The following is a 70,820-nucleotide window of genomic DNA, read 5'->3' on the forward strand; positions in this document are numbered from 1 at the left end:
TGTAGTCAATCCAGGCGGTGCACAGGTTGGTCAGCCAGGTCTTACAATCTCGAGTGACTGCTCTATCTACTAGAAGCTGGTGTTTTGCTCCCCTGGTCTCTCTGCCTATCCCTTTCTGGGCCTCGCTCATGTATTGTGCTACATGCCTACTTATCTTAGCTGCTATGATGCCTGACAGGAGTTTCCATGTTGTACTGAGGCAGATTATGGGCCGGTAGTTGGATGGGACTGGTCCCTTCTGGGGGTCCTTGGGGATCAGGACCGTCCGGCCCTCAGTCAGCCATTCTGGGTGTGTCTTAGCCTCTAGCAGCTGGTTTATTTGTGCTGCCAGGTGTTCATGGAGTGCAGTTAGCTTCTTTAGCCAGTAGGTGTGAATCATATCAGGGCCTGGTGCTGTCCAGCTCTTCATGTGTGAGACTCTTTCTTGGATGTCTGCCACTGTGATGGTTACTGGGCCTGTTCTGGGAGGTTGCTGTGGTCTGCTCTTAGATCCACTAGCCACTGAGCATTGGTGTTGTGTGACACATCCTTCTCCCATATGCTCTTCCAGTATTGCTCTGTCTCCAGCCTTGGTGGGGGTGCTATTTTCATATTGTTCCCCTGCCACTGAGAGTATACCTTGGATGGTTCGGTGAAGAACATCCGGTTTATTTTCCTGGCTTCTATCTCTCTAGTATACCTCTTCAGGGGATTTGCCAAGGCTGTAAGTCTTTGCTTGGCAGTCTCTAAGGCCTCAGGTATGGACAGCCCGTTGTACTTGTTAGGCACTGCTTTCTTCTTCATCCCACCCTTCTACAACTCTGAGAGCTGGCTAACTTCCCTCCGTGCCTCCTTGATCTTAGCCTCCAATCGTCGTTTCCATGGAGGGTACTGCTCCTTAGTGCTGTTCATCTTATAGCCAAGCATCTCAAGGATCACTGCTGCCGTGTTATACATCAACTGATTGGTTTCAGTAACGGTACTGGTAGGGATTGTCCATAGTGCTGCATTCGCATCTTCCAGTAGATCTTCAGAGAGTACTTCACATAGTCTTGGTAGTCGGCGTCAAAGGGTCCAGTTTGCCTTCTTAGCCACGATCTTATCTTTCAGGTCAGCTGCTCTGGTATTCAGTGTACTTGTTATTATTGGGGCTTGGTACCCAATCTCGGAGTGTGGGGATGATGAAATCTCCCCCTGGACCTGTCGTCCTGGCTCCCCCTTGCCGTAGCATTGGTGTTGTACCTCATCAATCTCTAGCTGCGATAGCAGCTGTTTCCTTCATATGTTGGAACACTGAGTTACAAGTTGTTTTGCTGTCAGTGTGGATGTTGGGTTTCGAAGAATCCATAGGTCCCATATCCTCTTCATGTAGCCCCTCTCGCTGGGATTACATGTGTAGCACCCGACCCATGTAGCTAATAGGTAAACATCATTTAAAGACAGGGGTATTGTAGTACTATGGGCGGGGCCCTGGGTTCTTTAATTTATTGGCTTCCGTACTAACCTGTATTGATAAGAAATTTGGTGATTGGTGCCTCCACTTAGCAGAATACAACCCTTTGGCCTTTAATCCTACTAAGAATTGTTATCATCCAGTGTTGAAACACGTTTCTCTGGTTCAAATTTAATAAACAGGGGAAAATCCTTACATGAAAGAAATAACACACACAGGATTCTTAACCTCAAAAATATAGAATTTAGTAATCAAAATTAATATTTGCAACTTCAAATAAACACAATAAGAGTACAAAATAATTACTTCAATTAGGGTCTCTTCAAAACACCTGTAAATAAATCAAATTACTTGTGAAAACAATAGTCCTGCAGCTCACACACACACTCACACACTCAAGCTGCAACTCAATATCAGTCCTTTAAAATAAAATAAAACAAACGGTGCAGGCCTGTGTCGACGCTGGGGTGCGGTGTGGTCAGAAACTTTATGACCCTTTCGCTTGCAAAGCAAGCAGAACAAAACAATAAAATAATAAGCACGTGCAATTTGAGTACTCACAACCTCGAGCAGTCAGTCAGTCAGCAACCTGGTTAATGTTAGTCGCTGGTAACCTTTAGGGAATCATTCGTGAGGGCAACGAGGGCGTCCGGCAACGGCTTCGGTCTCCGACACAAAATCCAAGCAAGATGGCGACTCCTGGATACTTCTATGCTCCGTCACGTAGCAAGGGGGAAAAAAAAGTCCAAGGATAGTCTCCTGGTCCTACACGTTAGCGAGCATATAAAATATCTTAGTCTTGCTTTATAATCGCTCTCATTTAAACTACTAACAGCATCGGCACACATTAACAACTTAGCAACTTAGACAGCTACTATATTATACATGTGCGACACGGCTAGCAAGCTAATATGCTATCCGCGATTAGCATCTCCATTTTAACATACTGCATCTTACAGAAACAGTTCAATACAACTTTCAAAGGAATATTTACCTTCGGATGTTTCAAAGTCCTTAACACAGAATGGCAAACTCTGCATTCACCACGATGAAAGGCACTTATACTCCGATACGATCAGCGGTCAACACACCCGTTTGATGTACGTCTGTGGCATCTCTGTACCTCTCGCGCACCTGCCCTCTACTAGGTCAACCTCACATCCCGCCCCCACAATCCCTTGATTGGTTACATAGGTCACAAACAACCAATACAAATAAACACAAGTCAAGACTGACATTCTGATGCTCAGTGAGGATAGGTTGTACACAACACAAAATCCGTGAAAGTGCAGTGAAACTAATTAAAGTGACATACTACTTTATTAACAAACAAAATGATTTGGTCCACTATTGTTTTAACACAACTCACTTATGAACTTTATAAAAACTGTACATGAACTATTAGTTATTTGAACATTTTAAAACTATTTACTCATGCCCATAATCATTATGGACTGGGCTACACCCTCCCTCTTCTAAAAAGGTAGATGTCCTCATCTAACCCTGGCTCTTCTGCCTGAGGTAGTTAAGGGTTTCCTTTCTTGTTTTGCTGATCTCTTGAAAGGTGTAGACTCTCTGAATGGATTAATACCTTCGCCCTGTGAACCAAGGTTCAACTGAATAACCATCCCATGATGCACAATGGTTACAGGTTCCTCAGTAGGATGTCCAGGTTCATCATAAGTCAAGCGTATGACTGGCTTAACTTCGCGCTGAGATTTCCTAACTACTGGTGTCTCTTTGCATTTCACAGCTCTTTTCGAAACAGAAGGAGATTCCTGCGTCATCTCAGTTTCTGTAGGCTGGGACTGCAACTCTTCATCTTCCGATTCTTGAGAGCTAGTGTCATCCGACAACTCCTCTCTTTGTCTAACTGGGTCAGTTTCACTTTGCTCACTGTCTGACACCTGTGAACTCTCATCAACAGAACTTGGGTATGGTTTCTCCAGATGGTGGGTGTGCAAAAGCTGTTGTTTCACCTCATCCATATCCAAGGATGAGTACTCACGCACACCTTCAAATTCCAAGTCTGATGAAGCAGAGTCGCTGGTTACTTGCTCAGACAACGAAGACTGTTTGGGGGTTTTCCTTACACTCTGCAGCCTTGTGACTGCTGGTTTTGTGACTTTTTTCTCGTTTTCCACTGAATGTGGCATTCTGACCAGGTAACCAATTGGCAAGAGATGATCTCTATGGAGGGTTTTAATGACTCCAGAGCCTTGTTCTGGCTTCACTTGATAAACAGGTAGATTGGGCAACTTCTTCACTACCACATAGGGAGTAGATCTCCAACGATCTTGAAGTTTGTGTTTCCCCTTCAGGCCAAGGTTTCTTAACAACACTCTGTCACCCTCTGCCAATGGTTGATCTCGAACATGTTGATCATAACGAGACTTGTTTCTCATGTGATTTTTGGTTGCGGCTTCCATTGCTAGTTTGTAAGCCTGTTGCAGATCTTGTCTCATCTGTTTGACATACTTAAGATGTGACACTTCACTTGTCCCATCCACAACTGTGCCAAAACAAATGTCAACTGGAAGTCTTGCTTCACGTCCAAACATTAAAAAGTAGGGAGAATGTCCTGTGGCATCATTTTTTGTGCAATTATATGCATGCACTAGATGACTGATGTATTGACTCCAGTTCCTTTTGTTTGCTGTGTCCAGCGTACCAAGCATGGACAAGAGTGTTCTGTTGAATCGTTCAGGTTGAGCATCACCTTGTGGGTGATATGGGGATGTGCGAGACTTTCGTATGCCAAGCATAGAGAGAAGCTCCTTTATCAAGCGACTCTCAAAGTCTCTGCCTTGATCCGAATGGATTCTTGCGGGAAGACCATAATGCACAAAGTATTTTTCCCACAATACTCTTGCAACAGTAGTAGCTTTTTGATTTTTTGTAGGGAACGCCTGTGCATATCTCGTGAAATGGTCTGTCACTACTAACACATTTGCAACCCCTCTACTGTCGGGTTCTATTTGCAAAAAGTCAATGCACACTAAATCTAAGGGACCATTGCTAGTGATCTGATTCAATGGAGTTGAATGCTGGGGAAGAGTCTTCCTGGAGACACATCTTCCACATGTTTTTATATATTGTTCAACTTCAGCGATCATGCGGGGCCAATAGAATCTGTCTCTGAGCAGCTCAGAGGTTTTGTCTATTCCCAAATGTCCACAATCATCATGTAGTGACCTGAGTACTACACTTCGGTATCGCTGTGGCAAAACAAGTTGATTTATCTCTCTATCTGATGGTGTTTGTCTGGTTCTATATAGAACTCCATCTTTTAGCTCCAACTTAGAGATTTCTCTGCTAAGCAAAGCAACATCGGGGGGATCATTTTGAGATTGAACATGCATCTTGCCAGCTTCAAGAGCTGTTTTCACTGGACCGATGACAGGATCCAAATCTTGTGCAGACTTAAGCTCTCTTGGGCTTAGCTGATCAATGGCATCTGAGCTCAAGTGCGTTGGATAAGCATACACATCAGGGATGACCGTCGGTGGGACACCAAGTTGGTCAGCCAATCTAGTAGGGACACTGGGTGTTTCAACAACACAAGCTCGCCTACAGATTGCTTTAATGCCTGATGGTGGGATGTCTGTCCAGTTTCTGACATCTTCAGTTGCGTACTGTCGGGAGAGCAAGTCAGCGTCAGTGTTCTGACGGCCAGGACGGTACTGGATGCTGAAGTCATAGGTAGCAAGGGCAGCTAACCAGCGATGTCCTGTGGCGTTTAGCCGGGCTGAGGACAGCACATAGGTTAAGGGGTTATTATCAGTTCTTACAGTAAACTTAGCTCCATACAAATAGTCATGAAATTTATCTACCACTGCCCACTTCAGCGCTAAAAACTCTAGCTGATGGACAGGGTATCGCAGTTCAGAATGGCTAAGTTTTCGGCTCGCAAATGCTACAGGCCGTAGACCTTCTGGGTGTTCCTGATATAGCACTGCACCTAAACCACTCATACTGGCGTCAACATGCAGTATGTATGGTTTACTTGGGTCTGCAAATGCTAACACTGGAGCATTTATGAGACAGTCAATGATTTTTCTGAATGCATCTCGACAGGACTGGTCCCACCGTTCGCCAAAAGGTTCAGATGCTTTGAAATACACCTTAGAGGTGCCTGGGGCTTGTGCTTGTCTCCCTTTCTGAGCTGGGGGGTAGCCCTTTGTAAGTTCAGTCAGTGGGCGAACAATGCTGGAGTAGTTCGCAATGAATCTCCGATAGTAACCACAGAAACCAAGGAAGGACTTCAAAGACTTGAGATCAGTGGGTTCCTTCCAGTCTTTTACCACGTTCGCTTTCTCGGGATCAGTGGCAATACCAGATTCTGAGACAATGTGGCCCACATATTTAACACTTGGTTGACAAAACTGGCATTTGTCAATTGACACTTTTAGGCCAACCTCTTGCAAGCGATCCAAAACTTTCAGCAATCGTTGTTCATGCTCCTCAAGAGTCTTTCCAAAGACAATAATGTCATCAAGATAGACAATGACTTGGAGAAGGTGCATATCACCCACGGCTTTCTCCATAAGCCGCTGAAAAGTGGCTGGGGCTCCAGTGATGCCCTGGGGCATCCTCTCAAATTGATAAAATCCGAGGGGACAGATGAATGCGGTCTTCTCCTTATCCTCTTCAGCCATGGCTATCTGATAATATCCACTCCGAAGATCCAGTACTGAGAACCATCGGCTGCCTGTGAGGCAATCCAAGGCATCATCAATGCGCGGCATTGTGTACTGATCCGGTATAGTGCGACTGTTCAGGGTCCGATAATCGATGCAGATCCTGATGGTTCCATTCTTTTTGCGCACTACCACAATGGGTGAGGCATAAGGACTTCGGGACTCTTTCAGAATGCCAGCAGCCAGTAGCTGCTGTATGTGTCGCCTTACATCGTCAATATCAGCTGGGGCTAAGCGACGTGATCGTTCTCTAAAAGGAGTGGGATCACTGACACGTATTTGGTGCTCAACTCCTCGTGCCAAACCAACATCCCATTCATTGAGAGAGAAAGCATTTCGTCTCTCAGCAAGTTTTCGGCTAAGCCGTTTCTTCCACTCCTCAGGAACTGGTGAGTCTCCAAAATCAAAGAGCTCGGGGTCAAGGAGGTCAGTGGTTGAGTTGGAAGGCTGAGGTAAGGCTACAGTATCTACTGCATACATTTCTGCAATGACAGTGCCAACCTGAATAGACGTGGGTTTTTGTGATTCATTGTGCAAAAGGACAGTGAAACTATTGGAGTCAATGTCTCTGTTAGGGAGCACTCCGGGCTGTACAAATACACCAGCCGGAAGATGCTGCGTCACAGGAGCTTCAACAAGAATAATGTCTTGAGAAGAGAAAGTCGGTTTCTCCACTTTACAGGTGGCATAACACTTCTCACCAGGAGCTATGGACAGTAGGCCTGGGCCTTGCCATTTCACTTGCCCAACTGCCTCATCAATAGCTTTTGACTGGGGGTTCAGGGTTTGTGTCTGTAGCTTTTCATAGACTGCTTGTATTCTCAAAGAGTGTACTTTGTTCTGACTGCCACTTTCTTTTGAAAGCTCCCACAGTCTGTGGAAGAGAAAGGCATTAGTGCCTACAATGACAGGCACTTGGCTGCAATGTTGTGGCTCGGGACACACAAGAGCAAGAACAGTGATTGGCCCTTTTACTCCTGCCAAGTCCTCTGGGAACTCCATGTCCACTACCACATAACCTCTGTAAGGGTACTCTGAATCAGCGAGACCCCATATAGCTAGATGAGAAATAGGACGAATAGGGACATGTGACAGATGTTTCTTGTACCACTCTTCAAAGATAATGGTTACAGTGGAACCAGAATCCATGAGGGCATCACAAGGAAGTTCATTAACTTTTATTTTTACCACAGATGATGGACCTACCAGACCTTCAGGTAAGTTAGTGTCTGTCTCTAGAATATGGACTTTATTGACTCTAGCAATAGATTCATCGGAACCTTTGCTGGATTCTTTTGGTCCACAAGTTGCTCCGCGCACTTGGCGAATGAGCTTTTTTATGACCTTCTGTGTATTTTCTGGAGCTGTGCATTTTGATGCAATGTGCCCATTTTCACCACATCTATAGCAGAAATATTCAGAAGACTCTGCTACAAACTGGCTTCTAGAAGTAGCACACTGTGGATTTGCAGCTGTTTTGTGGCTAGAATAGTTCGCTGTTGCGGTTGAGCCTGATTTGGTTTTCACAGTCATCACACTTATCTGTTCCTTTAGAGCTTTCAGTTCTTTCTTTAAAGACTGTATTTCGGGGTTTGACTCAGCTCTTACTTTCTTCTTATCCTTGGACTTTTTTGTAGTTTTATCATTTTCTGATTTAGACAATTTGTTCACTTGCTCACTCAGGGCGGATTTTAATTCTTCAATCTCAGCTCGAAGTTCAAGTTGCTGACTATTTGCCAACTCGTTTTCCTTTTCCACCTGCACTGCATGTACACGCTGGTGGTGCACAGGTTTGCTGAGACTGTGCCTGGCGGCTTCACGTTCTTCCTCCGCACGAATTTCTTTGAGCAAGGTTAGGAAAGCAGGAGGATCATGCCTCCTCTCTCGCAAGTTCAACTTAAGCAACATGAGATCAGACTCAGTTGCTCCTTTTATAAGCTGCTCAAGCCTAGCTTTGTTGGCTGCGCTAACTGGGAGACCACCTCTCTTAATTACTTTACAGAGGAATCTTTCAAGTCTGCGCAAAAACTCTGACAAGGGCTCACCAGACTCCTGGCGAAGAGACCTGAAAGACAAATAAAGGTCTTCTCCTGACTCTGAGGTTCCAAAAGTACTTTCTATTGCTTCTATGTACTCCAAATGACTAGCATCAGGATTCGACAAGCGTACAGCCTGAAGGATCTCCAAAGCCGGACCTTTAAGACTCTCAACTATCCTGCGTCTTTTCTCTTTTTCTGAACACTCATACTCTTCTACCATAAGCTTGGCCTGTTCAAGCCAGTTATCCAAACACTCCTCACCTAGTGGGACAGGGCTGATTCCAGAAAAAGTCCTTAAACGTCTATAGTTGTTGCTTTCAGTGGGTTTTGTGGTTTTATGCAACACTTCCCCTACAGCGCGAATAATAGACTCTGGAGTGCTATTCACTTCTGTGGCGGAACCACACATTGGATAAATGTCTTCCATTGTTTTTCCTTGTTCTTGGAGGAACTGTGCTAGTTTCTCTGAGAACTCATCTGCACTGCTCTCTTTGCGCTGAGCTACCACTATCTTCCAGCCATGCCCCCTGGCAGGCAAGAAGACTTCACATGGGACTCTAGAGGGATCGATTGGCTCACGACATTCGCAAAGCACGCTTAATGCCTGGTGTTTGGCGTCAAACATTTTTCCTCTTACCCTTACTTTTCCCAGTGCTTTTATGGTTTCCAGTGCTTCCTCAATGCAAGAGATGTCGTCATCTTCGGGGACTCCAAGTACCATAAGGGCATGTGTTAGCTCTATACCCTCCCCTCTACACCAGTTACTTAACTCCAACTGCGAGGAATTACTCAAACTTGCCATTATTTTGTCTTATGTGCTTGCAGGCTTGACCATGAGAAAGAGTCTCAACTACTTGACATTAAAATTTATACCTTATTAGGGAAAATATCCCAGCGGTGCCTCCAATTTGTGTAGCACCCGACCCATGTAGCTAATAGGTAAACATCATTTAAAGACAGGGGTATTGTAGTACTATGGGCGGGGCCCTGGGTTCTTTAATTTATTGGCTTCCGTACTAACCTGTATTGATAAGAAATTTGGTGATTGGTGCCTCCACTTAGCAGAATACAACCCTTTGGCCTTTAATCCTACTAAGAATTGTTATCATCCAGTGTTGAAACACGTTTCTCTGGTTCAAATTTAATAAACAGGGGAAAATCCTTACATGAAAGAAATAACACACACAGGATTCTTAACCTCAAAAATATAGAATTTAGTAATCAAAATTAATATTTGCAACTTCAAATAAACAAATAATCTTCCGCTTCCGGCGCCGCGCGAGCAGGCAGCCAGTTTCAGCAGCTCCGCACTCATTTCGTGTTTTTTCTCATTTTGTTTAGTATTAGATGTGTTTTTGTGTTTCTGTATCTTCTGCTCTTTTTCCCCATGATGGAGCAGACTTTTTTCTGGAAAACTTTGTTTTTGATTTTTACCCTTTTTATGGTGTTTATGTTTGGAGACTGCGAGAGTGGCCACACTCCTATTGTTTACTCTCGGGACCAGCTGTTCTCCATCGGGAGCTCCGCTGTGCCTACTCCTGCTGAACGACTCGATATTCCCCGCGAACTGAGAAGGAAGAGACGCGGGAGACGTGCGGGCATAGGTCGTCGTTGCCAGAGGAGAAGGTACAGGCCCGTCATCCCGTCCATCATCATGGGAAACGTGAGATCTCTTCCCAACAAAGTGGACGAGCTGGCGGCGCTAACGCGACATCAAAGGAGCTACCGGGAGAGCAGCCTCATGTGCCTGACGGAGACGTGGCTAACCGAGCTAACCCCGGACTCACACATAAACATGGACGGCTTTCATTTGATCCGTGCCGACAGAACCAAGGAGAGTGGTAAGAAGAGGGGCGGGGGTCTGGCTGTGTTTGTGAACGATAGATGGTGCAACTCCAGACATCTAACCATCAAAGAGACGCTCTGCAGTAAGGACATTGAACTGCTCGCTGTTAGCTTGAGGCCGTACTATCTTCCTCGGGAGTTTTCACATGTTATTGTGATAACTGTGTATGTGCCGCCCTCTGCTAACGCTGCTGCAGCCTGCGATGTCCTCCATGCTACTACCAGCAGACTCCAAACACAGCACCCACAGGCCCTCTTTCTGATCTCAGGGGACTTTAACCACGTCTCCCTGTCCTCCACTCTCCCCACCTTCACCCAGTATGTCACCTGCCACACCAGGAATACCAACACTTTTTTTTTTAAGGTTAATATTGTTTGTTGATTTTATATATATTTATATTCTTTTCTTAGTGTGAATTATTATATTTTTACTTATATTTATAATAACTGCGGCTGCTGTTACACCCAAATTTCCCCTCTGTGGGACAATAAAGGCTGTTTCTTCTTCTTCTTCTAAACACAATAAGAGTACAAAATAATTACTTCAATTAGGGTCTCTTCAAAACACCTGTAAATAAATCAAATTACTTGTGAAAACAATAGTCCTGCAGCTCACACACACACTCACACACTCAAGCTGCAACTCAATATCAGTCCTTTAAAATAAAATAAAACAAACGGTGCAGGCCTGTGTCGACGCTGGGGTGCGGTGTGGTCAGAAACTTTATGACCCTTTCGCTTGCAAAGCAAGCAGAACAAAACAATAAAATAATAAGCACGTGCAATTTGAGTACTCACAACCTCGAGCAGTCAGTCAGTCAGCAACCTGGTTAATGTTAGTCGCTGGTAACCTTTAGGGAATCATTCGTGAGGGCAACGAGGGCGTCCGGCAACGGCTTCGGTCTCCGACACAAAATCCAAGCAAGATGGCGACTCCTGGATACTTCTATGCTCCGTCACGTAGCAAGGGGGAAAAAAAAGTCCAAGGATAGTCTCCTGGTCCTACACGTTAGCGAGCATATAAAATATCTTAGTCTTGCTTTATAATCGCTCTCATTTAAACTACTAACAGCATCGGCACACATTAACAACTTAGCAACTTAGACAGCTACTATATTATACATGTGCGACACGGCTAGCAAGCTAATATGCTATCCGCGATTAGCATCTCCATTTTAACATACTGCATCTTACAGAAACAGTTCAATACAACTTTCAAAGGAATATTTACCTTCGGATGTTTCAAAGTCCTTAACACAGAATGGCAAACTCTGCATTCACCACGATGAAAGGCACTTATACTCCGATACGATCAGCGGTCAACACACCCGTTTGATGTACGTCTGTGGCATCTCTGTACCTCTCGCGCACCTGCCCTCTACTAGGTCAACCTCACATCCCGCCCCCACAATCCCTTGATTGGTTACATAGGTCACAAACAACCAATACAAATAAACACAAGTCAAGACTGACATTCTGATGCTCAGTGAGGATAGGTTGTACACAACACAAAATCCGTGAAAGTGCAGTGAAACTAATTAAAGTGACATACCGTATTTTTCGGACTATACGTCGCTCCGGAGTATAGGTCGCACCAGCCAAAAAATGCATAATAAAGAAGAAAAAACATATATAGGTCGCACTGGACTATAAGTCGCACTTTTTTTGGGGGGGGGGGGTTGATAGAATCCGAGACTCAGAGCACAAATTCCATCTTGAACGGCAATTTAAAATAATAATGGATTAAAGAACAGGACGAACACGGTTACACCTACGTTATGCTAACGTAGCACATTCAGCTACATGACGCACAACGAACACGTGTTCGGTATTGTAACGTTGTAAACACACTTCCAAAGTCGGCGATATTCACAACAAAGGTCGTCTTTATTAACAGAAAAACGGCTGCTGTAGGCCACAGCCACGCCAACCACAACTACAACAGCGGAACAGCAACACACACACAGGCAAGCTCTCGGTCTTTTTCTCTCTCCCCATGCTGCCTTCACGAACCTCCCGAACAGTCCGAAATCCCACAACATCAACACGCTCTCTAACTAAGAGAATCGCTACAGTATGTTAACGTAACATTAAGTTATTCAGATAACCATAGCATAAAGAACATACTAACAAGTTAACCAAACCATCAATCCATTGAATTCTTCATCCTCGGTGTCACTTCTAAACAACTCCGTACACTCCGTAGACGAAGCGCCGCTTCCTCTTCTGTGTCGCGTTAGTCAGACTCGTCGTCAGCTGCAGTTTCAATTATTCCAGCCTTTCTGAATCCCAACAGGATGGTTTGTCACTGAAGCCCATGTTTTCTTGATCCATCCAATGACTTCCAGGAAAGTTGGGTGGCGCATTCTCCCAGTTGCCGTTAAGCTGTGCTCTCCATCCACCATCCACTGCGCCCACAGGTTACGCAAGACTGCCTTAAAGCTGCAGTTCACGGAGATGTCAAGTGGCTGGAGTATTTTGGTTCATGTGTTATAAATGTCACATATACGTCGCTCCGGAGTATAGGTCGCACCCCCAGCCAAACTATGAAAAAAAGTGCGACTTATACTCCGGAAAATACGGTACTACTTTATTAACAAACAAAATGATTTGGTCCACTATTGTTTTAACACAACTCACTTATGAACTTTATAAAAACTGTACATGAACTATTAGTTATTTGAACATTTTAAAACTATTTACTCATGCCCATAATCATTATGGACTGGGCTACACATGTATAGTAGCATTCCAACAGTTCCCGGTTCTCATCTCGTGTCCACTTATGCCGTAACCTTCTAGTTCCAGTAGCCCACTTATCGTCAGAGTGCCCTGGTTCCTCAACACCTGACGCGGACCTTGTTAATCCGGGCGACGTCCGAGCCGATATGGCTTCAATCATGTATCTCTTGCTCATATTCCGAGGTAGGCTTGGTTAGCATGGGGGGTCTAGCCTGGGGACCCTTACTGGAAGTACGCCCTGGTCGGGGTTCGAACCCCGGACCCCCGACCGTAATGTTACCACTACGCCATTCCAGCTGCTAATAAATATATATATATATATATATATATATATATATATATATATATATATATATATATATATATATATATATATATATATATTAGGGCTGGGACTCGATTAAAAAAATTAATCTAATTAATTAGAAGCTTTGTAATTAATTAATCGAAATTAATCGCATTTTAATCGCATTTCAGTATTGAACATGAGAAATATTGATTTAAGTTTGGTTGATGAATGAATCAATATACATAAGCAACCAGGGGCTGGCTGGGGTTAAAATTCAGCCCGGGAGCTTGGTTTGGAGAGGCAAACCGACAAACCATAATTTTAAGACAAGAGAACTTTATTTGCAGGTGTGGACTGCAGGTGTGGACTGCACCTGTGGCCACGAGAGCTGCAGCCGCTGTGCTTAATTGGGTAAAAAAAAAAAAAAAAATTCTGATCACTGGCCGTTCGAGAAACCTCCGGATCCTCCCGATGGCTACCACACCTGAGTGAATTATAAACTTCCACCCAGCGGTGAAAACCAGCGGGAGGTTGAAAATGATGTGACAGCAGTCGGACGTTCTCTCCGGCTAAAGCAAACCTCGATAGCCCGGTCAGCTGACAGCTAGCGAGGCGAGCTGCTGGTAGAACAGCGGCAACGGACAGCTCCGAAAACGGCGGAGCACTTTTTGCAAATAAGCGATATGAATTTGGACACAGCTCATCACGCTCATCACATTGTGCGTCGATATAATCTGTATGCCTGGACTCCTGCAGTGAGAAACGTTCCACGGTGCAAAGTGCAATTAAAATGCGTTAATTTTTTTAATTTGTTATTTTCCCTGTAATTAATTAATCGTAATTAACGCGTTAAAGTCCCACCCCTAATATATATATATATATATCAGCCCTCCACGTGCTCGCCAGAGGTAGCATGACTGCCATTAGGTACCGAGATGAGATCCTCAGACCCCTTGTGAGACCATATGCTGGTGCAGTTGGCCCTGGGTTCCTCCTAATGCAGGACAATGCTAGACCTCATGTGGCTGGAGTGTGTCAGCAGTTCCTGCAAGATGAAGGCATTGAAGCTATGGACTGGCCCTCCCGTTCCCCAGACCTGAATCCGATTGAGCACATCTGGGACATCATGTCTCGCTCCATCCACCAACGTCACGTTGCACCACAGACTGTCCAGGAGTTGGCGGATGCTTTAGTCCAGGTCTGGGAGGAGGTCCCTCAGGAGACCATCCGCCACCTCATCAGGAGCATGCCCAGGCGTTGTAGGGAGGTCATACAGGCACGTGGAGGCCACACACAACACTGAGCCTCATTTTGACTTGTTTTAAGGTCATTACATCAAAGTTGGATCAGCCTGTAGTGTGTTTTTCCACTTTAATTTTGTGTGTGACTCCAAATCCAGGCCTCCATTGGTTAATAAATTTGATTTGATTTTTGTGTGATTTTGTTGTCAGCACATTCAACTTTGTACAGAACAAAGTATTCAGTGAGAATATTTCATTCATTCAGATCTAGGATGTGTTCCCTTTATTTTTTTGAGCAGTGTATATACACACACACATACTTTTTTAACTTTACTGTTGCCTATCTGTATAAGGCAGAAATTAGAAGCACTTGACAATGTGGAATATATTTTTCAATTGTTAAGGAACTGAGGTGTTTGCACATACTGTACACTTAATACAACTGATGACCACCTCCACATATTCTGCCTCTGTCCACCAATACACAGCTTCTGGAAAGAAATAATCACCAAACTTTCTCAAACCTTTGGTCACAACTTTGCATTATCCCCTTCCGTCTGCTTACTTGGCAATCTAGAAGAATTGAACATGAGCTCCAAACAGACCCAAACACCACTGCTTGCGGCCCTGATTATCTCCAAGAAACCACTAGTGCTTAACTGGACAAAGAGGAAAAAGATCAGTACGTCACATTGGCTAGATCAGGGGTGTCAAACTCCAGGCCTTGAGGGCCTATGTCCTGAAGGTTTTAGATGTGTCCCTGATCCAACACACCTGAATCAAATGGCTGAATCACCTCCTCAGTGGCCCCTTTCCCATCAACAATATTACGGTGCCTTAATTTGAACCGTTAGGCGTGTTTTCCACTGCAAAAGCACTCGGTGCTCGGCCGAAAAACAGGTTTAACTCCGACCACGCAAACTAGCTGGTCTCGAACCACGAACGCGTGACGAAAGCGGCAAAAAGGCGTGACTCTGCCGTCTCAGCATAAAGTTTTCTACCATATTACATGTGTATTACATGAGAAAAGCAAAGCGATTTTCACGGCTGTGAATTAGGTTGGGCTCTAAGGCTGAACTTGCTGCTTTGTATCAGTTCATATCACAGATAAAAGGACAAAGTGCGTACTTGTCGTCTTGCTCTGATCGCTGTCTGTGTTTCTCTCTGTGCTGCACACAGATGCTGCAGTAGTTTGGTTTGGACCCTAAAACGTGTTCGCAGCACAACAAAGGGGAGCGTGTTCTCCCACGTTTGTGCGCTTCGGCTTCCGTGTCCAGACGAGGATCCGCCCACACTCATAGGTAAAGGAGCAGTTCACAGAAACGCGGTGGGAACGCGGGCCCGTTCTTAAGCGTTTCGCCGGTTCATTGGGAACAGCACGAGCACCGGCTCCTCGGCGGAGGGAAAGTAGCAAGTATGCAGTCAAGTTCTCCAGAGTCCTGCTAATGACTTCTATATTTGATTCAGGTGTGTTGAAGCAGAGACACATCTAAAACCTGCAGGACAGGCAACAGACAGGCCTGGAGTTTGACACCCCTGGGCTAGATCTTCTCACACAACAGATATAAATGGAACAACAATCAGCAATAGATAAAAATCAATTCAAATATTTCAATACATATTCCATAATTCTAAAAGCCATTTCAATGCCGGTGAGTTAATGCCACTGCAGAAACAAAGACCAGGGGAGGAGAGGGGAAATGAGAGAACCTACTAATAAGATCATAAAACACATTCTTCAGTTATCCTTAATTTGTTTACTTATTTACTCTTTGTTCTGGCATGTTTTTTTGTTTTTGTTTTTTTCTCTTTCCCACTTCTACCCAAAATATCTGTGTGACCCAATAAGTGATTTATTTATTCATGTTCATCCTGTCCCAATGCATGCAGAGGTTTTAATGTCTGTGCACCACCTGTATAAAATGACACAGTCCATTAAATCGAACACACCAATCCACTTGGCAACCACTATGTTTTGGAGGTAAATGCGCTCTCATGTACTGTAAACAAAATCTCCAGTCATAAGCAGTGCTTTCGAGCTGTGCTGTGTTGTTGAAATTGAGCAGAATTTGTTAATTCTCTCTTTGCTTTTAATTGTGATATTTTTTAACAAGCGGACAGACAAACGTAGAGGTGAACATTTTAAAAGCTGGCTGTTGATGAAAGCCTCGAGCTCAGAGGGGAGAGAAGCTAGAGAACTGAGGCTCCAGCATAGCAAGAAGAGTTCAGAAACAATTTGAAATAAAAAAAAAAAAAAACAGCTATTTATTAACTGATTAAGTCGTGTTTTAGACTGCTTATTGCTAGCGGATCTATTCTGACCCAAAGTGCAGATGTGACTGGTTCTGAATGACATCTTTACAGCAGACAGCAGCTCCCATCTTCCAGGTACTGCGTACCAGCACAGAATCTTTTAGTAGTATGCAGTACCGGATCGTACTGGTTTACTTTCACCCCTGGATGAGGCCCCATGAATGTGTCGAATCTTTCCAGCCAACTGATTCCCCAAAAGGCTGATCACAAGAAGCCCCATTTAACAGCTCATTTAGGAATACTGACATCCGCTGGACATTTGATGTACAGCAGTCTCGGTGTTCTGTTACGTGTTGACTGGCAGATCCTTATTTATCCTTATTTAGTTATTTTTGTGCTTCGGTGGGGCTCAGTGCCGTGAGAACAGCATCCACGGAGCAGGAATTGCCAGCCACTGCGAATCCTTCATTAATCTTGTGTGTATGAGTGCTGTGTGCATTTTTATGATGTAAGTATAGTTTTTTCTGCCCGAAATTTGTGTTTACTTCAGGTATTAGCCCGGGTGGTAAAATTGTTCTCGTGTTTTATCCACCTACTGCTACTGCAAAGGCTTACTTAGGACAATATCTCGAGTTCTATATTATACTTTGGCAAATATGTCGTGATAATAATTGTATTATAATAATATATAATAATTAATATATAATAATATTTTGTCATGTGGCGTTTATTGCACTTAGTTGATAATTCATGTGTGGTGTTATGTTGCCCTCTATGGGATTTTAAGTGTTACTGCAGGTCAATTTTCATACTGCATCTATGTGCAGCTGTAGTCTACCGATATGGTTATTATTATATGCTTTAATTGTTTGCTTTCTGTTTCAGATAAACCACACACACACACACACACACACACCCACACACACACACACACACACACACACACACACACACACACACACATCTACACACCTAGAAATACTCACATCAACCTCTCTACCCTCATCATCTCCCATGTCGATGGCGGCGCGTGTATATCGCGAGGCTCTGCGTCTCACAACTGCATTTCGTTGGCTCTGTATTTTTACTTTGCACAATGACAATAAAGTTGAATCTGAATCTGAATCTGAATGTACCTGCTTCTGTTTCTTCCTCAATAAAACTTCTAAGCTGCACCATTGGAGTTGGCCTATTCCTTCTGACCGAGGAAGATTCAATTGACGAGCGATCTGCAATTAGCGCACGTTAGACGTACACAGTCTCTTACTATGGAGGACCGAAACTGACATAATTAGAAATAAAAGCAGAAATATATATATAGTGTCTATATTTTGTTTTTCCTTTTCCTTATACACGAGTTTTCATCAAGAAATGTATAAATTTTCTTTTTCCTTTTCCTTACGCATGCGTTTTCATCAAGAAATGTAAATATATAGTGTTTTTCCATTTCCTTGTACATGCGTTTTCATCAAGAAATGTATATATTTTCTTTTTCCTTTTCCTTACGCATGCGTTTTCATCAAGAAATGTAAATATATAGTGTTTTTCCATTTCCTTGTACATGCGTTTTCATCAAGAAATGTATATATTTTCTTTTTCCTTTTCCTTACGCATGCGTTTTCATCAAGAAATATAAATGTTTTGTTTTGCCTTTTCCTCCTGCTCTTTTTCCTTTACCGTATGCATTTCTGCCTCATTATGCAAATGAGGAGGGCTGCCTTCTTGCTCCAGCTCCTCTGCTATTGGTCAACAAACAAGAAGGAGCAGGATCCATGTGCAGATCGATTGTGCATGCCTGGGTCTTTGACTTCTGTTTTAACAACCAACGTATTGTTATGGAGGGAGCGGAAAGACGGTCTGTGTCGGACTTGTTAAGGGAAGCTGCAAATAGATTGGATGAGTTGGAACGCGGTAAGTTTTCAGCTAGGTAGAGTTTTGTAATTTTGTCGAAGAATAGAGTTTATTCATATTGTCATCTTATTAGCATCTGCCGGTTCAACTCCACAAGCACAAGGCCCCACCATAACGCCAAGGATCAACACAAGTAAGTGTTTTTTTTTTCCTCCTTGTCTTTGTTTTACATGCAGAATAGTTGTTATTGTTTTAATGTTTGTAAGTCAACAGCCAACGTGTGTGTTTTATAGTGTTTTTATAAGTTTTAATGCTTAAGTTGGGGATTTTACTTAGCTTACGCTCACCAATTGGCATACAATGATGAAACGTCTCCGATTTCATCGTTTGGGTTGCTTTGCTGAAGATGAGGACTCAAATAAAATATAAATGAAACTTTTCTTTAAAAAAGGCAAGATGAGTCGAGAGTACAACGGCTCCTGGTTGTATTTCAGAAATCTGGTTACCTTAATGAAACAGTTACAGCCACTGCTATAATGCAGTCCTGCGTGATGGACTTGAAATGTTCAGTCTGAACTGATAATGGTCTCATTTAAATTGTACTATGACCGACCAAACAAGCAAACAAGAAAAAAAAAGGATTTCAGGCAACAACTTTAAATGAGCTTTAACACTTGCAAGGTGAATGTAGCCTTGTATATAAGTATAATTTGTGCATTTGTAGCTTTGACAAGATAAATCATTCACTGATGGTGAACAGAGATCTTATAATTCAGAATCTGATGCATTTTAACCCATGTCCATGTAATCTTTTATTGCAGGGTTGGGTAGCTTAAAGATACACATTCAAATACTTGTAAGAGTTTACACATTTCTACTCTTGTACATATATGTCAATATATTCACAGTGTCAACAACACCTGGAGTGTCAAATGTTGCAGGACGACATCCTGTTGATGGTAAGCTAATATATATGCTGAAAATTATTTCTTGAGAAGACATGCAACTGTGGTGCTAGGTACATTTCACTATTTCCATCCCCAGTTGAGGTGTCAAGACTGTTTACAAGCAGATCAAGTAGAAGGCATCAAAGACGCAGCAATGCAACTGTCAGCCTCGCCACATATACACACATTTTTTTGTTGCCTTGGGCGAAAAGATTCAACAGTTGTTCCGAGGCGACCAGAGAAGGAATGTCTCCAAAGGGCAGGACTAGGTGAGCGGCGCATATGTTTCCGAGGTATGTTATCTACGTTATTGTTGCTTGAACTATTTTGCTGCTCTAAGACAGTAGAAAAAATATTGTATTTCCATAATGTAATGTTTATAGTGTAACAACGTCCTGGTTCTGTCTCTCCAAAAAGCAAGACTGTATGGTAACACATAGAATAATTTTTAGGAAAATTTTGGTGAAAACCTTCTGAAGCTCTTTCTGAATTATTTTGAAAATTTACTGCTTGTTGTCTGTTTTTTTTAGAGCAGCACAGTGTAGCTGTGCACTTCCACTGAAATGTGTTTTCTCTTTCTTAAGCCACGTATTTTAAAATTAAAACAGAGATAACATTTGTTCTTCTTGTTTTCAGTGGAATTCAAAGACTCCAGTGATAACAGAGTTTGGTGGTAAAGTGGTATTTCTTAATATTGTGTGTCTATTGTGTGTTTATTTTTCAGGTGACTTTCACAGCTGTGAGGAATTAACAGATTGTCTTTATCAAAACTTTCCAAAGTTGAGGACTGCAGGGGGCTATGAGTTGCTCAAAAGCTCTGGTAACACAAGGAGCCGCCAGCTCTCTGTTATACAGTGCCCAAATGAAGGGTACAGTGTGCAATATCTGAAGGAACCAAGCACTATGATTCACCACTCTATAATTTACATCCGCCCTCTACAGTGCCATCTCAGCTTGGAGCCGGTAAATATATCTGCTTTTAGCTAATCATTTGCTGTTATTTTCAACTGTGTTATATGTATGTAGAGAGAGAGAGATGTAGAGAGATGTAAGTGTGTATATGTAGATTTGTTTTACTTCTTAAAACTGCTGTTTGTGTGCGGCTTCAGTCTTTATATATTTTTTGTACTTTTACATGTAGGAAGAAACTGAGGGACCTTCTAACACATATTTTGGACCACTGACGCCATGTCTTCTTTGTGGAGAGGAATTTCCGTTTTCACAGATAAGGTAACACAATCAGTCTTGTTCAAGGTACTGATCCAAATCTAAAGTTCTCATCTGTACACCTGGTTTTCTTTATAAATGCAAATGGACAAAATCTATGTAGTGCTTTTCCAGACATACTACCCACTTAAAGAACTTAACACTTCAGTCACATAAACTCATTCACAATCACATTCATATACCAATATGCAGATCGGTAGGCTTTAGTCCTTCCAGTGAAGTGATAAATAATTAACAGCTGAATCAGAACTGATGTTATTTGGGAAGGTGATAAGTCAAACTTGTATTTACGTATGGATGGTTAGTTAACTTGTATAATGCAAAGTTACATTCCATGGATAGTGTATAACTTCCCTATCCACAATAAGTTGTGTCCACAACAAATCCATAGCTAATAATGTTTTTATAGATAGGTGGTGCACATAGTCTGAAGCCATCACATAAAACAGATTGTTGAGAAAGACATAAAGACACAGATGGCGAGGTTTACCCCCAAAAGTATTAATAATAAATTCATTTGTATGTGCCAACATCTTGTTCCTGATTAATTTTTTTTTTTTTTTTTTTGTCATATTGAAATGTTTGTATTTCTTGTTAAAAAGTACTTCAGTAATCTGAAATTGATTGTTAAATTGATTCTTAAGACGATCACAGGATGACAGGGAAAGACAGACTGAAAGTGAGAATGGAGAGGAATCTGTCCCTTCCACCAGTGGGGCAAGTCGCAGCTCTTCACGGCAACAAGTTGCAGATATAGTGGTGACACTGGAGACAGGTTCAGATCAGGGTTTGTAGAGTGATATCTGCAACCACCAGCAACAACATCTTATGTAGATTTGTCTGTCTGTCCATTGCCATTTCAAACAAACCCATTTCTGTTAAAAATATGTTTTGTAATTCATTTGTTATGCATGTGTTTTGTCTTTAGCTGGTCCTTCAACTGCTCTAAGCACACAGCAGCCTAATCCTCCAGATATTCAGAGGGACCTCGGACATGGTAAGTAGCATATACAGGTTAGACTTAGGACTCGAGTCTATTACTCAATAAACACGTTAGTACTCAGTTTAAATCCATGGCCACTAGGGTGCCATATAATGTTGGGCAGCTGCAGTAAATGGCTGGTTTCCAGTTATCTCAATTATGAGATCTGCATCTCGCTATTATAGGTTTCTCATTAGTTGACATCAAGATCTTGTAATTATGACACTTTTTCTCGTAATTACAAGGTTTTTGTTGTTTTTTTTTTTTTAACCTTGAATGCAATGCGCTTCTGTAGTTAGTAGTAAAGGTGAGACTTTTAAATAATTAGTTCTTGTTCACAGTTTTTTTTTTTTTTTTTTTTTTTTTTTTTACATGCTGTAGGGGTTTGTCTTTAAGCGACTGTACGTTTACAAAAGCCTTATTTTACTTAAAATTATCTTTGAAAATACTGTCCCAATGAAAGATATTTAGGAAAAGGGCCCTAGGTGTATGAATAGTTCTTTTCAGGTTCCAAGATGGCGGCGCGCACAGACGCAGCGGCTCACGGGTCTTCCTTTCGGTGCTCTTTTTTGTACTTTTTGTATTTCATATTTGTTTGTTTTGGTGCTCCAATCTCATTGTACATCCTGTATAATGACAATAAAGGCATTCTATTCTATTCTATTCTATTCTATTCTATTTTTTCTGTGTGTCTGTGTTGTCAGAAAATGAATGGCAACCTGGCATGGTTGTATGTAGCATATGTTTTGCTCATTGAACAGCAGATAGGCACCAGGTTTCAAGCTACCCTATATGAAAGAAGCAGATTTAGAAAATGATTGGTTGGAATGGATGGTTGTGTATAATTTTGATTTTTGGCTATTTTTTTTATGTATATAGAATCTGAAATTTAAATTCACTAATCAGTATGTATGCCTTTTCTGGTCATGTTTCTTTCAAGCTTGGATTACAGAAGTAGTTCCAGCCAAAGCGTCTGAGCTGTACATTGAGTCAGTACATGAAGCAAACAAGGATAAAGAGAGTCTTTCATTTACCCTGAGTTTAAGAGATACCCTGAAGGAAAGGAACCATTCTGAGATTCTACAAAAGGCCACGGGTGCAGTGGACTAACCCACTGCGATGTCATCTCATAGGTAAAATATTCATTTATTTTTAAAAATCCTGTCAACTCCTCCAACTGCCCTTGTAAACTCGACTGCTTTGTGTCCAAAAAGAAATTAGTCCAGTCTTGACTCTACAGCTGGATGGAGACATAATGTCTTGCAAGAGTTTGCTTTCATTTTTGGACCCACAATTGTCTTCTGTCTTCAAATTGTCTTGTCTTTTTTTTTTTTAGGTGATGCTGCCATTGGAGAGGGTGTTAATAGACATGTACTTTCAATAGTCATGTCAAACCTTCAGAATGGATTCTTGCTTGATGACGAAACTGGTATGGTTGTTAATTTTTTCATTTTCTTGAATTGGCGGGTATGGAGATTGTTCAGAAAAACCTGTTTATGTTAATATTATCAATTGTTGTTTGACAGAACTGAAGACATTGCTGTTTGAGGGTGAGCAGGACCATCTCACTCCCTCTACATTGAGGCTGCTCCTAGAAAGCGACTTTTTCGTGGTGGCGGGTCGAATTATCGGCCACAGCTTTCTGAATGGTGGTCCTTGTCTGGTTGGTCTCAGCCAAGGAATCATCCATGTGCTGTTTGGAGGGGAACCAGAAACAGCCACTGTAACTGAGTCAGATTGTGCTGACCAAGATGTCCGTGAGGTCATAAGAATGGTTTGTAAAATTTCAGTTTTACTTTGAAAATACAAGACCTACAACAAAAGTTTTTTTTTCATGACAATTTTTGTAAATAGCATGAGATACAAACTCTTTTATTTGCACATTTTTAAAATTCTTCAGATGTACTTTGGGCTATATGTTTAGGTTTGCATATGTATCATGTGATGCCATACTGCTTTATTTCTCCTACAATAAATACTTAGTTACAGGGAACAAAGGATTTGTCAGAGGAGGAGAAATCCGTGGTTCTCTCTTTGACGTTGCCATGGGATCTTCCTGGAGTTACAGTCAATAACAGACATTGGCTCCAAGAAAAAATACTCCTCCATGCTGTAAGTTATGGTACCTGCAGAAACAATATCTGATGAAAGGCCACAATCTGTTAAAGTGAACGTAGACTAGTATTGTTCTTAAGTCACTGCAATCATGACAGCCCTACCTGATATACCTACATCATAATGGTTTTAAGTGTGGAATGATAAGAAATTGTTTGACAGAAGGTTATTTTTTTGCAAGAGATTGTCCTTTTTAAAAAAAAAAAAAAAAAAAAATAGCAAAATTGATGGAAAATCTTTATGGTGCCTATAGAAATAGTCAACTCTATATTTTTCGAATCACACATTCAAAAAATGAACTCCACAATTATAAAAATCCACTCATTAAGCTTTATAATTTTTATAACACTGAAAACAAAGATTTTAAACAACAGTATTTTATGAGTTCAATTAAAAAAAAAAAAAAAAAGGTTATTTTATTTCAAGCATTCAGGATCTCATATGAAACACGCACCCCAGAGCTTGAGAACATGCTGAACTTATCTCTTGAACATTATGACCACAGGACCATACTGAGCTTTGTAAATGTAAAAAGTGCTGCAACTGGAATTACAAAATGAAAAAACTACTCTCGATTTCCAAAAGTCATTGTCTTTGTCACAACAAATTTATAAGATTTGTTTGCTTTATTTTTTCAAAGAAATTGTTTTTTTTTCATGTGTAGGTTTTGGAAAGAACAGCACAACAGGTGAAACAAATCCGAAGAGGGCTGAAAGACACAGGTGTGTGGGAATTTTTCAGTTCCAGGCCTGATGCTGTGCCAGTACTTTTTCCAAGGGCCAGTGAGGCAGAGATAACCCCACAGGTAAGTTTACTTTGCAAAGATTAGAATCCAACACTGCATACAAATAACCATCTGTCCCATATGCCCGCATATCCATTAAGGTTAGTGGGTGGAGATGGTGCCTACATCCAGCGGTTGGGGCAAGAGGTGGTGTACACTTGAGATGGCTTGTCAGCACATCCCAGTGCATGCCAACACTTACTCTTGTATTTCCTATGTGTGTTTTTCACTTTTGGACTGAAAGACAAACATCTGTACACATCAAAAGTTCTGCCTTAACACAGTTTTTCATTTTCTTCAGTTACCTACATTCCAAGTAATTTACAGTGAAATTTTTTTTTGTAGATGGTAATCGATAACATAAACTGGCCTAAAGATGAAGATATAGATGAAGACATACTCTCGTTGGATGATCACTGTCTGATCATGAGCTTCCTCCGAAGATTCATAGAAAATGGTAAGCAAAGATTATACATTTTTCAATACACTTTATATATGCTTTTGGAAAGTGAATTATGAACATGTAAATAATCTTGCTAACATAATACATTCATTTGTGTCATAAAAGGAACATCAGACATCCTCAAGTGTTTACTAACATTCTGGACTGGCTGGGGTGTGCTATGCTCCAATCTCGAGGTCGAAGTTATTGACTGCAGTCTCCCACAGTCGTCCACTTGCTTCCTGACTTTGAAGCTACCCAAAAACCACAAAAACTATGAAGACTTCCACCAAGACCTTATGGCAAGCATTTCTGCGGCCTATTCTGGTTTTGGTCAGATTTAGGCTGGGCCATTTAAACAACGAATGTTGTTGGTTATTGGTATTATTACTTTTAAATTGTTCTTATGGTTCAGTCTCTTGATAGATATGGATATTCTGGAATAATCCACTTGTTAATTATGTATTAGAATTTGACAGTACTCAGCGTTGTTGTTGTTCTGATCAACTATAAAAACAGTTCCATATTATTGTAGGACGTTTTCTGAAAACATTTGCTTAAAAAAAGAGATTAGACCAACAAAGTCATGAATAGACATAGCTTAATTACAAACGGTTAAATCTGATATTATCAACGAATTCTTAATGAAAGCTGAAATGGTTTCATAACAGTGATTTTATTACATATATACATATCTGTGCAAAACAGGTCAATGTTCACGTTTGGATACAAGATGCCTGACCTGATATATTGTATCTTCACAGCAAATATTGAATAAAAAAAAACAATTTGAACAGAAAAACTGTCATTTCTATTACAAAGATCTAAATGTCACAGTTGTTATGCCAAAAGAGGCACAGACACATGTTGATGAGAAGCAACTACCCTCAACAAAAAGGAATGTGTATACATTTCAAAAAAACAAACTTGCAACTACTCTCTATCAAGCAAATGTCTTTGGTAGCTGTAACCTAAATATTTCCAAATATTACAGTCAGTACATCAATTGTCTGTTGATAAACATTAATCACATTTGAAAACAAGCCAGTTGGATCTGGTAGTGTTTCAAATTCCACCTGAGTCAAAGGCCGTGGAAGCTCAACCTCTGGCACTGTCACCCCATCATGATGGCGACCATATGGACTCTCCCAGTCAATACCATATTGGAGGTCAACCTACACAATATTTTTGAAAGCATGATGTAAATTACATCCAAATTACACGCACTTTTGTGTGTTTGGACAAAAAAAAATAATTTCACTTTCTAGAGTGGCATTAATAAAACCAACCTGTGCGGGGTCGTGACCTTCACGTTGGTTTTGAGACCACAACAGTAGCGGTGATTGGTTCCCTTCTGTGCGTAGTTTGTGGTTGTTCCAGCCGTCCTTGAAAAACTGCAGATGTCTGTTGAGCTGAGGTAGAAAGGCCCAGTGTAATGCATACAAGTGCACCTCATTGTCTGTGTGAAGTAGGCCCTCAGTCTCCAGGTAGCAGAAAGTAGTGTAAAACAGATCCAACACTCCCCCAAATACATCTCTCCACAACCTTTCAATCCTGGATAGAAAAGAAAAGGTATTAGTGTGGAAAAGGTGCAGAACTAGGTTGTCATCATGCACTTATATATAGACCTACAACTCATAAAATAATAATGATTAGAATTAGTTAAACAATGAGTGGAAATATAAGTAAAAAATGTTTTGATTTGATCAGTATAAATAGTAGGACATTAAGTGAAGTTGAGTTGTATACAACATTTCAGCAACAAGGAAGCTGAAGTGCTTTACACCAATAAAACATAATCCAGTAACCAAGTATGAAATAGGAATAAACCTTAAAAATTTTTAAATGTACTCTTAGAAAATAACCTACATCAAATTTGTTGATAAATGTTCCAGTTACTGTTAATCAAAGGCAACTCTAGACAGGTGGATTTATAGCCTTTATTGAAAAAATGTGTCAGCTGTTTTGTATTTTTCCTGAAGTTTGTTCCAGGTTAGAGGAGCATAAAAAACTGAATGCTGCTTCTCCATGTTTTGTTCTGGTTCTGGGGATGCAGACTAGACTACAACCAGAAGACCTGAGTGGTCTGGAAGGTTGACACAATGACAACATGTCTTTAATGTATTTTTGTTGCTAAGGTTTTGTGTGATTTATAATCTAACAGAAGTATTTTAAAGTCTATTCTGTGAGCTGCAGGGAGCCAGTGGAAGGACTTTAGAACTGGGGTGATATGCTCCTGCGATATCTTCCTGGTAGAGTAAAGTAAATCGAACTGTATTTACAATGTACCAACTTTTATGGAAATAGTCTGGATAAAAAAAAACATGGAGAGCACACAAAGACTTTAAGGTAAATACCTCTGGTTATGTGTGCTTCTTCCACTTAGGTGAGAGTTTCTGTTTGGGCCTCTGGTTGAGACCATGAAGTGTGCCACTTGTACATTCTCTCCTCCTTTGTCAGAACGAACACGTGATGGCACTCCATATGTATTCACAGCTTCAAGAAATCTGTTAAGCACTGTTGTGGCACGATTGTTGGTGGCAGCAGTCAGGTAAACAGTGAGGCGACTAAAGCCATCAATGCCCCCGTGAACAACAATTCGCCATCTGTACAGACAACAAAAAAAGTTTTGATTAGCACTGGTACAGTAACATAGTTTAACAGTCTTACTGTGGAGAGGTAGGACTGTATGTTGCTATGGGAGCATTTGCTGGAGCACCTAGTCCACACAGACACTCTGATCAGAGGACGAACACAGGAGGACAGCTACTGTGACTTTAATGCTGAAGCACACTACACATTCTTTACAGTTTGTCCAATACGGCACAATCTGTTTCAAACACAGACAGGTATCAATGTAACTGAAAAATAACTGCCACCAATGGCTCAATATATATATTCCTAAACACCCCTTAGCTGCCAAACAAGATGCCTGATATAAAACACTAAGTTCAGCATTAAACAAAAACAAACACTAATACTAGATAATTTGTAACACTCGTGTTTGCTGAATTTAGGCCTGGCATCCAAAGCAAATACAAATCATAACTTCAGTGCTCTTATTCTACAGTGTCCATCACTTATTAAGAGGGTAAATATGGACATGCCAAACCACAGGGTTGTTTCCTAAAGAGTCCATTTTTCTCTAGAGAAAACAATGTTATCTGACTTTAATCTCATTGAGTTTGTTGGTGTCCTTGTTAAGTCTGTTTCTTAAGGCAACTAATTTGTCTAGTATTAATCATTAGAGTTCCTGATTTTCTGTTCTATAAAAATGGAAATGCTATAACTAATACTTTAGAAGACTGCATGTAATTGTAATGTCAATTTGCTTCCTCTTTTGTTTAAAGCATTACATTAATCTCTGACCATGACCGCTCAAAGCATTTTTATGAAACCATTTTTATGAACATACATGAATACAATGTATTATTATAAATTATTTTAAATGCTTCATACAAACAATACGTTTGACGCTTCAGAAGCAGAGTGACTTCGTTTTCTTGACCAAAACAGTTTTATGTGAGATGGTTGCTATAGCACAGGGAAATTTTTTACACTTGATTTATGATGATTTAACTTGTTACCCCTCTGACACTAATCCATCACTCCAGAATTTCTCTAGTCTATTTATTTTAATACAGAAGTTATTTCTCTTTGTCCAGGAAGTATCTTAAGTATTGTTCTTGTTTGATCAAACAAGTAAGTCTGACCTTATAAGTTTATGGTTTCCATCTATGTGCCACAAACTGTTTGGAGCTGGAACAGAGTATCTTCTACGCTGAACAGTTTGAAGCTGGAATGTGCGCATCAAAATTCCCTGCTGGTCCACACGGCGCATTGCTTCTTGCACTCGTCTTCCTTGAAAAATGAATGAGACCATAATTAAAACATGTTTGATTTGGAGGTGATGAACAGAATCAAAAAGAAAATTTAACCCATCAACTGTTATCTGAAAACATGTACATGCAAGTCAATGGGTCCATGAGGACACTGGTGTCTTCAGGACAGTTAAGAGGGCATTAGATTATTACCATGTGATTGCTATAAATTTGAAAAAAAATTTTTCCTTTCAATCATGTTTTTTTGTGTGTGTGTGTGTCCTTGTTACTTTGCATAGAAGTGATAAACAATGAGCTATCTGTCATACAGCACATTATGTCTACAACTGCAATAGATGCTTATCAGCGCCATCATAAGCACATCTGTTATAGACTTACTTTGGATGTGAATACCTCGAGCATTCAAGTAGCCCAACATCATCTTGTATCCTGTATTGGGATGATAACTTAGAATGTCTCGCACAACTCCATCCAACTCATCATCTCCGATGTTGCTGAATAAATCCGATACTCTACGAGAAAAAAATAATACACAATGTCTAGTCAGTAGAAAACAATTGACTATGTGTTTCTTTAGCAAACACATAGGTTTTGACCATTCATATTATGTCATTAAATATACAGCTAATGCTAAACACTTTTGACAGCTCCAAAATACAGTCACACTATTTGCTGAAAGTGAGGTTCACCACAGTGATTGAAAATTGACCAGACCGGATTTCTGACACTAATGTATTACACATTTTAAGAGAATTAGTACCATAAGAGCTATGTGGAAGTGCCGTGTAATGGTGGATATTAACACACATTCGTAATTATTCTGCTGATGCGGTCTATACCCTCACACAAAATTAATATATTTTAATATGAAGAACACAGCTCATAATTCAAAACTGAACTATACTAGTACAGGTTAAAGGCTTACCATACATATTAAGTCACTATGTGTACAGTTGAATACATAACAGATGTTCCGCTACAATTTGGAACTATAATGAAAATAGAAAATACTACTGAGTTCAAAGTAGCAACAGAAACACAACACGTACTTACCTAACACCATAGTCTGCCATCCGCCGGTGAACTGTTCTTTCACTGACCCCAAAAAGTTCCGCAATATCCTTTACTGACAGCCCCACAAGCAAAAACGATTCCACGGCTTCAGCGGGCAGCAAATATCCAGGTCTCCCAGCAGTTCTTGTGTGGTACACAGACTTGTGCAAGCGACACGCCACCTCCTCCAGAATCTGGAGAACTAATGGGTCAGCTTCACTATCCGTGTCTGCAGCTAAATGCAGTAGCCTCTCATTCAAAATATCCACGCGAAACAATAAATAGTCATCAGTGACAGTATTGCTTTCAGCTAAGCTAGCAAGGTGCCTTAATTCTTCTGCAATTGCCTGAGACATCTCTGCTAAGCGTTCACTTCCTCTAAATTTCTGCAACAAGTCAAAGACCCAGGCATGCACAATCGATCTGCACATGGATCCTGCTCCTTCTTGTTTGTTGACCAATAGCAGAGGAGCTGGAGCAAGAAGGCAGCCCTCCTCATTTGCATAATGAGGCAGAAATGCATACGGTAAAGGAAAAAGAGCAGGAGGAAAAGGCAAAAAAAAAAATTATTTTTCTTGATGAAAACGCATGTACAAGGAAATGGAAAAACACTCTATATTTTTACATTTCTTGATGAAAACGCATGCGTAAGGAAAAGGAAAAAGAAAATATATACATTTCTTGATGAAAACGCATGCGTAAGGAAAAGGAAAAAGAAAATTTATACATTTCTTGATGAAAACGCATGTACAAGGAAATGGAAAAACACTCTATATTTTTACATTTCTTGATGAAAACGCATGCGTAAGGAAAAGGAAAAAGAAAATATATACATTTCTTGATGAAAACGCATGTGTAAGGAAAAGGAAAAAGAAAATTTATACATTTCTTGATGAAAACTCGTGTATAAGGAAAAGGAAAAACAAAATATAGACACTATATATATATTTCTGCTTTTATTTCTAATTATGTCAGTTTCGGTCCTCCATATCTTACAGGTATATTAATAAAATATTGTACAGTGACATTGTGTGGGGTGTTTGTGGATAAACGGTTACAGGAAGATGGAGATGGCGTGCTTTATTGATTTTTATTTATGAATAAAAAAATGACAGTGTTTGGGCAATTCTTTCTTTTTGGTATAACTTCCACAGCCTCAGAAAACTCACACAGAGGACTGAAGCAGCAGGGGCTGAAAATGAAATTCTAATGTGTACAGGATCCAGGTGCTTCTGATTATGGCGGTGTAACAGTGGATCAGACTCAAATCGCCCAGAACTATTTCCCACGTCTTTTTCAGCAACTTCACGTGATTTCAGAAAACTCGGGCCTCGTTTCGTTTTTATCACGTGATTTTCTAAAAAACGATATGGGCCTCGACACAGGCTTTATTTGGACACGCCCCCTTTGCTCGGAACAGCGTCGGGGCTTCGGTAAATGACTTAACAGTACTAGCTGTATGGCAGGCCGTTTTAACATAAAATCCGATTCACCACACTTACATTCCAGATATCTGAAACTGATTCATGACTAGACGTATTAGTAAATTGAGATATCTCTAATTATGTTTTGACTAGACAAAATACCTATTTTAGATATCTCTAATTACATTCTGACCAGGCGAAATGACGTCAGATTTACCATTTATTTGTATGGCGGCTTCAATTCAAGAAATCTTCAATGAATTACTGACTATCTGAAACTCACATTTCAGATATCTACAATTAAATTATGACTAGTCATAACGTTAATTCAAGATATGTTGTTTTTTATTCTGACTAGTCATAATTCTAATTAAAGATATCTTAAATGACACCATATTTCAAGGTATCGTAAATGTATTTTTAGATAGGCGATAAATAGTTTTGACTAGTGCAAATTAAATTCTAAATATCTTGAAAGCAAATAATGTCTAGGCAAAACTAAATTAGAGACATCTAGAACTATAATTTTGACTAGTCAAAATGCCTTTTAAGATATCTCCAAATGAATTACAGATATCTTGAATTAGACGGCTTTCCTATTTAAGATATCTTAAATTAACTTTCTGACTAGTCAGAATCACTTTTGAGATATCTTGAATTATGGAGCATTTTGGTGGAATGTTTATAAGGCAGTTTGTTAAAACGGCCTGCCATAAAATCAGAGATTCTGTGCAGATTTCTGAAGCAGTCTTTAAGTACACGACTCTCACGCTCTCCGCATATCCCATACTGAGGAGCTCTCGCTTTATATTGTTGCATTTTATTACAATTTTGTCTATAACGGCCAGCGCCATTGCAGGCACCTGAAATTCTACACAGGCAATTGTTTGGACAGCTCAGTACAGCACAAGGGGGCCTTCACGCAATCGTTAAATTCAGATATCTAAAACGTAATTTTGACTAGTCATAATTACGTTTTAGATATCTTAAATTGTAATTACGGATGTGTGACCCGTGAAATGACGAATCCGGTGACGTCATTTGAGATATCTTGAAAGGAATTTTGACTCGTCAAAATGTAATTGAAGATATCTTGAATTATTATTCTTACTAGTCAGAATGTAATTGCGGATATCTTAAATTACCATTCTGGATAGTCAAAATGTAGTTTTAGATATCTGAAATGTAATTACGGGTAGTCAGACAAACGGATTTTATGTTAAAACGGCCTGCCATACTAGCTGCGTTCTTAGTGAGTTGGCAATAGTGGGTTGGATCTTTTCAGCGTTGCAGACAGTAGGAGGAGTTAAAACCCGCCCTGCAAGTAAAGTGAGTAAGCGGACTTTTACCCCGTACATTCTGAGATATGCTTTCCAGCCGAAAAATTCTCTTCTTCTGTAATCGGCAGAGCTCAACTCGCAGCGGAAATGTTTGTCGCTTTGACAGTCTGGTGGATTTGCCTCTGTAGCATACGTCGGGCTGCCTCTGAAGGTGAGCATGGTGTGTATTTACAGTATGTACGCAGCGTCCTAACGGACGCAAATGGCCGTCAATCCTTAACTATTTATTCAGTTCATTGTGTTCCAAGTTTAGATTTTTGATTTTTAAAACATAAAAATGTATGTTGTTTCTTTGTCATTGTATATTGTCTAAATGCATGAGACGGATGGCGGCTCTAGTCATTTAAAATGTATAATTTTCATCACAATGTTTATATGAAGCGTAGGGATGCGGGTATTTTTTGAATACAATACAATATATTCAGAAATATTAAAAAATTAAAAACAAATTTAAATTTCACTTTGCTGTTAAAATAGTGATAAAATACTGTTTATTTGTCGCATGTACAGTTATACACAGTACAATGCACAGTGAAGTGTATTTTGTACATGCATCCAATAATAAGTAGTACTCGGAGAAGGCACGACGGCTGCTGACCTCACCAGCGCCATCTTGATCTTTACTAACATAATAAAGAAACTCGATCATTTCTAAATATGCGTTGTTATTATTATGCTTTTCTGCATTCTGCGCAATAATGTCAGATGTTAAAAGCATGTGTGTGTGTGTGTGTGTGTGTGTTCTCCAAAGTAATATAAATTTCATCTCATTTATTTATTTTTTCTGCACTGAAGTACAAAGTTGTAATGATAAAATGCAAACTATGTTTAGGAAACAAGCAGGTGCATTATGTTGTTTGCACAGCTTTGGCTTTTTGCAAGCATCTGCACAGACAGCATGTTCACACAAGGGTAGTCAAGGCCCCAGAGTGATTATAAAGCTGGGTGTATGCAGACCTCAGCCCAGCAGCCAGAGCCTGAACTTGTTCAGGCAGCTTTCCACTTATACATTTTATCTACATCTATGTTTCTATCAGAGGTATTCAAAAAGCACATATTACAGTTCTTTCCTCACTGGTTGGCTGCTTTGACCCCTTTAACCCCTCTGCTCCGTGTTTTCTCCTTTAGACAAAACAATCACAGCTGAGTCTGGACAGAACGTCACTCTGAGATGTCGAGCTCCAAACAGCAACAACATAGTTGTAGAGTGGAGCAGAGCTGACCTGGAGATGGAATATGTCCTTTTGTATCGGGATGGGTATCTTGATACATCTTACCAGCATCCATCCTTTAAGAACCGGGTGGATCTGCAGGACAGACAGATGAATAATGGAGACGTGTCTTTGATTCTGAAGAATGTGACGACTGCTGATGCTGGAACATACGAGTGTCGTGTCTTTCACACAAGAAAAATGCACAGAAAGAGAGCTGTTCTGGACAGTGATCCCATCAGCATCATCACCCTGAGTGTTGTTCCTCCTCCAGGTGAGTGAGCAGAGTTCAGTGTGTCTGTGATCAGAGGTGAAGCTGCTTCCTGGTTGTTGTTTGTTTCTAAAGATGTTGTTGATGAGACTTTGTAGAAAGCAGCTGGTCTGAGTGATGTGATCAGAGTGCAGTAGATAATGTCTGACAGCAGTTTGAAGAGGAAATGGATTCTGTTCTGTTCTTCACTCATCACCTACCTGACAGCTGACACCTCACACCTGTTTCTACCTGCAGGTCAGACAGGAGGACTCAGAGAGGATGGAGGGAAGAAGGATGGAGGAGAGAAAAGTGGTTCTGTTGGTCTGAACGCTGGTCTGTCAGTTCCTGCTGTGCTTCTTGCTGCTGCGCTGTTGTTTTGTGATCTACAGAAAACATAAACAAAGTCAGGATTCATATCATCTTCTTTTACACAATCCTGTGTAAAAAAGATATTACAAACTTATTGAGCATGACATGTTCACCCCTCCCTGAATTGCCACCTTATCGTGGTGGAGGGGTTTGTGTGCTGAGATGATACTGGGAGCTTTGCTGTCTGGAGTGTTCAGCTCCTGGTAGGGTCTCCCATGGCAAACAGGTCTCAGAGGATCAGCCAGACTAAGAGCAATTCAAAAACCGTTTTAGTGTCTGTACCAGACCTGTTTGCAATACCAAATTCCAGTCCGGATGGGAATGATGTGATTTCTGGTTGCATAAGGGAGTGATAATAACATATATAACCAGTTAATAACCAGTTAAATACTGATAAAACGGAAACACTGATTATTGCTCCTGACCACATGATCTCGGAAATTAGGTGACATATCAGCTTCTTTGGCCCTTCTGTGCAATCAAGCCTCAGAAATTTTGGCGTCATTTTTGATGGTTCAGTGTCCCTCGAGCATCACTCCAAACAGCTATTTCAGAATTGTTTTTATCATTTAAGGAATTTCTCAAAACTCAGATTACTGGTGTCAAAGGCTGAGCTTGAGATGATTATTCATGCTTTTATCTCTTCCCGTCTGGATTATTGTAATGGTCTTTGAACTTGTTTCAACAAATCAGCTTTGGATCATCTTCAAACTGTGCAGAACGCTGCGGCAAGACTTTTAACTGGCACCAATAGAAGATCTCGTATCACTCCAGTTTAGGCTTCTTTTCATTGGTTGGCAGGTTGTAGAATTCTCTTCCACTGTCTTTTTGCTCCATTGACTCTTTTAAAAAGCAGCTGAAGACATTTTTATACAGATAAGCTTTTAATTAACATGTTATATTGTGTTCTGTTGTTTGATATTGTTGTACTTTTATTTTTGTTCTTTGTTGTGAAACACTTGTGATTTTTAAATCTGATAAGTGCTATATGAATACGTTTTACTTACTTACTTACTAAAAATTTGGAATAGAATAAATAATATAGCCTTGAAATACCAAACCTTAGAAAACAGTGTGAGAACAGAGGGATGATTACAGTCACGTGTTGGCTGGTGTGGAGATTATGTGACACTTACATAATTGTAAAGTACCTCAAGTACATTTTATGAAAATTATTCCCTTTCAACATGTTTGTGTGTCTGTATTTATTTAAAAAAAAAAAAAAACCTAAGAGTTTCTTGTTTGCACTAAGTGCTCGCAGGTCCCTCTAAGTACATCAGATTTTGCTCAATTCAAGCTATAATGGAATCAAAATTAACTGAGTTTAATAAAAATCTTTATTTTTTATACTGATGAAATGTTTTATGTGGGAAATCTGTATCAGATGTGCTGCAAATACAACTGTCATTTTAATGTAGCACTGTTAATAAAACAAGTCTTTCTAAAAAATTGGCCATGCAGCTAGAAAAAATTATTCTAATTAATATTATTTTATATATTATGGGGTGGTTTGTGTGTTTGCGTCCGTGGAAAATGGAACCAAAAAATGTTTATAAAAACATGTATTCCACAGTTTTATTTCTAGATTATATTTTTCCTGTGCATTATAAGCATGAGTTCGGTACTCAGATGGTTTGTTTTGTTTTCTCTTCAATACTTTGTTTGATCTTGATAATAGAATAGAATAGAATAGAATGCCTTTATTGTCATTATACAGGATGTACAATGAGATTGGAGGACCACTCCTGTTCAGTGCCATGTAACAGAAAATCAAACTCTCTAAAATAAAAATATTATGAAAATATTATAATCTAGTATGATCAATATAATCAAGAGATATACAGAAATAAACAATGTGTAAAATATACAAAAAATAGCATGTATAAAAATATATACATACATTGGTGCATCTGTACATTGTAAGAAAAGTAAATATGTGTATACATATAATAATGAAGATGATGAATATTGCACTTGGTGAATGAATATTGCACTAGTGAATGAATACTGGATATTACACAATATAGGAATGTCAGATATTGTTCAGTATGAATAATATAATATTGCACAGTTACAGTGGGTGAGTGTGTGAGTTCAGGGTGGTGATTGCTCTGGCGAAGAAACTGTTCTTGAGTCTGTTTGTTCTGGCTTTGATGCACCTGTAGCGCCTGCCAGAGGGCAGCAGGTCAAACAGGTCAAAGCCAGGGTGTGAGCTGTCCTTGATGATGTTCCTGGCTCTGCTGATGCAGCGGGAGGTGTAGATGTCCATCAGGGAGGGGAGAGGGCAGCCAACGATTCTTTGTGCTGTCTTGACTACCCTCTGAATGAGACCAGTCTGGAGCCATGGTTAGTTTCTGTTCTGCAGAAGTGGTTATACAAGCTGTTTACTGTACATCTGATCCTGCTGGGACGTGTCGGTCTCTGGTATCCTGTTGAACCAGAGCCAAAGTACACACAGCACGCCCTCCTGAGCTTTGCTCCAGGCAACTGTGGTGGAAAAACACAGAGACAGCCATTCGTTATCTGCATATGTTAACCTTTAGAGCATTTTATGAAAGCAGTCTGGCAGGTCTTTTTGTACTTGATAAACTAAAGCTTAATAATCCGTCTTTGTAGCACAACAACACTTTGCGTTGACTCCTGAATGCTAAAGAAAGCTAAAATATACAGATAATGAGATGACACCTCACTCTGTGTAACACAGGCACCTGCTGTGAGTCACATTCATACTCATAGGCTTGACTGTATTTTTTATTAGTGACTCAGACAAAAACCCAGAGTTTGTCATTTCACCGAGCAGCGTGATTCTCCCCCTGTGATCAGTTTCTGTGACGCACACGCTGCTGATCTTTCCATGAATCTGGCGTAAACATTTTAGCACATAAATTCACTAATTTGCTTACTCAGCAGAGCAGTGAAATGGAGAACTGTGCACACAGGGTGTGTTTCTGTTTGAGGCTGTTTTGCATTGTGGTTTGTGGTTTCACCATCCCCCACCACAGCAACTTGACGCTGCAGGAAGTGAACTTCCTCTTTAACAAGAACTGTGCAAAAGTCCTCTGAGAGTTTGCTCAACACCATTTGTCATAACATAAAGCAGGATTAAACAGTTTTACTATTATGCAGCATTAATCTCCCTCCACACACACACATTTACTTTGTATTAACACCCCACTGTCACACCTAACAACAGCATGGTGTGCATGTGTGTTAGATTCAGCCTTTCAGTCCCCTGATATACCACATGGTCTGTCAGGGGACTGAAACAAACAACTGAAGTACGTGGGTGGCGTTTAACTACTTCCCTGCGGAGTTGCATCGGGGAGTTGAAATTAGCAGAAAATGTTTAAGTGCCGTTTACACGAGACCGTTTTCATTTTGAAACGGTGTCGTTTTGATGCGTTTCGCCCTTCTGTTTACACGAAAACAGAGTGAAAACGATGTGTTTCAGAAACGGGGTCCAGAGTGGAGCGTTTCAGAAACGCACCGGCTTGCGTTTTCGTGTAAACACTTGAAACCGGGGTGATTTGAAAACGCTCGACTCGCACATGCGCACTATGGTTGCGACGGCCAGTTTTTCGCGCACGCGCAAACTGATAAACAGTACTCGCGGATTCACGAGTGCTTCTTATGCTTTTTAATCTAAAAGATTATGAGATTAAAGGGTCAAAGTGGAGGGTGTAGTCATGTAACTCAGTCTGTTGTTAGTTTGGGTGGTGCTGGATTGTCGTCAGCTCCTTTGACAGTCACAGATGCAGAAAGCTTTTAAACAGGATGTTTTAAAGTAGATGAGCAGGAACAGAAAATATGAGCTTATATATATTTTTAACCTCTGTGATTACGTGCTCTGTATAAATGTCCAGTGTCTCATGTCCTGAGCCGTTTAATGCTGTTTATTAATTTAATGCTTATCACGCTGTAAGTTTGAAACCGATTTTTCCTGTCATTCATCTGAACAGGAAGCAAATAGTTCCTGTAATCTAAAAGGGGAACTCTGCTGCTGCTGTTAAAGGAACTTCCATCCATTCACTTCCGCTTATCCTGTTCAGGGTCACGGGGGGCTGGAGCCTATCCCAGCTGTCATAGGCCGAGAGGCAGGGTACACCCTGTACAGGGCGCCAGCCTGTCGCAGGGCCAACACAGAGAGTTTCCAATCATCCTAACCCCAGTAACTGCATGTCTTTGGACTGTGGGAGGAAACCGGAGTACCCGGAGAAAACCCACGTAGACACGGGGAGAACATACAAACTCCACACAGGGGGAGGGAGGGGCCTGGGCCAAGGTCAAATCAAACCCAGGTATTGTAACTGTGAGGCAGCAGTGCTAACCACCGTGCTGCTATCAAAGGTGCTTAAGTCATATAAATCTCATATCATGAGTGTATTCTCCTCTGTGTGGTTACTGTTTGATTTCCTCATTGCTTCAGAGCCACGATCATCTCAGAGCAAATAAATAAAAACTAATTTAACTGAAACTGTTTGGGATCCAGAAGATTTCTTTGTTTGTTTATTTGATTTGTTTTGTTTTAAAGTTAGTTTGAAAAAACCTCCAAGAGAGGAAAAGAAAGTAAAGCAGTAAGTTTTGTTTTACAAGAAATGAGAGCGAGGCAGGGTTGTTGGGCTCATTGTGCGTGGCTCAGATGGATTGACAGAAGCTCTGGTGCTGTTTTTTTCTCTGTTTAACATGCAGAAAAAGCAAATAAGGTCCAACAAATGAGTTTAAACATATGAAGCTGCTGGAGCTTTGAGGCCCTCTGCAGGTCTCAAACACTCTGAGGCTGCTCAGATAAACAGGACTGAGATTTATTTATAGATTCCTAACATTATGACATTTATTCTGCTCTGTAATCATGTTTAATCAGCCCAGACAGTAGACTGGCTGGAGCCTGAATAGGATGTGTACTGATTAAAAAGAGAAGAAAAAAGAAATGTGCAAACATTCATCAAGCTTGACACACACAAATATGCACGCACGCACACACCCACTAAGCATGACTGAACTTGTCTGGAGTCAGTTTCTCAGCCCTGAGAGGAAATCACATGTTCAGTATTTCATAAAACAACATCTGGAGATCATCATCCTGTTTATTTCTAAATCTCTGGGTGGAATGGTTCCCGCCTGTTTCTGTACAGACTTGTTTTCTCCTTCACATATATAAACTGGATTTTTTAGAAGAAAACCTAAACTGTGGACAAACAAAGATACACATGGAGTTCACAGGAACAAAACACTGCCGCCACCACCACAAGACTCTGACAAATGACAAGCGGAAGACTGAGACAACTAGAGAAAGCATTTTCAGAAGAAAATGCACTGTGAATGCTGAAAGCTGAAAGATTGGAGCTGAAATGGCAAAAAATGCTTCAAAGAGCTGAAACTTGATTTGCTAAAAGAGCTTAGCCAGCTGAAAAAGACAAAAAAAAAAAAATTTTAAGCGCAAAACATAAAGTAATTGTAATTATCAAGAAAGTAACAAAATTTAACTTGATTTGCTGAAAATGAAGAAGTGAAATGAATGCAGAAGGAGGGAAACAGAGCAGAACCAAGCTGAGTCTGAATCCCCAGTTTAACCAACTACCAACAGCTGCCCAAAACTGCCAGGTGAACTGCACAAGTGCTGAAATCTGTGTGTGTGTGTGCGTGTGTGTGTGTGCGTGTGTGTGTGTGTCAGTCACTGACTGATGTGTCTGTGTCTCCCTGTTGCTACTTTCCCACCACCGAGGAGCCGGTTCACGTGCCAGTGCTCATGCTGTTCCCAATGAACCGGCGAAACGCTTAAGAACCGACCCGCGTTTCTGTGAACTGCTCCTTTACGTATGAGTGTGGGTGGGTCCTCGTCTGGCCACGCAAGCCGAAGCGCACAAACGTGGGAGAACATGCTCCCCTTTCTAGTGCTGCAAATACGTTTTACGGTCCAAACCAAACTACTGCAGCATCTGTGTGCAGCACAGAGGGAAACACAGACAGCAATTAGAGCAAGACGACAAGTACGCACTTTGTGTCCTTTTATCTGTGATATGAACTGATACAAAGCAGCAAGTTCAGCCTTAGAGCCCAACCTAATTCAGAGCTGTGAAAATTGCATTGTTTTTCATATGTAATACACACCATGCAGTGAAACAGCAGTAGAAAACTTTACACTGAGACGGCAGAGTCACGCCCTTCTGCTGCTTTCGTCACGTGTTCTTGGTTCAAGACCAGCTAGTTTGCGGGGCCGGGGTTGAACCAGTTTTTTGTCTGAGCACCGAGTGCTTTTGCAGTGGAAAAAGCGCCAAATGGTTCAAATGCTGGCACCGGCTCCGGAACCCTGTGAGTGGAAAAGAGGCCTGAATGTTCCTACACATTTAAATCTGCCAACTGAAAACAACTGCCCAACTGTTGAAATGCTTGGACTCTGGGCCAAATATCTGTTGAATTTGCCTCAGTGCACCCATGAAACATCTGCTTCTAAATCACAAACCATAGCTCCTATCAAAATGATTTTTGAACTTTGAGTGTCACAAGAACCTGCTCTAAACAGAGGTGTATTTTTTATTTTCCTGGGTTCAAAACTGTGGTCCTGGGAGCAGTTTAAAAATAGGGCTCTTTTCGGGTTTTGAGAAAATCTCCTCCCTAAATTCACTATGGAGCTTAATGGAGGAGTTGGAAGGTACTCCCTCTGCTTGAACCCTCACAGTTTAAAAAATTGATATTTTTCAGAGTTGGGAGACACATTGTTTGAAAGTAGAGAAGCGGCTCTGCGTTTTCATAGTAAAATGATGACTGTAGAGTGAATAACATGGACAGAGTGGCAGTTTAAAGATAAATTTTTCAGATGGAGAATTTGAAGTCTCCCACTCTGACAGCTGGAGCTCTCACTCTAGCTAATGCAATACACACACATTATAAACTCTGAAAAGGGTGAAAAAAGTCCTTAAACTTAAATTGTCACTGTTAAAAAGACAAGGAAGTAAAACTAAACACGGAGCACAAGAGACACAGACTGACAAAGTAAAACAGAAAGCAGCAGAACATGGAGACAGGAATGTAGATCTGACACTGGGAGGAACATGAAGTTAAGGTTACTAAACTAAAGGTACAGAACGAGAACACAATCAATAAAACAGCCCAGAGAACACAAAGGCACACTAACTAAGTCAAGTCCACTAACCACAAAAACACTGGGTTGCAGACTTGGGACCATGACAGTATAAATAATTACCACTGCTGAATGTTTTGTAGTGAACTTTATTATCCCAACAGAGACATGTGTCACATTTTTACAGGTCTGCACATAGGCAGAAGAGTGAATCATGTGGGCTGAAGCTGTAGGTATGCTGTACTTAGAATGTGTACAAGCTGCCACAAGAAAGCTCCTCTCACCACCAAGAGCTCTGACCGTGGCACAATGTCTGTTTACAGCAGCTGTTCATTCAAGGAGGAGCTCTGCAGGCACAGACATGCAGGGGGAGCCAAGAAATCATCCTTTTTGAATCAGAATGAAGGACTTTGATTGGCTGAAGTTGCATGGGTGTGTGCAATGACTGGGTAATGGCATTATTTTTTTTAAAGATGTTATATTCCAAAAAAAAAAAGAATCCCCTTCATCCTCAACGTGTACATGCAGGTTGTTTATTCCAGTGCAGCTCTGAGGCTGCAAAGACACACACAGCATCTAATGAAATAAATATGCTGCACAGAAGTCTGCAGGCCTCTGTTTAACAGCCAGCGGGTCATCACTGCTGCAGCTGTTGTTGAGATGTGCTTGTTGACTTCAGCGAGGAGTAGATGACTGCTGAGGATCTGAACACAAACAGATTTCTGTTTCTGTCACTATAGATTATTTAGAGGCTCCTTTTGTTAGTGTTTTCCTTTCCTTTCATTTTATTTTATTTTATTTATTAATTTGTGGTACCTGGATAAAAAAACATTGCTACACAAACCAACAAACTTGTGTTGTATTTTAGTGTCTTTCTCTCTGTGTGTGTGTGTGTGTCTGTGTGTATGTGTGTGTGTGTGTGTCTGTCACCATACTAATAAGGGAGGAAAGCTGCAGCAACGCCCTCCAGAACTCGGAAGCAGATAGAGAACATCCCAGGAGACCCGGACCACCCACAGCCCCCCTCTCCCCAAGTATCAGTGAAGGCCCAGAGCCACACATTTCAATGACAACTGCATGCCCACCCCAGCAGAGGGGAGAGGGAGGCCCCAGACAGAGCCCCTTCAGCTGAGGGGCAAGAGCCAGAGAACCCGAGGCAACTGGGAGCCACTTCTTTCAACCCAGGCCACTGGCAGGGTCCCAGGGCCACAGGTGCCCAAGAACCAAAGGAAAGTGAACTCCATAAAATGGAAACAACAGCTGGGTGGAAAGAACCACATGACTGATGACTTTAACTCTGAATGATTCACATGAAAGCCCCAAGTTTCCTGCTCTGCATTAAATTCTGCAAATACTTGCTGTTGATTAAAGAGTCTGAAAATTGTTTAAAAAAGTTTTGGGACAAACAAGAAACATACAATCAAATCAAAAAAAAAAAAAAAAATAAAAACAAGCCACCACCACCTCCTCCCAAACAAAAAGATGAAGTGTCATCTTTTTGTTTGGGAGCAGAAGGTTTATCATTTATTCTTCTGTTCTGAGTCTGTCAGCTGCTTTTGTTTAAGGTCACAAAGTTTGTTTCATCTTTCAGATACTCTGCTGGTTTCCATGGTGCCCTGCAGCAATTTGCATCTTTCTGACTCACAACCAGCGACAACGTGAGGTAAAAGTTAAACAGTGATTACAGGTTTTTAGTCATTTTTTCTCAGGAGGCTTTATCCTAAACACCAAAGAAAAGTCCCTCAGTTCCACATCACTGATCTTCTCATGCTGTCAGTTTTAAACAGTTTCTTTTCTTTCAGGAAAAAGGTGGTTCCTGTCATTAAGAACAAGAAAACCAGCTGCTGCTTGAAAAGGAATGAAATTTATATAAATAAAAACTTTAGAAAATAAATTTTAGAAAATTAGAGCAGAACAGACTCGTGTAGATGAAAAGTAAGTTAACACCTCTGTGAGTAAAGCAGGCTCTGTAAGTCTGACTGATTTGAATTTCAAACATGTATAAAAAAATTTCTTGCTCATTTCTTTACCATCTTATCAGTGTTCTAGCTAGTGGTTGATTGCCAGGCGTTGCGCCTTGCTGAGACGCCCTTGAGCTGGGCTGAGGATTTCACCGCTTCATGTTCGGAGCTCTGCTGTCACTGCATTTAGCAAACAGAAGCACACCCCACCCCATCTAGGTTGCTGCTATTATTGCCACTTGTGCCTGGATCATTTCATCACAATTTGCAATCTACCACAGAGCACGGGCAGTGCACAATGTGCACGTGTGATCTCTTGATTTGGACACGTGTATGTGATGTGCTCACTATGCAGAGAATATCAGCTGTTATTTTTTCTTTACTTCAGCTGTAGCCACCAGAAAGGATCGCTATAACCAGTTTGGTAGCGGGAGCTGTCATTAGCACTAGCCATAGTTCAGCGTCGGAAGCCCCCCTCTCAGTACCGAGGGGCATTAAAATGTTTTTTATGTTTTAATCCCTGATTAGCAACTAAAAATAGACCTGCAGAAAAAATTTAATGTGGAAGGCGCTTGTGAATAAAAAGCATTAAGCTCATACAGCCCACAGTTTTTCAGCAAAAAACACAACAGCAGCAGCTGTTTCAGGTGCAGTCTATCTGCACACAAGCAGCAAGCGCAAAGAGGCGGAGCCATTACCGAGACGGTGAGCTCAGGTGGAGCAACCAGGAAACAGCTGGAGCCAGCCAAGCCAAGTTTATTTATAAAGCACTATAAATACACCAAAGTGCTGTACATCGAAAGAAGCACACCAATAAATTAAAATATAAAAAAAAAAAACACACCGGTGCTAGAAAATACAATCAATTATAAAATTAACACTAATATAAGAACATCAATAAAGCTGGAGGTCCTTCATCAACCACCTGATCAACAACATGAAGAAAAGAGAACTTTGTAGCTGCTCCATCCACCGCTGTTTGTTTCGCACAGAGAAACCTCTTCAGTATGGAAGTTAAAATATCTAGATTAATTGTTAATATGAATAATTATTTCTTGTCCAATTACTTGATTAAAATGATGTAGTAAATGATAGAATACTCGATTACTAAAGCACTTGATAGTTGCAGCCCTACTTATATTCAGAAAGCCATAGTGAAACATTAGTTTTCAGCACCAGTGGAACTGTGAAAGGCCTTCAAGAAAAAAACTACAGGTGGCCAATATTTGAATGTAGGAAATGCTTTTAGCAGCTGATCGATAAAACATCTGGATTATTTTTTTGTGTGTGTGTAATGCAAACCCATTAGTGGAAGGAAACGGCACTCTGGGATACATTAAATAATGATATATATAAGTGTACCTCTTCTGGATTATATGCAAAAATGATCACTCTATCAATATAATAAGGCCTGATTTAGAGTTCTATATCGGTCCTACATACATAACTGACATGCACCTCGAGAAATGTACCTACATGTCCACAAAGATTGTGATTACTGCCTAGGCTTTATAGGTGTTTTCCAGTTACATATATAGCCCCCGTCACTCAATTAATTTAGTGGATAGCATTAGCGTGGGGGGGGGGGGGGGGGGGGGGGGGGGGGGGGGGCAGGTTGAAAAAACTTCTGGCTAGAACCCTGCTCCTCTAAGTCTTTTCTTTATGATTCTGACTGTTGTAACTGTTGCAACTGTTGTTGCCACATTGAACTAAGAAGCAACTATGTGACTATAACTGAAAGTGGGTGGGGATGCAGGGGATTTATTATGAATGAATACAGTGTGAGAGAAAATGAGAGGAGCGTTCTCAGTTTTGTTTTACAAGAATAGAGAGAGGGAGAGCAGCACCTGCAGTCATTTAAGACCTTGTAGTGACATAGAGATCATTGTTTGTCTGAGATGGACTCAAAGATTTGTTGCAGGTGTGAATGTGCAGAAAAAGGTGAATCAGGTCCAACAAATGAGCTCAATACAAATGAAACAGCCAGAGCGTTGGAGCCCTCTGAAACAAGACAATGTGGGGATATTTTTTACTACTTTCATTTATCATCTATTCTTCTCATACTGGCATCAGAGGCCTTTCAATATCTTGTACTGTATGCTGGGTGGGTCTTTCCCACTAGTAGCAGCCTTAAACATTACATCATGTGCAGGACGGGACTTTCCCCACCCATAGCAGAGGACATCTATCATTCCATACATGTACTGTGAGGGCCACTGTTTCATGCTGGGGGACTCATTTATTATCTCAATATTTTACTCTACTTTCCCCATGGCTAATTACTGGCCCTGCTTCTAGGGGCCTCTGATGAGTCAGTGTAACTTTCATCTATTATCATCACATATGGGAATATATCTACTCTTACTGAGCACCTATGTTAATTGTACTGTCACCATTTTCATGTTAATTACTTATACTGAGACTATTTTATATTCTGTATGACCTTCATACTGGTGCATGGAGCCATCATTATCATGTGTTAGATACCATACACTACTTTTATGGCTTGTGCAAAGTGAGGGGAAGCCCCTTACACACACACCGATGTATAGAGTGCTTTATGTTCTCTAGGTCACTGGGGTGAGGGTGAGACCTGTTATGAACCTTGCTGTGTGTGTTTGAAGCTTTGGGAAAGTTGCTAGAATGACCACTGTTCGCCTTGACACTTGTAACCTGATGTTGTATTTCAGCAGTGTTATCCGACAGGTGTGCCCCTAAATTGGAGTTCGGTAGGTCCCCACCCCTGTACCCTCCTGGCTAGGATGGGGTAGAGATAAGACTTGGCTAAGTGGAGTGGTACTAACGATGTTTTCCTAGCCGATGTTTGAGTAGACATGTTCATCATTCGTGACATCTGTCTAAACTGTCATAAACCAAAGGTACCCCTATGATGTGTGGCTTTGAGCATGTGACTGGGAGTGGGTGGAGTCTGGCCGAATAGATGATCAGGTGAGGATCAGGTTTCAAAGGGGTGACGATTCATGCAAATTAATCTTGGACAGAGTGGGGTGGAGAAGAGTTTCTCAGGGGGTAATATAACTGTCCTGTTTGGGTGCAGCCAGGGAGCTCCTTACTTCTTTCTTTTGCCTGTCCTATACTAACTGCTCAAGGCCACACTCCTAGGAGGCGCTTATTGCTTTCTTGCTCTGTATAACCCTGTGTGAAAATAAATCCTTGAAGCGAATCCTGCTCATGTCCAGTGATTTTTGTTGTGAATTGTAGTTTAATTTGGTCGGCTCTGAGGGGAGCTGGGCCTTCCTGGGCTAAAGGGGAAGACTAAAAAGGGGAAACCTGACCATGACCGACAATGAGAGCAAGTTGATGCAATCTTAAGAAATGTAAAGAGAAGCATTTATTAGCTCTGACACACAGATACCCAGCAAAGCTGCCAACATTCTGAGTTGGTTTCTCAGAAGTGACTAAAACTATCATCATGTTTATTTCTAATCTTTCTCTGGACTGCTTCCCTATGAACACATGTAAAAACTGTGATCACTGTGACTTTCATGTATCCCAACAGCCAGTCTGGAGGTTTTTGGCACAGCTTCCATGCTGCAGAGAGAGGAACAAAGTCTGTGCAGGTAGAAGCTCCAGTAATCCATGCAGTATGAAAAACAGCACCTCTAATAGACCAATCCCAGGAACACAATTCCTTTAAACCCAGCCCATCCTTACTCTTCCTCATTTCTCATTGGTGGGTTTGTCTGTTGGATGCAGGATTGTTGTTTTTTTATTCTTTCTTTTTTTTCTATTCTTTAAATAGTTGTGTGTGATATGTCTGCTAACTCTGATGAAGGCCACAAGTTAAAACATCAAAGTCCTTCTGTTTACTAAATCTTTGTCATCAGTATAGATATTAGAATAAAGGCTTCTAAATATGTCCTGGAAAATCTTAAAGAAGGAGCTGAAACTGTCGGAGCTGTTGCTGCACTTCATCTAAATGTGATAAATCTGCTGCGCTCTTGGCTGTAGGACTGATACCTGAATCAACGAAGGACATGATAATAAACGTGTAAATGTGCAGAGAAATGGAGGCTCTGGATCTGTTTTTAAATATTCACTCATTAATGTTTGATCTGTCGGTGTCACTGTTTTCACTGTGTGCTTTTCACATTTTCCATGAGCTTTTATTGAGCAAATAAATGCTAAATTTCTCATAGTGGACTCATTCTTTGGGTGCAGTTTATTTTATCATAACTTGTCTGACCCCGCAGGACTTTCAGGGCTGCTTTCAGTCTGTTTTATGTGTTTAACCTCACAGATTTTTCCAATGTTATGGTTTGATGTTCTTTAGAGTAGTCCTGACTGACCTGCTGATGTGAACACATTATTCCCCCTACAGGACAGACGCTGTAACTGCATCCTGTTTCTGTCATCGCTGTCTGTGCAGCTGCAGGCTGAAATCTGAGCCTCATTTTTTATTACTGGCTCTTTTGTTCACAGGGGAGGTTTACCAGATGGTCCAAGGTCCTCCAGTTGCTTCCTCCTTTTAACAAACAGCAGCTGTGCACATAATGCATCATCGAGAGCATCATGCGTGGGAGCATCACCACCTGGATGGGAAACTGCACCAATCAGGAATTCATCGCCCTAAAAAGGGTGGTTCGATCAGCTGAACGACCATCAGAACCACCCTCCCCAACCTGCAGGACATTTACACCAAGCAGTGCAGGCTGAGGGCCATGAAGATCCTAAAACAGCCCAGCCACCCCGGACACTCTCTCTTCTCCCTGCTCCCATCAGGCCGGCGTTACCGCTGCCTGAGGGCTAAGACTGAAAGGTTGAAGAAGAGTTTTTACCCACAAGCCATCCGTCTGCTCAACTCTGAGCCCTAACTGGACTATTATTGCACAATGTAAATATTATAATATTCTATAATTCTGTGTGTATAGTGTGCATAGTGTATAGTATATAGTGTGAATTACTTTTCATTCTCCTTATTTATATGTGTGTATATATGGCTGCAGGTACAAAATACATTTCACTGTGCATCGTGCTGTGTATAATTGCGCATGTGACAAATAAACACTATCTATCTATCTATCTATCTATCTATCTATCTATCTATCTATCTATCTATCTATCTATCTATCTATCTATCTATCTATCTATCTATCTATCTATCTATCTATCTATCTATCTATCTATCTAATCCAAACCCTGCAGAAGGTCAGTGAGGATGAAAGAGGAGCAGCTGCACCTCTGTGTCTGCTCTTTGTCCTGATGGTGAGTTCTCCATAACAGATGTCTTTTGTTCTTTGCACTGAAGAATAAACTGCAACTGGATCGCTCTCTGCAAAACCAGACAAACTCATGTCGCTGAGACAGTCCTGATCTGCAAGGATACGAGAAAATGTTGTAATGAGAGCAGAGCTGCTCAGGTCCAACACTTGAAGAAAACACTTTGCTAACCTAAATATCAGGTTCCACAAACTTTCAGCTCCCACCAAAGGATGCAGACGTGGATCCTAAAGAACGTGATTGTAACTGTGTGTAATGAGGCTGTCTTCTTGTTTTTGTAGCACAGAGAGACCACAGAGCTGCTTCATCCAGCAGCTGTTTATGTCACACCTCCATCATTTTAGTGAGAAATAAAAACAGCATTTTAAAAGGTAAATGATCTGTGTGTGATACTGGCAGCTGCAGGCCAGATGTTCATAAGACTTGGAGGGAAAGTTTAATGTAAACTGGAGCTGCTTTTCTTTTTTTCTGTCATATATCTCCTGTTCCAGCGGTGGATGCTCACAATAAGCAAAACCAAAGCTTCTAATGATGTGGTCGATTCAATTCAGTTCAGTTTTATTGATATAGTTTCAAATCACAACAAACAGTCGCCGCAAAGCATTATTTTTTGTAAGGTAAAGACCCTACAATAATTACAGAGAAAACCCAACAGTCAATAAATAAATAAGTAAAATAGAATAACCCTATGAGGAAACACTTGGAAACACTACCTTTTAACAGGAAGAAACCTCCAGCAGAACCAGGCTCAGGGAGCCAGAAAAAAGCCTTCGAGACAATCCAGCACATAACAGCAGGGTGCAAGATGCTAGCAGGCTGGTTATACATGGAACATCATAACCAAGTGGCCGGCATAGTATACAGGAACATCTGTGCCGAGTATGACCTGGAAATCCTGAGGTCAAAATGGGACACGCCTCCAAGGGTGGCTGAGATCAACAGAGCTAAGATCCTGTTGGACTTCCAGATACAGACAGACAAACTTGTGGTGGCTAACCAACCAACTGGACATCGTAGTGGTGGACAAACAAAGGAAGAAGGTCGTGGTGATAGACGTTGCAACACCAAGTGACGAGAACATCAAGAAGAAGGAACACGAGAAGCTCGACAAACACCAAGGGCTCAGAGAGGAGCTGGAAATGATGTGGAAGATGAAGGTAACAGTGGTCCCCGTGGTAATGGGAACACTCGGGGCAGTGACCCCCAACTGGGAGAGTGGCTCCAGCAGATTCCTGAAACGACATCCGAGATCTCTGTCCAGAAGAGCGCAATACTGGGAACAGCTAAGATACTGCGCAGGACCCTCAAGCTCCCAGGCCTCTGAGAGAGAGAAGTTGTAATGGTAACATTACCGTCTTTGGAACAATAATTGGGGGTTTGAATCCCAGCTGAAGGGGAGAAAAGTGGGGAGATAATCATCATCCCCACACTCAGAAACTGGGCACCACCTATCAAAGTTACGATGAGGAAAGGGATGCCTAAAAAAGGACAAGCTGTCCATACCTTAGAAACTCACAGCCTTGTCTAACCACTCGAAGAGATGTTCCAGAGACACAGAAGCCAAGAGAATAAACCAGATGTTCCAAGGTGTTCTCTCAGTGGCAGGGGAACAGCTGGAACTGCTGGAGATGGAGCAATACTGGATGAAGATATGGGAGGAGAATGCACCACACAACACCAGTGCTCAGTGGCTAGAGGATCTTCACAGTGGTAAATATTCAAGAAAGAGCCTCACAGGTGAAGAACTGGACAGCACCAGACATGATTCACAACAACTGCACTATTAGCACAAATGAACCAGCTGCTAATAGACAAGATGCACTCTGATTGGCTGACTGAAGGGCAACAGTCCGGATCCCTAAAGATGTCCAGAAGGGACCAGAAACTGATCCACCTCAACACAGAGACAAACTACAGCATTTCATCCATTTACACACAGCTTCATCAACACTAACTCCACACACTCAGCTTACCAGAGACTGTGAGGTTAACCATGTTACTGATGGCGCCCTCTCTGGACTCATGTTGGAGTTATGGTATAAATTCCATTCTGTTTATTATAAATTATCATATCTTCTGTTTGTATATTTTCTATAAGTTGTTTTATGTACATATGATACTGTTGTTTTTATGTTTGAAATGGAAACACGTGGTGACATTTTTTACAAAGAAAGTTGTAGTTACCTGCAGGCTGCTCTCAGCCTGCAGAGAACACATATAGGATACGTGTCTCGTATACGCCATGTTATATATAACCACCTCCAGGGGACTACGCCCACAGGGGTTTAAATACCTGGGTCTCTCCACCATTTGGTTGAGAACTGAAGAAGCCTTTCGGATGAGAGGTGAAACGTCTTCAAGAAACAAAAAGAAGTCCAGTCGCCTTTTTCAAGCTCCAGAGACTACTATGACCTGGATGACTGAGAATCTACACAGACATATACGCCATGTTACATGCGCACATGTCACAGTATGCTTATGACCATATATGGTAAGGAAAAAGCCAAGAATGTTGTTTATTACATGCTGTAAAATGCGTTTGGTGTAACCCACGTGATCTTATTGTGAAAATCCGAATAAAAGCGCTGCGCAGGAAGCGGTCCTCCAGGACAGATAACTTCCGCTCAGCCGCGAGCTGAGTTCAAGGAACGGATCTCTCCTCCTTGCGCAAGTTCAAAAGAGTTGTGTGTTTGTTCTCTGAGTTATTAAAATGATCTGAACCTATCAACTCACACCAGTAAACTCCACTGTCCCATGTGTCGATGTAGCTGATGTTACAGGAAGAACCAGCTGGTTGTCCAAACCCAGACTGTCCACCCTGAGTCCTCTGTTCTCTGCTTGTGTTTCTCCTCTGAGTCCATCCAGCAGAGCTGTCGTCCTCCTCAGAGTCACAGACCTTCCTTCAAACAGCTGAGAGCTGCTGAAACTCAGATGAGCTGTAAGAACACAGTTCATGAGTCCAGCAGATCGCTGAAAGTTAATCTGATACCAAAACCATGCACAGTCTCATTAAACTGTGTTGATTCATCCACTTGTTTCTTTTTTCAGTAGTTTTGTCAGTTTCAGCATAAAGAGAGTATTTTCCCAGTATTTTCATCTTTCTTTCTTTCTTGCACAATCCTTTCCCTGACCACAGCAAGCCTTTGAAATATGAATCACTCAGAAAATGACTGTATTCTTATTAAAACTCTGTGTGCTTATCAGTGCCACTCTACTCCAGCTCAAATATGAACATTCAAACATGCATGTGGTACTGACAGAGCAGGTGTGTGTCTCATTCCTCTGCACAGTGCTGTGAGATTCAAGTGTTTTTGTTTCACAGCAGAAGTTAAACACACCTCCTTCCTTTAGCTCTGTGGTTGATTCTTTTATGAAAGCATCACAGAGACATTAATGCGACACTTGAAATATCTAACAACCCTGCAGAGCACAGCTACAGATGTTAGAAAGCGTAGTGATCCATAAAGCACATAAACTAATCATGTCATATCATCATATCATAAAGGTGGGAAAGCTTAGCCACATAAATGTGAATTTATTTATTTTTAAGCATTTATTTTAAAACAACAGCAGCATAATGATACAACTGCCTTTACAATTCACCCCACGGGACTTGAACGCAACATTAAAGCCTGCTAAGGGGGGGCTGGGGAGCAGCATCAGCGCTGCTTGGTGGCTCGAAAAAAGTGTCAAACACGCAGAAACAGAAAAGGTGCGCTGAACAAACAGGAGGGAGGCGGTCAGTCAGAAAAAAAGAGGTGGCGTATCTTCAAGTGGAAATAGTGGACTTCACTTTGGAGCCTCGTACCCACAGCAGAGGAAGAAATGCCCCAAAAGGCAGAAGACCGGGCGTGACTGACAGCGCGTCACATTAATGTGGCCAAAGGGGGCAGTTAAAACCCCGCTACAACTAACTTATCTGCATATGGATGCACTGCTTTGTGGACGTAATTTGTATCCAGCTGTTGCCCACAGAGGAGGGATCTTAAAGGAAGAGTTTGACTCGCTGTGTGGATTTATTCCGTGTGGATTTTCTTGGTTAATTACCCAGCAAGAACCGGCAGACATGTACCGAATTATCCGGATATCGTGCTTTAAGGATCGGAACAAAGTCCAGCTGCGCCTTGAAGGATAAATAAGGGAGATTCTGCGATTGTAACGCAAAGTGTGGATTTCGTCCCGTAAGCCAGCAGTTTTCAGCTCCAGGAACAATGACTGGGTGAGTAATGGATGTGCTCAGATAAACACGCTGCATTCAGACTCACTTGTTTGCAGATATAAAGAGAGAAGTTTCTGTAATTTCACTCCAAATCATCTCTTTCAGCTTTGGTTTAAAACTGCAGTTGTTCATTAAGTTGAGGATTTTTCACGGTCACTGTATCGCTCAGTCTGACCCACCGCCGTGGCTCTGCTTTCAGCCTGGACCACTCTTAAAAAAAACTTTTTTTTTTTTAAATTTCATATTCTGGTCTTAATTGTTCTTTATTTGTTTAAACTTGAACCGGTGGTGAACACAGAGCTGCGGCCCACTGTGCGCTGTCCTTTAAATAAGCCGGTTTCTGCGGACACAGCGCTGTTTGAATGAACATGCCGCTCAACCCGGAAACGCTGTGAAAACATCGGACACCCACGCGCAGCAAACGTGGTGTAAATGTGCGCTCGATCATAACAGAAGGCAACAAGGGCACGGCAGCGCCGGTGCTGACGCTACGACTGCACGTTTCTAACACCAAAACGTCATAAAGGCGCAAAAAATAAGCGGGTTAAGTCATATAAATAAAACAGACATAGAGTAAAAATAACATAGAATGAAAAATAATCAAAGCAGAAGAGTTTTCCTGATATTTTTGGCTCTTCCGGATTTTGGGAGCATAAACTTCTGTTGGCCTCCAGCTCTCAATGGATCGGTTTACAGCCGAGTGTGAAGCGGCTGGTATCTAAGTCTGAGGCCACGGTCCTCAGCCAGAAAAGGGTGGAGTGTCCTCTCCAGCTCAGGGACGAGTTGCTGCCCCAGGTGGAGGAGTTCAAGTATCTCGGGGTGTTTTTCACGGGTGACAGGAGGAGGGAGCGGGAGATCAGCAGACGGATCAGGCCTGCGTCTGCAGTGATGCGGATGCTGCACTGTCGTGGTGAAGAGGGAGCTGAGCGTGAAAAGCGACCGGTCGATCTACGGCTCTGCCCTCATCTATGGCCACAAGCTTTGGGTAGTGACCGAAAGAATAAGATTGCGAATACAAGTGTCAGAAATGAGCTTCCTCTCGGTTAGAGAGAGGGTGAGGAGTGCGGCCATTTGGGAGGGGCTCAAAGTAGAGCCGCTGCTCCTCCACATCGAGAGGAGTCAGTTGAGGTGGCTCAGGCTTGGGACTAAGATGCCTCCTGGGCGCCTCTTGGGTGAGGTTTCCGATCATGTCCTACTGTGAGGAGGCCCCGGGGCAGACCCAGGACACGCTGCAGAGATTATATCTCTCAGCTGGCTGGGAACACTTCATGTATCCCAACAGCCAGTCTCCAAACAGCCTCTCCACATCCACATGGAGGGGAGAGGGAAGTCTGGGCTTCTTTGCTTAGTCTGCTGCAAAACACATGATGTTTTTATATTTCATTAACTTTGGTGAATTTGAGCAGATTTGTCCTTTAATTTCTGTGAATTCCTGCAGCAGCTTGAGATGAAATGTTACAGTTGGCCAGAGTGGATGAAGCACAAGATGAATCCACATGTGAGCTATGAAGGATAGTTTTTAATAGTTTTTTAAGCAGGGATCATACTGGATTGACTTTATTCAGTAGGTTCAGAATTGTCATTTATAACTAATTGTACAGTCCTATATACTCATGCTTGATTTTATATTTTATTTTTTGCACACATATTGGCCACATAGCAACTGCAAATCAGCAGGAGCAGAGAGCGGATCATGATGAAGATTTGAATGAATTTCTAATCCAAGTGAATCACGAATGAAGTGGATCACCAGCAAGGATCACGTTGATTGATTGAGTGGAAAATGCTCAAATGAATCAAACGTCAAAATAAAACAGTTCCTGTAAACGTGGACTCGACGTTCCGGCCACTTGAATAAGTTCTTCCTTTGTTACACAACTCTGAACAGTTCAGCCACAAAGCTGCCAGAAATATGACCACAGAGATGATGTTACTCTGTTTCTTTGCAGAGCTTTTGATCCTTTTTGAGGCCTTTGCAGACGAAGGTGAGATCTGTGTGTGTGTGTGTGTGTGTGTGTGTGTGTGTGTGTGTGTGTGTGTGTGTGTGTGTGTGAGATGTGAGGTATGGAAAAATTAGAAATGGGTTTCTGTGCAGTTCTCACATAGAGCCAGAGGTCCAATCAGAAACGGTGCAGATGGACAACAGTATTTGATGGCTAACTGGGTTAACAGATTGTTGTGATCCACATACACAGACTGGTGCAGAGTTTTTATTTTAATAAATGCTGAAAACTGTTTTAATACTCTTTTTGTTTCATGTGTGTCAAACTGTCTCAGTCACTGTGACTGTCAGTGTGATGAAATCTGCTTTGCACACTTCTGTGTGGCGCAATTCATGTTTGCTAATCTAACGCAGTGCTGGAGTGTGTGTAACAGGAGATCTTGTAGGTCTTAGTTCAGCTTCTGGAGGATTACTGAGGAACCCCCCACCCCCCCATGATCACTTCACCTGGTGCCACAGCAGCTCCTGGGTTTCTGTCACAAACAGAACTGAACTAGAAAGATGGACTAACTGCTCGCCTTGGCTGTAAACGTTATTCTGGTTTAATCAGAGACTGTAAATGAAGCACTTTGCTGATTTTTGCACTTTGAGGCTTCACTCTTTGCATTTTGGCTGTTGCCATGGTGATCTATTGGAGGCAGACGTGAACTTGTTTGAATGAGATGATGGAGCGCTAACTTATCAGCTAATGTCAACAAGCTGCATCTGCAGGCTGTCTGTGTGTGTGTCCCACAGACACAGATATCTGACATCTATTGATGAGTGACATGAAGCTGGAGCCTATTCCAGCTTTTTATTTTGATAGCAGGCTGTAAACGTGTTTGTTTCTGCTGTAAACTTGGACTTTTTATCCTGGAATCTGTTGGGAACGACTCACTATTACAGCCTCAAGTGGACATTACAGCTGCAGTTTGTGGCACATCAGAGTTAATTTGATTTTATGTTACACACACACACACACACACGCACACAGTGGTGAACATCACCCGGGCCTTTCTGTGGGGAGTGTTCTCCATGTGCCTGTGTGGGTTCTCCCTGAGTGCTCCAGTCTTCTGCAACAACCAAAAGTCACGTATGTGGTGATTCCAAACTGTCCGTAGGTGTGAGCGTGAGTGGTTGTCTGTGATAGATTCCGACCTGTCCTATGACAGCTGGGAGTAGAAGATGGATGGGAGGAAATTGCAAAAATAATTTTGCATGTTCTCCCCGTGTCTGCGTGGGTTTCCTCCCACAGTCCAAAGACATGCAGTGACTGGGGTTAGGTTAATTGTTCACTCTAAATTGCCCATAGGTGTGGATGTTGTCTGTCTCTCTGTGTTGGCCCTGCGACAGGCTGGTGACCTATGTCAGCTGGATAGGCTCCAGCCCCCCCGCGACCCTGAACAAGATAAGCAGAAGTGAATGGATGGATGTTTTACTACTAAAGAGAGAAATCATCAAACATGATCCTCTTTTCACAGCAACTAAAATGACTGTAAATTTGATGCTTACACTTATAAAAAAAAATACACAAAAAAATTATTTATTAAAAAAATAAGTTTGTTACTAATTATGTGAATTTTCTCTTCTTTTAGAGCATCATCCTGTGATGCTTGGAGGTGATGCTACTCTTCAGTGTCAGGCTCCCAGAGGTGCAGTCATCACTGTGCTGGAGTGGAGCAAAACTGACCTGAGTTCAGATGATTACGTCTTCTTCTACCGCAACGGCCGCTCGTACGAGAAGTACCAGCATTCGTCTTTCAGAGGCCGAGTCGAGCTGAAGGAGCCCTCCATGAAGGACGGAGATGTTTCCGTCGTTCTGAAGAACGTCACCGTCAACGATGCTGGAACGTACAGGTGTCGGATTATAATGAGCAGCGCAGGAAACAGTGACAGAGTCTTCAGTGAGGACAGGCTCCTCACAGTCACAGAGCCAGGTGAGTCTGAAGCTGCTGATGAGACTTTGCAGAAAGCAGCAGGGCCCTGTTCCAGGAAGTTTAACCCTGAGAGGAGGAAAACTGAGCTTTCTGTTCCTGACAGAGAGCTCGGAGTCAGTAACCATGGTAACTAAACCCGCTCACTGGCAGGTTTCAACAACAAACTCTGAGTTTGTCTCTGACTCCTCCCCTCCTGCTGCACCTTCGTTCATGAAGCTGCTGTCACAGTGAGTTAATGTTAGTTTGCTCTTTCCTGCAGACACAAATCAGGAAGGGCATCAAACTCCAACAAACAGAGCTAGCTGCTCGGTGACTCCTCGTGTTAAGTGACCATCTTAAAGTAGCTTATGAGCTCTTTTACAGTGATTCAGTCATCAGTGTTTACAGACTGTGATCAGAGTACAGATTTATTATCAGCTCAGAATCAGCTCTGCAGTCTGTGTTTCTGTGCACAGCAGTGCAGCTCTCAGTTTCCATCCACTGGAATCATCTACTCTGTTCCTGAAGCAGCTGATGATTAAAAATAAAACTGCAGCTGCCGTCTTGATTTTAATTTATTACATTCTCTGATGAAATTTGTTCACAGACTGTCAGTTATTAAATGATGTCAAACATTCTAAAGGTTCAATGTCTGAATTTTCCACTGAAAATCTCCTAACTCGGTCTTAGTGGGCTGATCCAGAACCAGATCCACCTCTGCATCAGATCTGGATTTGTTATGGATGTGATCATTTCCCAGCTCATCCATTTTGGATCCATTCATGGCAGCTTCTTTCATCCTGGCGCTGTCTGTATCCCTTATTTATGCTTCCAAAATTACAAATATTTAAAATCTATAAAAGCCGACACATTCCTTCCACCATGTTTGTGTTTAATACAACTTTACATTTATTGGCCAGGATTTGTCCTCCAATGCACATATTAAACAAATATGTAGGACCGCTTTTTTGCATTTGCGCAATATTTCTAAAATTAGAAACATCCTTTCTCAGACTGATGCTGAAAAGGTATTTCATGCATTTATTACTTCTAGGCTGGACTATTGTAATTCATTATTATCAGGCTGTCCTAAAAGCTCCCTGAAAAGCCTTCAGCTGATCCAAAATGCTGCAGCTAGAGTACTGACAGGGACTAGAAAGAGAGAGCAGATTTCTCCCATATTGGCTTCTCTTCATTGGCTCCCTGTTAAATCTAGAATAGGATTTAAAATACCCCACATTATTTCAAAGACCTCATAGTACTATATCACCCCCGTAGAGCACTTCGCTCTCAGACTGCTGGCTTACTTGTGGTCTCAGCCCCTCCCTGAGCCTGGTTCTGCTGGAGGTTTCTTCCTGTTAAAAGGGAGTTTTTCCTTCCCACCGTCACAAGTGCTGCTCATAGGGGGTCGTTTTGACTGTTGGGTTTTCTCTGTATTATTGTAGAGTCTTTACCTATAATATAAAGCTCCTTGTTGCACAGATCTTATATTGTGTATTTTGCATCTTTACTCACACATGTGCTGAACTCAGAGTTGCTTGAACTAACTCTGATCAGCTGTTCTGCAACAGAAAACAGTTCATTGGACCTGCTTCTTGGAGCATGGGCCTGTGCTGACTGTCATGTCTGACGCCTCACATCTGTTTGATCTGCAGATCACAGGGAAGAAGTCGGTGAGGCTGTCGGACGTCTTGGAAAAGCAATTCAGAAACCAGGAAGTGGGAATGCAGGAGGCGGACAGAGTGTTGCTGCTGCTGTTGGAGTCGGAGCTGTTTGTGTGCTTTTTATTGTTGCTCTTAATTTAGCGGTCTTTAAAAAAAGACGCACGTCCTCGAAGCCAAATGAGCCTGAGGCAGCTGATGAGCAGCAGAAAATGAATCAAAACACGTGATTAGCTAAAGAAATGACTGAAAATCAGCTGAGAATCCTGAAATTTCATCTCAGAGAAGAAAACGAGATCATAATCTGCTGAATATTTTAGAAATAAAAACCAGAGAACGGTTATGAGACTCAGTGTCCACAAATATGCTGCAGTCGATTCCTGTGACACTGACCACAAAGTATCAGTATATGTACTGTATATACTGTGTATGTAATAAAGTTTATTTCCCTCTGAATTTTTACTTTGATTTCTCCCTGTTAACGTGTCTAATAGCAAAATTATTTTTTTATATTCAAACTGACATTTTGACCTTTTGTATATGAAAATTGATTCATAATCAAAATAAAACCTGCTGATTCAGTGAACTTTAAACTCTGTGTTCAGCACATGAGCACAGCGTGACTGTCAGCACTTTAAGTCTGCTGAATATTGTTCTTTAATATTTACTAAGGTCACATCTCTTCTGAGCTTGTTTGTGTTGCTCAGTCAGAGCCTCTAATAACAGAGACTGTCAGAGGCAGCTCTCTGATGCTGCAGATTTAAGGTGTAACTTGACGTCTCAGTGATGTGTGGGGGAAATTTTAGGGCATTAAATTAAAATAGTCCGCTGCCAGAGTTTTCTTTTGCAATGCAGCAGCATATTACAGGGTTGCTATGGTAACAGTCCAGTTATCCACAGGTCACACGCAGGTCAACGAGATACATGTAGAAGTTTGGACAAACAGGTCCTCTCGGTGCTGAGAGACGGAGGCACCAGAACTGAAACCAGAACCCACAGGTATGCATCTCCCCTACAGTGTATCACAAAAGTGAGCACACCCCTCACATGTCTGCAGATATTTAAGTAGATCTTTTCATGGGACAACACTGACAAAATGACTCTTTGACACAATGAAAAGTATTCTGTGTGCAGCTTATATAACAGTGTAAATTTATTCTTCCCTCAAAATAACTCAGTATGCAGCCATTAATGTCATAACCAGCAGCAACAAAAGTGAGTACACCCCTAAGAGACCACACCTGTAAATGTCCACATTGAGCACTGCTTGTCATTTCCCCTCCAAAATGTCATGTGACTCGTTAGTGTTATTAGGTCTCAGGTGTGCATAGGGAGCAGGTGTGTTCAGTTTTGTAGTACAGCTCTCACACTCTCTCATACTGGTCACTGAAAGTTCCAACATGGCAAAGAACTCTGAGGATCTTAATACATGAATTGTTGCTCTACATGAAGACTGTTATATAAGCTGCACACAGACTACTTTTCATTGTGTCAAAGTGTCATTTTGTCAGTGTTGTCCCATGAAAAGATATACTTAAATATATGCAGACATGTGAGGGGTGTACTCACTTTTGTGATACACTGTATATGCAGGGGTCAGAGGTTAAGCACAGCATAAAGCATGAGAGAGGGAGCTGAATACTTGGACATAAAATAATCCTGAGCAAAGGGAAACAGTACACGACCTTTCTGTGCACAACATTGTGTTGTGTTGTCTGGAGTCTTATTTCATGACAGTGAAAGGCCTCACAGCAAAGCTAGTCAGAACCAGCCTCCTGCTGCTGCTCCCACAGTGTTTACCTGTCCTGAGTGCTGTGGGTGGGTAACACTCCTGCTTAAACAGCTGCATGATAACAGAATTACAGATGTGGAGAAGTCCACATCCTCTTTGGTTACATCAGCAGATAGCTGCTGTGCTTTCTCTTTACCTGCTTGTGTGTTTGTAATAATGCTTCAAACACACTGCAGATTATTAGCAATAAGATTCATGTGCAGAGACAGAAACACTGAGGAACAGATTCTTTCTGGTGTAGCAGAAATAATCTCAATGAGGAAAAACATGTTGGATATCTGCACTGACATGGACTGAGTGATGTGCTAGAAGCTAAGTTATGCATCATTGTATAATGGAAATAAAATGATGAACCTCCAGAGGGCTGAAGCCAAAGACACCTCAAACAGGGGCAGCACTGCTGGATGACAGTATTTCCTTTATATCTTATTTCTGAGTGTGGGACTCTGCTGTCATCATCACAGCAGGGGTCTGTTGTCTCTGCAGGATCAGTAAACTTTGACCTCACGGCTCTTCTGTGGTTCTAGCAGTTTGATGTCTGATCTGTTCAGGAGTCATAAAGAGAACATATCATCATCTCTGTCACACTAACGTCTTTCAAGTGATCACAACCTTTCAGTAGACACAGATGATCTGATGCATTTGACTCTTTAATGAGAAGCTGCTTTAGCTGGAAAACTCAGTCTTAGCTGGAGCACCAGGTCAGTGTAATGTGTGGGGAAGCTCACCAAGTCTGCCTGCAGTCCTAAGATGAAACCACGGTCTGCTGCTGCCATCTACTGACACTGAAGTGCTCCAACAGGCTCTGCAGCTCTGAGGCTGCACCACTGAAAGCTTAACATCCTCCACTTTGTGAATGTGCAGCAGCTCTTTTAGATCTGATATTGAGGAAACTTCACACTAACAGATGTAAACCTCACAAATGTTTTCTGTAAATACTGTTTTTCAAGTTTGAACACACCTGCTGTTCCCAGGTGGTCTCGCGTCCAAATTCAAACTGGGCCCATCCTGATCAGCACATGCTCAGTTTCTGAGATCATCCAGGATCAGGAGGGCTCAGTTCTGCATGTTTTAACAGACACTGAATGCCACACCATATATAACCATGAATATCTGTTCATGTTTTAGATTTATTATAGTATACACTCAGTGGCCACTTTATTAGGTACATCTTGCTAGTATTGGGCTGGACCCCCTTTTGTCTGAATTCTTCATGGCACAGATTCATGGAGGTGCTGGAACAAGTCCTCAGAGATTTTGGTCCATTTGACATGATTTCCACCACATCCCAAAGGTTCTCTATTGGACTGAGATCTGATGACTGTGGAGGCCGTGTGAGTACAGAGAACTCACTGTCATGTCCAAAAAGAAAACAGTTTGAGTTGATTTGAGGTTTGACAAATGGTGTGTTATCCCGCTGGAAGCAGCCATCAGAAGATGGACACAATGCATCTTGAACCATTGATAAAAAGCAGGATGGATCCATGCTTTCATGTCAGACAAATTCTGACCCTACCATCTGAATTTTGCAACAGAAATCCATCCATTCTCTTCCGCTTATCTGAGGCCGGGTCGCAGGGGGAATAGCCCAAACAGAGAAGTCCAGTCCTCTCCACCAGCTCATCTGGAGGGACCCCAAGGCGTTCCCAGGCCAGCCAAGAGATATAATCTCTCCAGCGTGTGCTGGGTCTACCCCGGTGCCTCCTCTTAGTAGGACATGTTCAGAGGCATTCTTATCAGATACCTCAACTGGCTCCTTTCAATGTGGAGAAGCAGCGACTCTACTCTGAGCCCCTCCCGGACGGCTGCACTCCTCACCCTATCTCTAAGGGAGAGGCCAGCCACCCTTTGGATCTTATTCTTTTCGTCACTACCCAAAGCTCATGACCATAGGTGAGGGTAGGGATGCAGATTGACAGCTTTGCTTTCACACTCACCTCCCTCTTTACCACGACAGATCAGGGCAGCGTCCGCATCACTGCAGATGCTGCACCATATCACCCCAACAGAGCACTTCGCTCTCAGACTGCTGGCTTACTTGTGGTTCCTAGGATACTTAAGAGTAGAATGGGAGGCAGAGCCTTCAGCTTTCAGGCCCCTCTTCTGTGGAACCAGCTTCCAACTTGGATTCGGGAGACAGACACCCTCTCTATTTTTAAGATTAGGCTTAAAACTTTCCTTTATGATCAAGCTTATAGTTAAGGCTGGATCAGGTGACCCTGAACCACCCCTTAGTTATGTTGTTATAGGCCTAGGCTGCTGGGAGGTTCCCATAATGCACTGTTTCTTTTCATTCACCTTATTTACTTTGTTTTTAAAAGTAAATAATTGTATTTAATCATTAATTGTTATTAATCTCTGGCTCTCTTCCACAGCATGTCTTTTTTCTCTCCTCTCAGCCCAACCGGTCGCGGCAGATGACTGCCCCTCCCTGAGCCTGGTTCTGCTGGAGGTTTCTTCCTGTTAAAGGGAGTTTTTCCTTCCCACTGTCACCAAGTGCTGCTCATAGGGGGTCATTTTGACTGTTGGGTTTTCTCTGTATTATTGTAGGATCTTTACCTGCAATACAAAGCACCTTGAGGCGACAGTTTGTTGTGATTTGGTGCTGTATAAATAAAATTAAGAGATGGTTGTACAGGAAAATCCCAGTAGATGAGCAGACTGAATGGATTTTAGATCATGTAAGTTAGCTAAAAAAGTAAAAAGGTTTTTAAACTAATAATGTTTTTGATCTCCATCTACAACCACAGCTATCATATAAGGGGTACAAACTGGGCAAGAGAATGGCTGAAGCTTACAAATCAACCACCGTGCAAAGACTGACTAAACCGTAGAATCAAAACTTATACGAGCAGTAATACTTATGGCTGTAAATCTGTAAAATCTGTAAATCTGATTCTCTCATTGGATAAAATAATATACTCTGGTACACACACACAGAGAGAGAGAGAGAGAGAGCAAGAGGGCGGAGCTTGTGTCCCCAGCACACTGTAAATGAAAAAACCATCAGATCGCTGACTGAGACGATGAAGGAAACATGTCTGCAAAATCTGCTCTGTAAGTAAAAAAAACTTCTTCCATCCTGCAGCTAAAGTTCCATTTGCAGATGAAAATTAAATTAAAATTTACATTTAAAAGAAGTTTAAAGAAAATCAAAAGGACACTCCGCAGATCTGAAGAGGAACCATAACCATCTGAAAATTGGACCTGCACAAACAAAGAGATTGTAGAAAAAAATTTATATTAAATTTGTTATTTTATTTACAGAGGTGTACATATTTTGTATTATCTTGAATATCAGGTGTTTTATATGTAAAATTTAGTTCTAACACTGCTGTGTGTGTTTAGGTCTGTGGATGTATTTCACAGACCTTCAGCAGTCATGAGGTCAAATTTCACAGATCACGATTTGATAATTCAGTTACAGTTCTCTTTAACATCAGTGCACAGCAACACACAATTAAACTTCTCAGTTGATTCATTGATTGATTGATTTTTGTGTGAAAACTCAAGCCAATTATGCCGTTTCAGTTCTGATGTCGCTGCTGAGCTGCAGAACAAATCAAGGTCAGTGACCTTCTGTGACTGTTTTCATCATTTAAATACTTACTATTGTTTCCCACTAGGACTCACACTTTAGTTGGGATCATTTCAAAAGAAAAAATTGATTTTTAATTGCGGCAGTTTCACCAGTTAATGGTACTGAACATATTAACACATCATCATAATGTACTAGAGCAGGTCATTGTTGGTGAAATTTGTTCCAGGTCTGAATCTCGTTGTCACGTCTTTAGTTTGAGACATGGAAGCTCACAAATTCAAATAAAAGGCTCTTCATCTGTTTAAATTTAGTAATATTTAATCTAGCAGTAAAGAAAACAATCACAGAATTTGTTTTAGGTTTAGCTTTTTGAAATATTGTGTTTTGATTTGTTTTTTATCCAAGAGTCTGTTTTGATAACAATAAAAGGTTTTCATTGTAACCCTCACAGCTCGTCTGACTGTGAGTCCCAGCAGCTCTCAGTTCTTTAAAAAAGTCTGTGTGTCTCTGAGCTGTGAGGAGGACGACAGCTCTGCTGGATGGACTCTGAGGAGAAACACAAGCAAAGGTCAGAGAACTCAGTGTGGAGATGGGTGGGGAGAAGCAGCTGGTTCTTCCTGTAACATCATTGTCATCCGCACACGGGACAGTGGAGTTTACTGGTGTGAGTCCAGAGAGGGTGCCATCAGTAACATGGTTAAGCTCACAGTCTCTGGTAAGCTGAGTGTGTGGAGTTAGTGTTGATGAAGCTGTGTGTAAATGGATGAAATGCTGTAGTTTGTCTCTGTGTTGAGGTGGATCAGTGATCCTGCAGAGTCCTGTCCTCCCTGTGATGGAGGGAGATGACGTCACTCTGCTCTGTCAAAATAAGAGCACTTCCTCAAACTTCACAGCTGCTTTCTATAAAGATGGCTCCCTCATCAGGAAGCAGACTACAGGTCACATGACCATCCAGCATGTTTCCAGGTCTGATGAAGGCCTCTACAAGTGTGACATCAGTGGTCATGGAGAGTCTCCATCCAGCTGGATCACTGTCACAGGTGACACACTCACCTGTCTGTGTTTCTGCAGGTTTCAACATTCACAATGTGACCATAACTTAATGACTGTGTTTGCTTTATTTTAGAGAGACCCACCACCACACCTCCACCTACATCCACACCTCCACCTACATCCACCTCTCTTCCTCCATCTCTCTCCTCTCCTGTTCTCTCTGTGATGTCGTTTCTTAAATCAGTCTGTGTCGGGGTCCTGCTGGTGTTACTGGTTCAACTGGTGAGACGTGTTTGTAGGAAACCTGAAGGTGAGACTCAGACTTCTGGATTTTTCTCTTTCAGACTGTTTTTCAGAGTAAAACTGAAACATCCTCGCTGCAGGAAGGAGCGCTTTCGCAGGTCATTCATCCCAACAGCAGTTAGACTGTATAACACATCATAATGTCTTGAGTCACTTGGACACTTTACCTCCTCTGCCATCACTTTATCCATACAGTCCAGATACATTTTATTTATTACACTCACCCATATAATGCATACCGTGTATGCTGTGTACCTTACCGGCTACAAATGTATATAATATTTTGATATCTGTATATAGTGTTTTGATGTGTGTGTATATGTGTGTATATGTACATGTGTGTATTGACATTGATATATATATTTTATGTATATAGTGCTTATGTATATGTGTATAGTGTTTTTCTATTTTATTTTATTTTATTTTATTCTATTCTATTTTTAGTTCATTTGTTTTTTCTCTGTATTGAGCTGCTGTAATGCGCAAATTTCCCCGTTGTGGGATCATTAAAGTTTTATCTTATCTTATCTTATCTTATCTTATCTTATCTTAAAATTATTGTAAATGATTTTAATGTGATATTTAAATTAATTTGCTCTTCATTCTGGTTCCTTTCAGCTGATGAAGGAGAAGTTGGAGAAATGACATCACAGATGACATCAAAATCTCAAGACATCAGCAGCCAATCAGAGGAAGCAGAGGTAGAGTTTGATGGGTTCATGTTCATATTCAAAGCAAAGATCAAACTCGGTTTGCAGGTTGAAGCTCTGTGGAGTTTCCTGTAAACAAACTAAACTTCTTGTTTATGTCTCGTTCTCTCCAGAGTTCACATTTCAAACTTTCAGATGCTGAGTTGGTACTTTCAGGTTTCAGGATCTCTGAGTCCATTTAGTTAGTTGTCAAATGTGTTAGTACAGCTTCAGCCAAAAAAACCTTTCCTCCATCTCCAGTGATGGATTAGTAACCTGTCTGCTCTGTAGCCCACCTTTGACTCTGTCTCAGCTGTGATTGGCTCCAGCCCTCCTGCTTTACTAAGGTGGATCAGTGGATCAGACAATGGATGAAAGGATGATTTGTTTCAATGTTACATTTTTCCAAAAACTCAGTCAAAGACTGTAATTGATCTGCAGCTGATGTGTGTTTGTAGCCATGAGTGCTGTTCTCCTGAGCTGGACTGTGTTTTTCAGCCTGTGGTTAGTCTGTTAATAGAAGCTAACGTCTCTGTGGTCGTCATGTTTCCTGGTTCCCATGGAAACACTTCAGCTGCACAGGGTTTGCTGTAGCCACACTCACACACACAGTGTTGTGACCCTTTACTTGTTTTAAATTATAATTTTTAACTTTGTGCAACATCCTGACATGCAGCCATCATTGATCGTGTCAGCATGACAGCAGCTCTGTGCTCAGTTTAAACTCAGCTTCCTGGATCAGGTCTCTCATCTTTCAGTGTTAAATATAATCTGTACTTCACTGCTTGTAGTCAGGCACACTGTGTGTCATGTTTTCATACAGGCTCTCCTCTCTGACGCCTCTGCTTCATCTTTACGTTTTCTTCAATTCACTCCATTTTTTAACATCTGTTTAACGCTGAGATAAACTTTGTTTAGTTTTTGTAAGGAGGATAATTATAACTGTTTTCATCGTCATATCAAGGAAAAGATAATGAACCAGAGCATTTATGATTCTTTATATACGTTTTTCACTAACAGCAGTTTGAGCTGTTAATGAATGTGAGAGTTTGAAAAAGTAATCAGGGTGTTTGTAGAGGAGCGCAGTCAGGAAGTGTTTAACAGGGAAACAGACGAGAGCCTGCTGCTCATAGCTGTGAGGTTTGTTGGAATCAATGACAAATGATCATTTATTATCTGAGTATTCAATCTGACTGATGGGTCTAAGGTGATCCACAGCTACAGGAACTCAGAGCTAAATTGTTCCGAAACCTTCAGTCACATTAATCTATTTTCATCAAGTTAGAAGTGTTAAAAATGAGCCTCTGCATGTGAAACCACAGCAGCTACTTCCTCCTCTCATTTCCACTAAACTGAAGGTACACAGTGTGTCAAAGTGTGGGTCTGTTTTCTACCTTTAGTTTTTCTTCTTCTGATCTTAATCACAAATGTCCAAATATAACTGGTGACATGTTTCCAAGACAAAAACACGATGACTGCAGAGCTGCTGAAACCTGCTGTCAGTTATAAAGTTTCTATGAAATCTTTGCTTAATGTTTTTAAAAGCAAAAATCAATTAAAATAAATTTATTTCCTGGGAGAGTGAACTGTTCCCTTTTAATATATAAAGATGTGCATTAGTTATATAAAACCTGAGGAAGCACAAACCTGTTCAAAGAGAGAACAGCTGCTCACATCTGTTACTGCAAACTGTCAGGGGTTTTCTAAACTTCAAGCCAAAATCATTCCAAACACAAGGCCGTCTGTGGGAACAGGTGGTTTGCTTCTTTTACACACTTCAGGCTTGCTTGTTTGGAATGATTTTGGCTTGAAGTTTAGAAGGCTGTGAATTTTAAGCTAAAAAAATGACTTAATCTCCCATCGACACACCGGTATGTTCCCAATCCTTAAATAGATGGGAGGGTCTAAAGGCTTCCACCAAAAAGTAACCATAGCAACCAAAGCGGATTTTAGATTACAAAGTAAATAAATTTATTCCAAATTAAAAAAAAAAAAAAACTAAATTGATAGAACCTATAATATACAGGTGCTGGTCATAAAATTAGAATATCATGAAAAAGTTGATTTATTTCAGTAATTCCATTAAAAAAGTGAAACTTGTAAATTATATTCATTCATTACACACAGACTGATATATTTCAAATTTTTGTTTCTTTTAATTTTGATGATTATAACTGACAACTAATAAAAACTCCAAATTCAGTCTCTCATAAATTAGAATATTACTTAAGACCAACACAAAAAAAAGATTTTTAGAAATGTTGGCCAACTGAAAAGTATGAACATGAAAAGTATGAGCATGTACTGCACTCAGTACTTAGTTGGGGCTCCTTTTGCCTGGATTACTGCAGTAATGCAGCGTGGCATGGAGTCCATCAGTCTGTGGCTCTGCTCAGGTGTTATGAGAGCCCAGGTTGCTCTGATAGTGGCCTTCAGCTCTTCTGAATTGTTGGGTCTGGTGTATCACATCTTCCTCTTCACAATAGCCCATAGATTTTCTATGGGGTTAAAGGTCAGGTGAGTTTACTGGCCAATCAAGAACAGGGATACCATGGTCCTTAAAGCAGGTACTGGTAGCTTTGGCACTGTGTGCAGGTGCCAAGTCCTGTTGGAAAATGAAATCTGCATCTCCATAAAGTTGGTCAGCAGCAGGAAGCATGAAGTGCTCTAAAACTTCCTGGTAGACGGCTGCGTTGACCTTGGACCTCAGAAAACAGAGTGGACCAACAGCAGCAGATCACATGGCACCCAAACCATCACTGACTGTGGAAACTTCACACTGGTCCTCAGCCAGCATGGATTCTGTGCCTCTCCTCTCTTCCTCCAGACTCTGGGACCTTGATTTCCAAAGGAAATGCAAAATTGACTTTGATCAGAGAACATAACTTTGGAGCACTCAGCAGCAGTCCAGTCCTTTTTGTCTTTAGCCCAGGAGAGACGCTGCTGACGCCGTCTCTTGTTCAAGAGTGTCTCGACACGAGGACTGCGACAGCTGAAACCATGTCTGCATACGTCTGTGTGTGGTGGTTCTTGAAGCTCTGACTCCAGCTGCAGTCCACTCTTTGTGAATCTCCCCCACATTTTTGAATGGGTTTGTTCCACAATCCTCTCCAGGGTGCAGTTATCCCTGTTGTTGTACACTTTTTTTCTACCACATCTTTTCCTTCCCTTCTCCTCTCTATTAATGTGCTTGGACACAGAGCTCTGTGAACAGACAGCCTCTTTAGCAATGACCTTTTGTGTCTCGCCCTCCTTGTGTGAGGGGTCAAAGGTCATCTTTTGGACAACTGTCAAGTCAGCAGTCTTCCCCATGATTGTGTAGCCTACAGAACTAGACTGAGAGACTATTTAAAGGCCTTTGCAGGAGTTTGGTGTTAATTAGCTGATTAGAGTGTGGCACCAGGTGTCTTCAGTATTGAACCTTTTCACAATATTCTAATTTTCTGAGATACTGAATTTGGGGTTTTCATTAATTGTCAGTTATGACCATCAAAATGAAAATAAACATTTGAAATATATCAGTCTGTGTGTAATGAATGAATATAATATACAAATTTCACTTTTGAATGGAATTACTGAAATAAATCAACTTTTTCATGATTTTCTAATTGTATGAGCAGCACCTGTACCTGACGTTTTTTCATTTGCAGCCTCTTTTTTAGTTTCAGGAACCATGCTACACATCTTTTTAGCTTTGTCCAACTGGAAAAGTATGTTATCAGTTTTGTAGTGGGACACACGTCTTTCAGCACAGCTGCATACATAAGGACCTGATCTTTAACCTCTGAACAGGCATTTATTTCATCACTGCTGGCTTTTGGCTCTTAGGGTTGGTGAGAAACTCTGGACCACTGATCCAGGTGGAAGATTTAAAAAAAAGGCTAATCTTCATGCCTCGAGAGGCTACATCACCTGGATTTAGCTTTGAGCTGATGTACCTCCACTGAGTAACTTTTGTAAGAGCAATGATGGTAACTCCTTTAGCCACGTAAGTCTTAAACCTTGTGGTGGTGTTTGCAATGTATTGCTGGACAGCTGTGCTGTCAGACCAGAAGACCGATTCGCTCAGATTGAGTCTAAGTTGAACTGAGAGCATTTTGTCCAAGCGCACAGTTAAAACTGTAGCATCAAGTTCGAGTCATGGTATAGTGACTTGTTTTAATGGCACAACCTTTACTTTACCAATAACAAAGGCACTACACACTTTCTGTTTGCCATTAGCTAGCCTAAGGTAGGACACAGCACCAAACCCAGTCTCATTTCCACTGGAATTGCCTCATCCCAGCCAAATTTCAATATACAGGATTTGTTTTGCAGGGAGAATGACTGGAGCCAAGAAACACAAAAGGTCATAAATAGAACTGACATTGGACAGAATACCATGTCTTGTTAGCTGTTTATGCTTGTTTACAACGCTAAAGGTGAAAACATCCTGTTCAACATCCCATTGCATTACCAGGGTTCTTTCAGTGGGAAGCTGGTCCCGGCTAAGGTCCAGCATCTTTGCACCTGCAGCTCTGTTTCCCTCAGGAATCTGAGAGAGAACAGAGCACTCACTACATATCCACTTATCAAGCCTAAATCCTATAGAGGTAAATTGGGGCCATAAAGTTTGTTCGAAATAAAAAATTTTGAAACTGAAAAAGGATTTTGAACCCGTGTTTACCTGTCTCCAATTTTAGAGTCCACCCCGCTGGGAATGAAACGGGATCGCACCGCTCGCCACAATGTCACCTGGTTTACCAGATTCACTCTCTTCCTAAGACCAGAACACAAACTTTAACACTAACACCACTCTAGCCAAAGTAGGAGTGAAACTCTCCAATGTCTACCTTGAACACAGGGGCACTGAACTTCTCGTTAGGTCAACAGGGAAAGTAAAAGAAACTCGCTGCACATGTTAGGGATGTATCGCTCTGACGTATGCCAGCATTCCAAACATTTCAGACCTTGCCCACAGAGGGCGGGCACCACACTCAGGTCACACCCATTACCTTTATCTTTGCTCGTTTCTCCTCTTCTTTTTTTCTCTTTTTCCTAAACAGGTTTCCTAAACCTGATGGC

General features: G+C 41.4%; 5 protein-coding genes and 1 long non-coding RNA gene across 8 annotated transcripts; 4 read left to right on the forward strand and 2 right to left on the reverse strand.

Moving 5' to 3' along the window:
* Positions 1-1,384: 1,384 nt before the first annotated feature.
* LOC115777991 (uncharacterized) lies at positions 1,385-9,356 on the reverse strand. Its single transcript, XM_030726009.1, has 2 exons — positions 2,427-9,356; positions 1,385-2,197 (listed from the first exon to the last, which is right to left on the reverse strand). The coding sequence occupies exon 1, from the start codon at positions 8,971-8,973 to the stop codon at positions 2,926-2,928; it is 6,048 nt and encodes a 2,015-aa protein (XP_030581869.1). The 5' UTR covers positions 8,974-9,356; the 3' UTR covers positions 1,385-2,197; positions 2,427-2,925.
* Positions 9,357-18,212: 8,856 nt separating this feature from the next.
* Positions 18,213-20,303, forward strand: LOC115777984 (uncharacterized). The gene is made up of 5 exons (XR_004019723.1): positions 18,213-18,452; positions 18,526-18,585; positions 19,301-19,351; positions 19,437-19,632; positions 20,064-20,303. It is a non-coding gene; the product is annotated as an uncharacterized LOC115777984 (long non-coding RNA).
* Positions 20,304-21,130: 827 nt separating this feature from the next.
* On the forward strand, positions 21,131-25,613 carry LOC115777983 (uncharacterized). Its single transcript, XM_030726005.1, has 9 exons — positions 21,131-21,353; positions 21,495-21,563; positions 22,489-22,681; positions 22,885-22,977; positions 23,075-23,322; positions 23,532-23,660; positions 24,328-24,468; positions 24,793-24,904; positions 25,016-25,613. Exons 4-9 carry the CDS (start codon positions 22,935-22,937, stop codon positions 25,231-25,233), a joined length of 891 nt encoding a protein of 296 aa, XP_030581865.1. The 5' UTR covers positions 21,131-21,353; positions 21,495-21,563; positions 22,489-22,681; positions 22,885-22,934; the 3' UTR covers positions 25,234-25,613.
* A 71-nt stretch (positions 25,614-25,684) lies between these two features.
* On the reverse strand, positions 25,685-29,857 carry LOC115777982 (uncharacterized). The gene is made up of 6 exons (XM_030726003.1): positions 29,785-29,857; positions 29,110-29,243; positions 28,603-28,750; positions 27,247-27,495; positions 26,179-26,443; positions 25,685-26,064 (listed from the first exon to the last, which is right to left on the reverse strand). Exons 1-6 carry the CDS (start codon positions 29,802-29,804, stop codon positions 25,861-25,863), a joined length of 1,020 nt encoding a protein of 339 aa, XP_030581863.1. The 5' UTR covers positions 29,805-29,857; the 3' UTR covers positions 25,685-25,860.
* Positions 29,858-32,529: 2,672 nt separating this feature from the next.
* On the forward strand, positions 32,530-35,728 carry LOC115777978 (programmed cell death 1 ligand 1-like). 2 transcript variants are annotated; one of them, XM_030726000.1, is made up of 3 exons: positions 32,530-32,708; positions 33,677-34,033; positions 34,268-35,728. In XM_030726000.1, exons 1-3 carry the CDS (start codon positions 32,636-32,638, stop codon positions 34,408-34,410), a joined length of 573 nt encoding a protein of 190 aa, XP_030581860.1. In that variant the 5' UTR covers positions 32,530-32,635; the 3' UTR covers positions 34,411-35,728. The 2 variants fall into 2 exon arrangements, with proteins under 2 accessions (XP_030581860.1, XP_030581861.1); XM_030726001.1 differs by having other exon boundaries at positions 32,542-32,699.
* A 16,595-nt stretch (positions 35,729-52,323) lies between these two features.
* On the forward strand, positions 52,324-58,912 carry LOC115777977 (T-cell surface protein tactile-like). 2 transcript variants are annotated; one of them, XM_030725998.1, is made up of 4 exons: positions 52,324-52,880; positions 54,541-54,865; positions 56,457-56,798; positions 58,433-58,912. In XM_030725998.1, exons 2-4 carry the CDS (start codon positions 54,793-54,795, stop codon positions 58,666-58,668), a joined length of 651 nt encoding a protein of 216 aa, XP_030581858.1. In that variant the 5' UTR covers positions 52,324-52,880; positions 54,541-54,792; the 3' UTR covers positions 58,669-58,912. The 2 variants fall into 2 exon arrangements, with proteins under 2 accessions (XP_030581858.1, XP_030581859.1); XM_030725999.1 differs by lacking the exon at positions 54,541-54,865 and having other exon boundaries at positions 58,433-58,908.
* The last annotated feature ends 11,908 nt before the right edge of the window (positions 58,913-70,820 follow it).

This window comes from Archocentrus centrarchus, unplaced genomic scaffold (genome assembly GCF_007364275.1).
Source record: "Archocentrus centrarchus isolate MPI-CPG fArcCen1 unplaced genomic scaffold, fArcCen1 scaffold_91_ctg1, whole genome shotgun sequence".
In the NCBI taxonomy this organism is placed as follows: Eukaryota; Metazoa; Chordata; class Actinopteri; order Cichliformes; family Cichlidae; genus Archocentrus; species Archocentrus centrarchus.

Coding starts and splice junctions, on each gene's coding strand:
- LOC115777982 (XM_030726003.1), bottom strand. CDS start 29,804: ATGGCAGACTATGGTGTTAG. Junction 28,751..29,109: donor TCGAGGTATTCACATCCAAA/GTAAGTCTATAA, acceptor TCATTTTTCAAG/GAAGACGAGTGCAAGAAGCA. Junction 27,496..28,602: donor GGAAACCATAAACTTATAAG/GTCAGACTTACT, acceptor TTGTCTGTACAG/ATGGCGAATTGTTGTTCACG.
- LOC115777977 (XM_030725998.1), top strand. CDS start 54,793: ATGACCACAGAGATGATGTTACTCTGTTTCTTTGCAGAGCTTTTGATC. Junction 54,866..56,456: donor TGAGGCCTTTGCAGACGAAG/GTGAGATCTGTG, acceptor CTCTTCTTTTAG/AGCATCATCCTGTGATGCTT. Junction 56,799..58,432: donor CCTCACAGTCACAGAGCCAG/GTGAGTCTGAAG, acceptor TTTGATCTGCAG/ATCACAGGGAAGAAGTCGGT.
- LOC115777978 (XM_030726000.1), top strand. CDS start 32,636: ATGTTTGTCGCTTTGACAGTCTGGTGGATTTGCCTCTGTAGCATACGT. Junction 32,709..33,676: donor TGCCTCTGAAGGTGAGCATG/GTGTGTATTTAC, acceptor TTTCTCCTTTAG/ACAAAACAATCACAGCTGAG. Junction 34,034..34,267: donor GAGTGTTGTTCCTCCTCCAG/GTGAGTGAGCAG, acceptor TTCTACCTGCAG/GTCAGACAGGAGGACTCAGA.
- LOC115777983 (XM_030726005.1), top strand. CDS start 22,935: ATGTCAAACCTTCAGAATGGATTCTTGCTTGATGACGAAACTG. Junction 23,661..24,327: donor AAAAAATACTCCTCCATGCT/GTAAGTTATGGT, acceptor TTTCATGTGTAG/GTTTTGGAAAGAACAGCACA. Junction 24,905..25,015: donor CCGAAGATTCATAGAAAATG/GTAAGCAAAGAT, acceptor GTGTCATAAAAG/GAACATCAGACATCCTCAAG.
- LOC115777991 (XM_030726009.1), bottom strand. CDS start 8,973: ATGGCAAGTTTGAGTAATTCCTCGCAGTTGGAGTTAAGTAACTGGTGT.